This window comes from Lycium ferocissimum, chromosome 5 (assembly GCF_029784015.1).
Source record: "Lycium ferocissimum isolate CSIRO_LF1 chromosome 5, AGI_CSIRO_Lferr_CH_V1, whole genome shotgun sequence".
Classification (NCBI taxonomy): domain Eukaryota; kingdom Viridiplantae; phylum Streptophyta; class Magnoliopsida; order Solanales; family Solanaceae; genus Lycium; species Lycium ferocissimum.
Genome location: NC_081346.1, coordinates 38,516,660 through 38,588,748, shown reverse-complemented (window position 1 = coordinate 38,588,748; position 72,089 = coordinate 38,516,660). Strand labels below are relative to the sequence as shown.

Genomic DNA, 72,089 nt, shown 5'->3' with positions numbered 1-72,089 from the left:
GATGGGAGAATTAGGAGATAGTAGCCATCATCGTAATTACTTACCTGTCTTTCATGGGGATCTTTCATTTCTAATGTGTGCTTGTGTACATACATATATACATATACCTATGTCCATATCCGTATTCATATACATATTCATAACCATAGCATACCCGATCATAAAGGTTTGGTGGTTTCACATACCCGGCCATGACAAGGCTGGGTGTCATACATACCTGGCCCTACCAAGGCTCGGTGCTATCCGTACCCAACTGCAGTAGTGTGAGTGCAATAGGTATCATACCCGACCATATAAGCTCGGTGTTACATAATGGTCATACATACTTAAATCTGTATACGTAGGAGTTCATGAGTATCATCGTTATCATTGACATCATCATTTTCGTTATATCTATCCTTAGAGGATCAACTATCATATAAAAGAGACAATAGAATCGTGAACGTATCGAGAATCGTAAGCTTTGGTAATCTTAGAGATAGAGTCATTTGGAAGACATTATGGAGCTCATGAAAGGATACATATAGCAAGGGAACCATGCCTTAATGAAAGAAGGGTTAGCCTTACATACCTCTTCGACTTCTTAACTATTTAGCGTTCACTGTTGAAGCTTGAATAATCTACATTTAGAAGGATTCATACCATGGTTAAGCCTTAATGATACTCTTCAATTCAAACTAGGATAATTCATGTTCTAATGAAAATTGGGCAGCATTTCCCCTATTTCGTCAACTTCCACTATATCTCAAAAAACTCCCAAACAACCACAATAATATCCACAATATCATAATCAAGTATTCACATTCGATTTAGCCTTCAAAATTCATCCTTGTGTTCAACTTATGCTAGCAACTTCATACCCATTTTAGCACATTTTAATATAATTCTTCTTCATCACCATTATTACTTTCCATAGCAAGATTATATCCATATCATACTAAGAATCATAACTCAAGTTAGCATACTACTAACAACATCATAAAAACTACATTTAGAACTCATCTTCCACTTTTTCCTTCTACCCAAGTTGTTCAACAAATAAACATTCTTGATAATATGTAATAAGTATGAAAACTAATCTTTTTATCTCATAATAATGAGATTTGGAGCAATCTATTAACTTATATAAGAACCCTAGCTTTAATATCCAAAGAATTCTTGGAGTCTAATAACCCTAGCAAGGCTTCTAACACATGGGTATCTTGATTCTTGCTTCTTGATATTTAATCTCTCTTGGATTTTGGCTTGGATAGTTTATGGAGTTGAAGAGAGAGTTTGTGGAGAGATTTTGGATCTAATTTGGTGAAATGAAATGTCCAAATGAAGTGGAGTGAAATATATAAAGTGGAACTTAAAATCCCGTCAAGCAATTCTGCGCCCATTTTGACGGGCCGTAGAAATTCCTACGGACCGTCAAAATGGTCCGTAGAACTGCCCAATCAAAATATGGTTCATTGTGACCATTTGACGCTGGGCTGGTACAATTTGACGGACCGCAGAATTTTCTGTGGGGCGTCAAAATACCTGCGGGCCGTCAAATGGTCCGCAGAAATTTTCTCGCTTCAGGACGATCCGTTTTGAAAACATTCATAACTTTCTACTCAGACATCACATTGACGAACGATTTGTTGAGTTGGAAACTAGACTCGATTAACTTCAATTTGGACAAAAGAAACACGCCAAAACTCCTCATATTTTAGAAGATATGCCTCCCCAAATCTGGACCAAAATCCTGTCCGAAAATTTTGCCAAGTTTTACCAAAGTTCCCACACACTTCATTCCTTTATTTGCTTGTTCTTAAATCCTTTTATAGCTCATTTCATGGGCTTAAACCCCCATAACTATAATATGGGAACATGTAATCTCATATATCCTAAAGTAACTTCCCGTTTCTACGATTAGAACAACTAACGCCTAACGAATCTCAACAGACGAAACTACGAGGTGTAACACATTTGGAGGATCTACTGAAGGACAAGGCACCGTTGTGACTGTCAGACTCTAAATTCGATTCTATGATAAGGGTATTTGCGTACTTTAAATTGTATAGTCCGGTCTGAATGCCACGCTTTGGGCATTAGCTGATAGCATAGATTGTTGTATGACTTGTGCTGGGCATGAGACCCTTTATTTATTGCATATATGCTTTCTACCTGTCTTATATGTGCTTAAATGTTGACATCACTCTGAAATACTCGTTATAAAAGTGGAAAAGGGGCTAAAGATTGAGTCTTTATTACTTGACATTGATTGTTGTTCTCTACATGTCATATTTATGCTTTCATATGGTATATCATGCATATTACACTTAAGGATACATATGTTGGTCCGAGGGGAAATAATTCCGGACAGTTGGTACGAGTGTATGGGCCGATTGGCGGAGTGATGCGATTGATATAAGCTGATTGGCTAGTGACAGGTAATGTGAGCCTAAGAATGGAAAGAGTTGCGATTAAGATCCAAATATGGCGAAGAAACCCCAAGGGAAATGATTCCGGGTGGTATATGGACCTCTCGAGGCCCCATGCGTCGTGCTCCCTATTGAAGGAGCGTGTGTGTACCGGAGATGGAAAGGCCTTGCTTTGCATTTCTCATTATTTCTACTACTGGTGTTGTTTGGTGTGTTTGACTATCATTGAGTCCTTGGACCACTTGAATTGGATTTGTTGGATTGTACTTAAGGATTTAGATGTTATAACCTAGGCTTGTAACTTATGATTTGAGTGATTATCATGATTATTATGGAGTACTAACCACAGTTAGGTGTAGAAGCAATATTTTGAAGATAGCCCTTGTCTCCATTTTAAGATAGGGTCGGTCGACGATGCTGATGAGTACATGTTGTTTCCCGTACTCGTGCTACACTTGCTGCACCTTTTGTGTGCAGATTATGTCCCTAGTACAAGCGTTGTTCGTGAGACTGCCGGTCGTTGAGGAGACCTTATCGAGAGTTTGGGATGAACTACAAGTAGATCCGTAGCACTGGATTCTCTTCTAACATTACTGTTCTGTCCTTTTTCATTTCGTACGGTTGTCTTGATCGAGTATTTCTTGTACTTGTATCGCATTTTTAGCAAGTTCTTGTACTAGTGACACCAGTCTTGGGGGATCGTTTTATTTCGGTATTTATGACTATAAAATCTTTAAAGACTTATAATTGGCTTGTATGATTTCTTTCCGCACTTATTTCTTTTAAATAATTGTTTAATCGGGTTGTGGATAGCTTACGGACTCGGGCGAGTTAATGCCTTCACGACTTACAAATTGGGTCGTGACATTGCATCATCGGTCTAAACATGGCAATAAACTTAGACGTGTATGAACTGATAGTGATAGAATATTCAAACTTACTTATTCGGCAGGCTCAGGGTGAATGAGAAACTCGAGACATCAAGATCATTTCATCTAAGCAGTGTGTAGAGGACCTCAGTAAAAAGTTCAAGTCCATCAAGTTTAGATACATCCCCAGGTTCCACAATGAGTTGGCCGATGCCTTAGCTACTTTGGCCTCTATGCTTCCGTATCCGGTTAACACTCACATTGACCTTTTGGAAATTCAAATTCGCAACTAACATGGTTGCTGCAACACAGTCGAAGTAGAACCAGATGGTGAGCCATGGTACCAAGACATCAAGCGATTCATGAAGACATGCGAACATCCGGAACACGCCGGCTGAAGTCAGAAGAGAACTATTAGGCGGTTGGTCGGTGGTTTCTTTTTGAATGGGGAAATCCTATACAAAAGGACCCCAGACTTGAATTTGCTAAGATGTATGGATACCAAAAAAGACGAGAAAATTATAAATGAGGTACATGTTAGAGTATGTGGGACATACGTGAATGGATACGTCCTCGCAAAGAAGATACTTCGAGCGAGATATTATTGGTTCACCATGGAACGAGAATGCTTCTGTTTCGTGAAAAAATATCATCGGTGACTTGATTCATTCGCCTCCTTCAGAACTACACCCTATGGCCGCTCCTTGCCCTTAATTTGCCTAGGGAGTGGATATCATCGGGCCGATTGAGCCGAAAGCTTTAAACGGGCATTGATTCGTCTTGGTTGCAATTGATTACTTCACCAAGTGGATGGAGGCAGTCACTTTAAAAGCAGTCACCAAAAAAGCGGTGGTAGATTTTGTTTGTTCTAACATCATCTGCCAGTTTGGTATCCCAAAGACCATCATCACAGACAATGCAGTCAATCTAAACAGTCATTTGATGAAGGAGGTATATGAGCAATTCAAAATTGTACATCACAACTCTACGCCTTACCGGTCAAAAGCCAATGGATCCATTGAAGTTGCTAACAAGAACATCAAAAAGATTCTTAGAAAGATGATTTAGGGCACCAGTTAATGGAATGAGAAGCTGCCTTTCGCACTCTTGGGATACCGCACAACTGTTCGCACTCGGTTGGTGTAACTCCTAACTTGCTAGTATACGAAACTGAAGCAGTAATACCAGCTGAAGTCAAAATTCTGTCGCTTCATATTATCGTGGAAGCTGAGATAGAGGATACTTAATGGATCAAAACTCAATTGAAGCAATTGATGCTAATTGATAAAAAGTGGTTGGCGGCAGTCTGTTTTGGCCAGCTATACCCAACAAAGGATGGCCTGCGCATACAACAAAAAGGTACTCTTGAGGCACTTCGAAATGGGCCATATTATTTTAAAATACATTCTTCCACACCAGGAAGAAGCCAAAGGGAAGTTCGCCCCGAATTGGCAAGGCCCCTACGTCATCAAAAAGGTGTTACAGAAGGGAGCATTACATCTGACAGATATAGAAGGAGAAATGACAGACATAGCCGTTAACACAGACTCGGTCAAAAGGTACTATATCTAATGCGCTTTTCACTTCGTCGCATATAGGCTTGGTATTCTCCGATAGGCTCGGGGCGTCAGCCCCATGAGTATTTAATTTTTAATATTTTATAAATTAATAAAATAAATATAGAAATAAAATTACATTAAAATTATATTTAAAAATGTATATATCTATTATTAACATGCTAACATATGCACGAACCATTAAAAAAAATTTGAAAAAGTGAATTACGTAAAGATGCATTGCACCAATAACACTACCATGGTGAGCATAATTAGAGTTGTAAAAATGATACTCTATCCTAATAATTCAAAGATAAAAATGACAATAATATAAAGTTATTGTTTAAAACCTAAAACTAGATAACAAATTAATACTCATTATAATACAAATAGCTAGGATAGATTCTTCAAAACATTATCTAAACTAGAGCAATACCAAAAGACATTCTAAAACTAAAAACTATTTTTAGTAATATAAATTGAAGAATGCTAAAAAAAAATTGAAAAAAATAAAGCTTAAGAATGAAAATGCAATCATGGAACCATAGTAAGAATTGGAGGACAAAACTCTTCGCTTTGTAGTTTGCACTTTGTATACAAAGGTCTAACGTACATTTGTTACTCCATAAACACAAAGAGAAGAGATTATGAAATTAGGATAAACAATTAGAACTTTCTTTTGACTTTTTGAGATTTTTAATTTGAGAATTTACTATGAGTTAATATTTGGATATTTAACTATTTTTAAAACAAATTTATTAAGCAATTTTGGCTCAAATTTGAAAAAGTTTTTGGGCTTATGCCTGGGTGAGCACCCCATGATACTTATGCCCTGCACGTACGCCTCGGAGCATTTTTGGTACGCCTCATCCTAGGGCTCGCCCCAAAAATGCCTTTTAAAATACTGTTAGGCACCAAGAGTAGTGCTACGAGTGACGGATGCAAAAAAAAAAAATAATAATAACAACAATGAGAGAGTCTTATCGGTGAAAATCCTTGTGGGCAATATAAGGCGACGATAAGTCGAGAAAACAAAAATGAGAGAGTATTATGGGTGAAACCCCTCACGAGCACTGTATGGCGATGGAGAGATGAGAGAAAATCAAAATGGAAAAGGTTAATCAATAAAACTCGCAAAGGGGAATGTTGACCAAATATGGACCTTCGACATCTCCGCATGAAGAACAGTTATCATGCCAGTATCAAGATGGCACCGTTTGAAGCCTTGTATGGGCGAACGTGTAGATCACCCATTGGTTGGTTTGAAGTTGGCGAAGCAGAGTTGTTAGGGCCTATGGAAAAAGTCAAGTTGATACATGAGCCTTTGAAAAAGGCTAAGAGACGCCAAAAGTCCTATTCGGACATGAGACGAAGAGACTTAAGAGTTTCAGGTTGACGATTGGGTGTTCTTAAAAGTTTCACCTTTGAAGGATATTATGAGATTTGGACAAAAAGGGAAGCTTAGTCCCAGATATATCGAGCCCTACAGGATCCTTCCCAGGATTGGCCAAGTGGCTTATGAGCTCGAGTTACCATAAGAATTTGTTTACGTGCACCCAGTGTTTCATGTATCCGTGCTGAGGAACTATGTGGGATGTTGGCACCTAATTTTTTACCTCCCATAATTTATTTTAATTACCCAGAGTCCTTGGATGTCACGACCCAACCGGAGGGCCGCGACGAGCACCCGGTGCTAGCCCACCCGGGCACCCCTTAACATACTTATACGTCACATCTAGGTGAGCCACATAGTTATATCATGCTTTTCATTCATCATCATACTAATCTCATTGGGCAACAACATATCTATATCATCATTAACAACTATGCCCATACAACTGTACATAAGCCGACAAGGCTATCAAAATAATATCCCAAAAATATAGGCCGACACGGCCGAACATATCTAACCATATACACATGTCTACGAGCCTCTAAGAAGGGTACGTCATATCATAACATATGGGCGGGACAGGACCCCGCCGTGCCCATAAATATGTACACAAAAGAATCTATACCAAAGCTGCAGCTCCGAATGGAATGGAGCTCCGCTATGAAGTCCCTGAGAAATCTAGCTATGGATCAAGTCTGTCTCCCTGGCCACCTGCGGGCATGACGCAGCGTCCACAAACAAAAGGACGTAAGAATGTACTGAGTATGTAAAGCATGATCAATATCAATATGAAAGCATAATAGATAACATATGAAATAGCATAAGATGGGAGATAATAGCATCATCGTCATAGCACTTACTTGCTTTCCATAGGAACGTTCCATTTCTATTGCGTATTCGTGTACATACATTCATATCCGTACTCGTTTACCTTTCGTATCCATTTTCGTATTCATAATCGTATTTCTTTTCATGCTTATGCTCATATCATACACATTGCATATACATAACCCTTACTTGGCATTTACATATTCTTAACATATTCGTGCTCATAATGATGTCATATACATGGCATTTATATATAGCATACCCGACCACGAAGGTTCGGTGTTTCTCGTATCTGGCCCTACCAAGGCTCAGTGTCATACGTACCTGGCCCTACCAAGGCTCAGTGTTATCCGTACCCAGCTGCAGTGGTGCGCGCGTATTGTCATTTATAGATATACATACATATTCACTATATTCTACCCGGCCATATAAGCTCGGGGTTCATAATAGCCACTCATGGGTACATATACATATAGGCTCATAATTTAGCTTTAACTTTCTTTAATATCATCATTCATTACATTCTATCCTTAGAGGATTACTCGTCGCATAAGAAACTTAGTACAGTCGTATCATATCGAGACTCATAAGCCTTGTAGCTTTTTGAGGTAGGATTATTAAGGAATATCATAGGCTCACAGAGGGATAAATATTTGACCCAAGAACCATGCCTTATGAAAGAAGGGTTAGCCTTACATACCTTTCCGTGCAACTATTCTATCACTTGTACGTTCTTCTTCACGGCTCACGTTCTACCTTCATTGAAGTTATACTAATCATTAGAGAATGGATAGCTTAACATTCATGACTAATTCTAGAGAAAGTCAGACAAAGATCTCCTTTATTTATACGACTTCCTCCACATCATATATCAACTCCCAAACATTAATAATAACATTCACAATATCATCACAATAGTCTTTACTCAACTACACTATCCTTACTTCACGATTCACTTCAATTCATCCCTAACCATAGACATATCTCGACAATATGTTTATTCACATACAATTTCGATTTCCATATTCTCAATATCATTTATAACATGATCACATCCATAATGTATCAAGAATCATAACTCCTTCCAAACATTTATTCAAAAGTGGCACTATTGCACATTCATGACCCATTTCTTATATTCTTTTGCAATCCAGGTGTTTCAACTTCCAAATACTTTAAACAACATGAAAACATCATAAAACTTACCTTATAAGGTGTAGGAATGAACCTCGGGTGCAAATACCTCACTTGAGCAAAACCCTAGTTTTTCCTTCACTTGGATTCTTGCTTTGGATGAACTTTAATGGGTTTCTTATGCTTGATTCACTTGGTTTGATGAAGTTGAACACTAATTCTCTTGAAAAATTATGGGAGAAATGTGGAGAGATGTTTTAGAGAGAAGGGGAGTGAAAAGGAAATGAAATGAAATAAAACTTGGATCCCTTATTAAATACACAAATCTGTCCCGACCAGAACATACGAACCAACATACGGTCCGTATAATTTTCACTGGCCGTATGCCTGGACCGTATGTTTGGTCCAGTAAGGCATGCCATTCTGGGCTGAACCTACGGCTGGACATACGGTCCGTATACTTTGTACGGCCAGTATGTCTGGCCGTATAATGTCCAAAGGGTTCCGATCTCGTTCTCGTCGACTCGTTTGATCTCCAATCCTTATGGAACCTTCTTGGCACTTGTGTAACACCGCAATACTAATCTAAGGGACGTTATAACACTTCTCCAAAATATCTTTAAGTCGCCATTAACTCGTTGCTCATAAATTCTTTCCGATACTTATCGTATACATTGCCTTCCCTTGGCCACTTTCTCGTCTAACATCGAAGGTCTTTCAAATCTTGTTTTGGAATCATCAAATGCTATTTATTACTTATCGAAACATCATATACTTCGTGCTCTTCATTAGCTTATTGACGGTGCACTAACGGAAAATTTTCCGAGGTGCAACATTGGATGTCTAACAGAGTGGAATATGTATTTTCTGAAATCAAAATAAAAGTTATTTAGATAATAGTTTAGCTTTCTTATTTGTTAAAATGATTTCTATAATATTATAAATCAGTTGGAAATTAATTTACATATTTTTTACAATTATGATACTTTTGCTAAATTTTAACCAAGAGAGAAAATAATTTACAACAATTATTCAATTATTTAAATTGTTGAATTGTCAATTAGCAAGTATTTCACTCTGTTAAATTCAAGGAATTTGTTAATTAAATGAATTAATCATTTTACCCCTCAATTCATTCTTGCATATGCAATTATTGGAATTTCATCATAATTAATTGAGTGATTTAATTGTGATTAATTCCATAAAATTGCTTGTTGTATGGCTAAGTGGCTACAATTGAAATAATCAATTGCTAGTTTAAGTATGACCATCAATTGAAGGGCCAAATCCATGGTTTAACCCAATTGAGGTCATTATTGTAAGAATAGCCTTTTAATTAGTTTAATTGTGACTTAATTTGAAAAGGACAAATCCATTGGTTTGATTAATTAAGGTCATATTTGCAAATTTAAGCCCACTTGCATAATTAGCCGTGTTCGTTTAATCTGTTTAGTTGATTAATTAATCGGGTTTGACCATAGTTAGGTGATTTAAATCAATTGAATCACATAACTGTGGTCATTTGTTTAATTAGGACCAAGTCCTTGCACTTATATACACGTATATACATGAATATGCATGTATATACGCAGTATACCGAGTGTATATATGTTTACACATGTGTAGGCTCTTGTTTCCCTTTAAATTTGGACCAGGCCCAGCCTGTTAAGGACAAGACCCGGCCCAATGCGGTGATAAGAGGGGCAAAGGCCCCATACCACTTTTCATTTTACGCCTCCCACAAACCAAACACACCCTGAAGCCTCCCTCTCCCTTTTCCCTAAAACCCTAATGCCGCCATCCTACCCCACCTTCTCTCTCCTCTTCATCTTTGCCTCTAATGGAAAAAGTTCAAATGGGAACAGCCTTACACAGTACTTGTAAGGCCGAGAAGGGCAAACAATTAATGCCCCTTCCGTTTTTTCACCAAACGCAACCCAAACAAGGTGTGAGTAACCTTTCCTTTAGCTTTTTATTCAAATTAACGGTCAAAACTCTGATTTTCTTGAAAAGATTTTGTTGTATTAGGATTTGAATCCACAAATCTCATTGGTTCATAATGGACCATGTTTAATGACTTCGTTTGGGTTGAATCTGACCCTTGATTTGTTGATCTACTCAATTGCTAGCTGTTGATGTTGGTATTTGAGAGATGCAATTGTGAAATTACAATACTCCCACATCGGTTGAAAACTAGGGTTTTTAGGAATTGAGGTTCTATACATAGAAGCCGCAATTCTCATTGTTTGCCAAAGATTCACACTGAATATCACCCATATTCACTCAAAAATCGATTTCTCTTAAGTTTTGGCAAAGCTTTGAAACTTAATTTTCAAGTTAAGTAAATTTTAAGTATTTTTCTTTGTTATGTGGCTGAGTTGAGGGGTTGAGGAGCAAAAGATCTCCAAGGTTCATTCTCGATCAAGGCTGCACCTGGAAAGGGTAATATTCTATCTTTTTGCTCTATTTTGGTTTTTGTTTGCTTAATCATGTGTTAGTTGTTATATGCTTAGTTGTTCAGCCTGTTTTGCTTAGTTTAATATCGTAGTTAGTTAGTATAAGGCTGTGTAGGGTCATGTATTAGCTAGATGTTCATTATTATGACATGCTTAGTTTGTTTAACCCGTTTTGCTTAGTTTAATGTTATAGTTAGTATAAGGCTGTGTAGAATCATGTAGAAGATAGATGTTCATCATATAAGTGTGATTAGAAGTATGCTAAATGGCTCTTATGTTAGATAATAGATGCTTAAAACACCCTTGTTAACAGTGTTGGTTGATATGGTTTCTATGTGATAAGAGATGATTTATGTTGGGATGGTTTGTTTGTTTTAAAAGCTATGAGACTGTCCTATATATGTATATGCTTTGAAACATAATTAAGTTGTCTAGATTCCATTTTATCGAAGTCATAACAGCCTGAATAAGTGATTCCATGTTGAGTCTATTCATGTTAAAGCCTAAAACTGCTATGTTCCATATGTCCTTTTGTTGATTGATTAAAGAATGTGGGAACTTGTATAGCCTTTACCTAGGTTCATGTTGGTTTGGTTTAGTTTGTTTGTCTCTGACCACTTGTCTAAGGATAATATAGAGAAGGTTTTAAAACTGTTTGGTCTATGTTTATTGGAGTTCATGAAACTGTAATGAGTTTTACTATTCGAAAGTTGTTGTAGTATGATGTGGTGTCTAAACTGTTGAGAGTCTACATTTTTAAACCAACATGAGAAGCTAATGATCATGTACAGTTCCATTATACATTAAGAGTTGTTTCCCTTATGTTAGGTTGAAACTTTTCTGTTAAAAGGATTTTAACTAAATAGTGAATTGGACTTTAATCCATGATCCACTTTATTCTTCACTCCTTGCTTGGACACTATAAAATTGGGTGTACTATTTTAACTAAGTCTGTTTGGTTCCCCTGTTTGGTCATATATCTGTGTTTATTTTTAAAAAGGGGGAGAAAGTTTAGGTTCTTAATCTCATCTAGGAGGTTTTGTTCTATCTTCATGAACTATCTACACACTTATGTTGTGTTGTCAGATTTTAAAGAAATGTTGGTCTTGTTTATTACGTATCTAAGTATCTTTACGATCTTGAGTCCTATTTGGTACTTGTTTTGGTTAATGGTTTACTATTGAAACTGTCATAATAGTTGGAGTCCTACATTTAATGATATGAAAGCTTAAGTAGTCAACTAATCATTAGCTAAATTTTAAAGGGATCAATCCAATACACTATTTGACTTTGATCTAAGTCAAATATCTTCACATTATGTGGTCTGTTGCTATATACAAAGTAAATGTGTAGGTGAATATGAATGGATACATTTTCTTGCTTAAACTTTATCCTAAACAACTGACTTAGCATTAGTATATAACTGCATTATAAGGAATAGGTCATCTAGTATATACAGTCATTTATTTTAAAGATTTGGGAATTCTATCATGATTAAGGGGTCCTGGCTGATGTTTGTGACTGTTATTGAGTAGTTAACTGCATTTTCTCTTTTCCGTAAAATTCTCAATTTATCTTTACCTGGGAATTTGTATAAAATGGGATATACTGAGTGGAGAATGATGACAACCCTTTTTTTATTTTAAGGGTGGTGCTCCTAATTGAATATACAAGGGATATACCTAGGGTATATTGGGTATGTGTAGTTTCTATATGTTGTGGTATATGGGGACTTGTATATTTGGTATAGGTGCGGTATACCCTCCCCCCCCCCCCCATATTAGTCTCAGAACCGATAGTTATACACTGAAAATCTACTTGGAATTACCTTTATTTTGTTTGTTGCATTTGGGCTTTATTTTTTCATGATTTGGGCCTGATTTCTTATTCATCCTGACCAAGTTGTATTTAGGCTCGTTAAACTTTATCTTCTTCTCTGATCAGTCCATTAAGCAGGAAAATACATATGAAACATGTTTAAGTTTTTCTTTATAGTTACCCTCTTAGTGTTCTTATTTATCTAGTGGTTAAGGCCTAGGTTAGGTACTCTCTAACCAATTACCTTATTTTTCCCCCTTTGTGTTGGATGGGATTTCTGCTCGGGTCGATTCTTACTTGCATAAGCCTGTTGGGCCTAAGGCCCAACTATTTTTCCTTGAGTGAGTCCGAAAATAAGAAGAAAGGGAAGCTAATATTATTGAAGGCCAATCCATGGGTAAAAAAAGGATATTGGTGGGCTTAGGTAGGCCCACCAGCTCAATTCTCTTCCTTTCCCCGCATTTTATATTTATATGTCATATGTGTATGTATGTTGTAAACAAACATGTGAAAATATTGGAACCCTATGGATGATAGAACTTAGGAGAACGCCTATTATTATTAGGAATGTTGCTGAAACGATTTTCAAACATGGTTTAATCTAATATATGCATGAAATTGGTACTTAATCTACTTTTTCATAAGTTTGAAACTGGTCTGGATAGTCGGCTATTTCTAAACAATATCTGAAATGGGAATTGAATCATATTTTTGGGCCTTCCGCCCCTTTGCGTAATTCTGAATACAATTTGGAACACCACCGGTGCATTAGTCAATTCAAACAACATTACCCGAAACTCGAAATGACCATATCTAGTCCTGAAGGCTATCTTTGGAATGTCCTACTCCCTGACTCTCACCTGATGATACCCCGATCTCATATCTATCTTTAAGAACTATTTGGGACCCTGCAACTAATCAAATAAATCATCAATTTTTGGAAGTGGGTATTTATTCTTTATCGTCACCTTGTTCAGCTGCCCGTAGTCAATGCACATCCGCAAGGAACCATCTTTCTTTCTTACAAACAGCACAGGTGCTCCCCACGGCGATGAACTAGGCCTAATAAAGCCTTTTTCTAGCAAATCTTTTAATTGCTCCTTTAACTCCTTCAATTCCGCAGGGGCCATTCGATAAGGAGGAATAGATATGGGCTTAGTATCCGGTAACACATCAATGGTAAACTCAATCTCCCGTTCTGGTGGAAGACCTGGAAGCTCGTCCGAAAACACATCTGGAAACTCATTCACTACTGGGACAGATTGAAGAGTTGGTGGTTTTGCTTCTGTGTCTTGAACCTGGATTAAATGATATATACAACCTTTAGCAATCATATTCCTCGCTTTGAGATAGGAAATAAACCTACCTCTCGGAGATGCCGTATTACCTTTCCATTCTAAAATTAGTTCTCCCGGAAACTGGAAACGAACCATTTTTGCTCTACAATCAACACTAGCATAACAAGAGACCAGCCAATCCATATCCATAATAACATCAAAATCTAACATTTTCAATTCATGTAAGTTAGCCATAGTATGACGGTCATAGACTACAACCACACGATTTCTATATACCCTCCTAGCTACCACTGGGTCACCTACAGGTGTAGACACATCAAAAGGTTTGATTGGCTCAGGTTTCACCCCAATATGAACGGCAATATAAGGAGTAATATATGACAAGGTCGAACCCAGATCAATCAATGCATATACATCACAAAAGGATACTGATAATATACCTGTGACAATATCAGGAGAAGACTCAAGATCCTGTCGTCTCGCAAGCGCATAGATGCGATTCTGAGGACTGCTCGAACTGGATTCCCCCTCTGCCTCTGCCACGGCCTGCTGGAGTCTGAGAGGTCTGCCCAGGAGGGCGCACAGATGATGAAGAACCAACTGCAGACCCCGTCGGTTGAGCCACACCTCCACCTACTCTCAAAGGACAATCTCTCATAACGTGGCCTGGCCACCCACAGGTATAACAAACATTTAAACCCAAGCGACACTGCCCTACATGCAACTTGCCGCACTGAGTACATCGAGGTAAAGGTGGTCAAGCCTGGCTGGAATGTCACGACCCAACCGGAGGGCCGCGACGGGCACCCGGTGCTAACCCACCCAGGCACCTCTTAACATACTTTCACATTTACATCTAGGTGATCCACATAGCTAAATCATACTTTCCATTCATCAATCATACTAATTCCATTGGGCGACAATTCATTGATATCATCATTAGCAACTATGCCCATATCAATGTACATAAGCCGACATGGCTAACAAAATGATATCCAAAAATATAGGCCGACAAGGCCAAACATATCTAACCATATACACATATCTACGAGCCTCTAAGGAGAGTATGTCATATCATATAGGCGGGACAGGACCCCGCCATGCCCATAAATATGTACACAAAAGAATGAATACCAAAAGCTGTAGCTCCGAATGAAATGGAGCTCCGCTATGTAGTCCCTGAGTAATGAAGTTATGGATCAAGTCTATCTCCCTAGCCACCTGCGGGCATGACGCAGCGTCCACAAACAAAAGGACATCAGTACGAAGAATGTACTGAGTATGTAAAGCATGATCAATATCATTATAGAAGCGTAATAAGCAACATAAGAAATAGCATAGGATGGGAGATAGTAGTATCGTCGTCATAACACTTACTTGCTTTTCATAGGGACATTCCATTTATATTGCGTATCCGTGTACATACATCCATATCCGTATCCGTATTCGTATTCGTACTCATTTACATTTCGTATCCATTTTCGTATTCGTAGTCATATTTCCATTCATACTCATATTCATATCATATACATCGCATATACATAGCATTTACATAGCATACCCGACCACTAAGGTTCAGTGTTTCACATACCCAGCCATGGCAAGGCTCGGTGAGTATACATACCTGGCCCTACCAAGGCTCAGGGTTATCCGTACCCAACTACAGTGGTGTGCGCGCAATATATATATATATATACTTACTATATTCTACCCGGCCATATAAGCTTGGGGTTTCATAATAGCCATACATAGGCACATATACATATAAGCTCATAAGCATCTTTAGCATCATTACTATCATCGTTCATTACATTTATCCCTAGAGGATTACTCATCATAGGAGGTGAATTGAGAAGTAAGGATAATGTAGGTGAATAAAGACTATTGTTATGATGTTGTGAATGTTATTATTGATGTTTGGGAGTTGATATATGATATGGACGAAATCGTATAAATAAAGGAGATGCTGTCCAACTTTCTCTAGCTTTAGTCATGTATGATAAGCTATCGATTTTGTAATGTTTGTACGTACTCTAATGAATGTAGAAACGTGAGCATTGAAGAAGAGCGTGCAAGTGATAGAATAGTTGAACGAAGAGATATGTAAGGCTAACCCTTCTTTCATAAGGCATGGTTCTTTGGCCAAATATCTATTCCTCTATGAGCGCATGATGTCCTCCAAATGATTCTATCTTTAAGAGCTACTAAGCTCATGATTCTCGATATGTTTATATTCATGGTCATAACACACGATTACGTTCATTCATATACAATGTCTATCTCATGTTCTCAATATCATTTATAACATGATTATAATCATAACATATCAAGAATCATGACTCAATCCAACTATTACTCAAAAATGACACTATTCCCACATTCATGACCCATTTTCTATTTCCTTCTATAATCCAAGTGCTTCAACTTTTCAATACCTTAAATAACATGGAAATACCATAAAACTTACCTTATATGGTGTAGGAATGAACCTTGGGTGGAAACACTTCACTTGAACAAAACCCCAGTTTCACCTTCACTTGGATTTCTTGTCTTGGATGAACTTTAATGGGTTTCTTACACTTGATTCACTTGGTTTGATGAAGTTGAACACTAATATCTCTTGAATTCTTGTGGGAGAAGTGTTCTAGAGAGTTCTAGAGAGAAGGGGTGAAAAATGAAATGAAATAATGAACTTGGTCCCCTTTTTAATAACTCAACAATCTGACCCGTCGGGAAAATATACGGACACTTATATGGTCTGTATAAGTGACCGTGAAATTCCCCCTTCGACATCTCGCTTCTGTGTCCATTATACGGCACATTATACGGCCTGTATAAATTTATACGGTCCGTATAAGTGACCGTATAATCCCATCAGTGAGGGATCTTCACTGTGACGATTCTGCGGTCCATTATACGGACCGTATAATCGACCGTATAACCCATCTTTTCACTGATCTTGATCTCGTCACTTCGTTTGATCTTCAATCCTTATGGAACTTTCTTAACACTTGTTTATTACCTTATTAACAATCTAAGGGATGTTATAACTCTTCTCCAAAATATTATTAAGTCGTCGTTAACTTGTTACTCGTAAATCCTTTCCGATACATAAGGTATGCCTTGCCTTCTCTTGGCAAACTTTCTCCCCTTACCTCTAATGCCTTTGAAATCTTGATTAGGGTCATCAAATGTCATTCCTTACTTATTGAAATATCGAATACGTCGTGTCCTTCGTTAGTCTATTCACTGTGCATCAACGGGAATTTTTTGAGGTGTAACATGGAATCACCCCTATACTGGGAACCCGAAACTCTGGGACTCTGACCCGGTCCGAAATAAATAGGGCGATGGAATCTCTTGCCTGCAAATCGAGGAGGTTCACTAGCTGCTGATTGGTCTGAATGCCTGGAATACGGCTACCTCTGACCTCCTATACTTACTAACAGCACCGGAAGATCTGGCCCTCTTACTATAATCTCTATCGTAATCACGCTCACCCCTTTGCGGCTGCTGTTGTTCTTCCAGATTCTAGGCATGGGCCTGAATATGAGAAATATCCATCCCATCCTGAAGTGAGGCTGTCAAGCACTCCTTAATCAAATGTGGCCCCAAACCACTCACAAACCAGTGTACGCGGTCCCTCATATCGGCTACCAGGGCTGGAGCATACCTTGCCAACGAATTAAAGCGAAGCCTATACTCTCGAGCACTCATATTCCCTTATCTAAGGTTCAAAAATTTGTCAGCTCTAGCCCGTCAAACCCCTGGCGGAGAGTAATGTCGGAGAAAAGCATATACAAACTCTTGCCTACTGGGGGAGGTGTATTTGCCCCTCTAGAAGATATCCAGGTGTTGTACTAATGAACGGCCATATCTCGTAATCTATAAGAGGCCAACTCTACTGGCTCAACATCAGAAGCATGTATTATTCGCAATATCCTCAACATCTCATCTATAAAGGTTTACGGGTCCTCATCTGGTTTTTACCCAAAGATTTCTGGAGGGTTCAAGCTAATAAAATCACAGGCTCTTGCACTGACTGCTATCACCCTGGCCAACACCCTTCCACTGGGCCTGGGCGGCTACTAATTGGGTCAGTAACTGGATAGCATCTCTCATCTGCTGGCCTGAGGTATCTGGTGGAGGAACTGGGCTATTGGAGCTGGAGCTGAGGCCCCTTCCTGCTCCCTTGAAATGGGTGAAGTATGAGATGTCCGAGATGGAACCTCACTCTGAGACTCACCCTCCTCTATATCTACCGGTGGCTCCTACTCAGTCCTCCTTCCAGCCACCTTCTTGCCCTTCTGGGCCGCTGTTGCTTTTCTCTTTATAGGCATCGCTGAAATCATAACACACGATTAGGAAAAAGGGAATCCTAATAACATAGCTCTATCGCACGATCTAAGATAAGAAAGAAAGGTCAATCATTCCTAAATGCCCCGCAGCCTCTTGTTTATAAGTGTGGCGCGCTTCACACCCATAAACAAGACTCTACTGGACACGGCTCGTAGACATTCCCTAGGACGAACTGCTCTGATATCACTTTTGTCACGACCCAACCAAAGGGCCATGACGGGCACCCAGAACTAACCTACCGAGTACCTCTGAACATACATCTCATAATCATTTCTAGGTGGACCACAAAGATAGCTCATTGGAATCATAATCTGTAAGGGCATATGTCACAAGATAACGGCACATCTTTATATAATCATCAACAACAATAATATGAACGGATAAGTTTATGGGACATCTACCTACACACATCTGTCTACGAGCCTCTAAATAGAATATAGGAATTCATAAAGACGGGGCAGGACTCCGTCATGCCCAAGTATATACACAAAAAGTAATACCAATAGACTGCAGCTCCGAAGCAAATGGAGCGCTCCTGAGAATTCGCTGATAAGCACCTAAGGATCTGGTCCGTCTCTATGCCTACCTGCGGGCATGAACGCAACTTCCACAAGAAAGGACATCAGTATAGACAAAGTACGGAGTATGTAAGGCATAAAAGTAACAAGAGTAGGAGCATAAGGAAACTGTAATGTAAATGAATGTAACCTATGTGTTTGAACTGCTTCTGAGGACTGATAATATGCATAAATTATGTGCATGCATGCAAAAGTTCATACATATACATATATGCGTATGCAACGCCTATCAAGCCTCTATAGGCATCCCATTATGTCATATCGGCAGGCATCATCATCATTATCAATATCATCGTCGTCCTCGTATCATTATATGACCAGCTGATCAGTTGGTAATGCGTATATAACGTCGTCACTTTCCCCATATCCCATATATATATATATATATTCCATATGTATAGTACATAATATATGCGTATATAATGCCTTTTGGTCATGGGTCGATGTGCATATGTATAAATAAATGCAATGCATAAGTAAGCTGAATAAATAGGACCCTCATAGTGACATAACGTCATACTATCTTCGATAGACATTCTTAAGCTAACATCATTAGTATACGTGATCTCAAGACCCACGAACAGAAGAAATAATCATAAAAGTGGTACAGGAACATCAAAGATTAGAGTACTCCTAATACTTCTAAGAGTAGCATAATATGGAAGTCCGTTTATACATTCGTTCGTTCATATCATAAGGGTCATGCAAAAATGAAAGAAAGGATAACCTTAACATACCTTTTTGGTCTCCTTAACAACTTAACACTTATCCTTCCAAGCTCGTAAATCTACATTCAAGAGAATTCATACTATTGTTAGGCTTATCGTCATACGCTTGTCTTAAGCTTTCAAATTAATTCCTTTTAGAATCTGCCAAAACTCGGATAGCATCTCCTCTGTTTAGATCCCTAGCCCGAAATCACAATACCAACAACCAACAACAACAACAACAACAACACTACCATCAACAATATCATCCTCAGTACCAATATACTCCATAAAACATCCCACACGATGTTTACTCGATTTCTCAATCAACTAATTCATTATACGACTATTTAATAGATCTATCTTCATAAGTAAACCTAAATTAATATCAATAAGGAGAGATTCATACCTTGTTCTTACTAGAACAGCAATATCTTCAATATTTACTTTGAATCCAAGCCAAAATCCACCGCAAAACGATACTATAGTCACCGCTATACGTCACCCGAGCCTCGATTAATACTCCGCCACTCGAAAGCACTCTAATCCCTCCATTTTATGACACACACACACTCATATATGTTTGCTGAGTTTTTGGGGTAATATTTGGGTGAAAAATGAAGGTGACCCTTATATTGAGTGTTGAAGTTGGTGGGAACCGACTTAAAAATTGCTCTACGCGTTTGTGAAGAGTTGCCCAATGGCTTCCCTTCATGTTCCCACCACTCCCAGGAGCGTTTGCGCAGGGTTAATTCCTGCTCTCGCAGTCCGTCTTGAAATGCTCATAACGTTTGATTCTGATGTCGGATCGACGCGCGTTGAAAACTAGACTTCCTGAACTTCAATTTAGGCTTCTGTTTTACTTCAAAACTCCTGATATACTAGGAGATATTCCTTTCTCAAGTTAGACCAAAATTATCGTATGAAACCCTGCCCATCCTTTCTCCAAAGTTTCGAAAAACTTAATTTCCTTAATTCACTTATTCTCCAATCCTTCCATGACCTATTACATGAACTTAAACCCTCATAACCATAAAATAGGCGCATATAATCTCATATATCCTAGAAAATAACTCCAGTGTCTACAATTGAACAACTAACACCTAACGAAATTGAACAACTAACACCTAACGAATCTCAATGTACAAAACTGTGAGGTGTAATAATATCATTAGGACCAAAATAGTAACAAATCTACCCGGGAGAAATCCCGAGTGTGTCTTGGTTCGGAAATGAGGTGAGTTGAACACTTACATGAATTTTTGAAACCCAAAACCCTTCTTTTAAGGGGACTTTTTGCCAAATTTTCTCTTGATTTTATGATACAAATGAATAATGTTTTTGCGGAAAACTAAACATTTTTAAGCAAATAAATACATTAATCACACATTGAAGCCCTTAGGTCAATCATATTCTAGGGATCTTTAATACTAGGGTGCATAAAACCTTCTCTAGGGGATCACCAGAATCCTTGCCTCGAACTTTGGTACCAAAAGGATTTCTCTTTTGCTTGAAAAATCTTTTACCCGGTTTTCCTAATTTTCCTTTAATAAATTAGGTGGCGACTCTAAAATACAAAAATCCAATTAGAGCACCAACAACCTCACAGTAGCTTTTATGCTTTAACCCGCGTAAAAGTGAACCGTAACATGGGAGACCCGTCGTTGGTTGTTCCAACTGAAACTATAATGTTTAAGAATGGCCTAACCTATGGAGAGATCCCTGTGGATATTCTTGATCATCACTTTCGCAAGTTGAGGACTAAGGAAGTTGCCTCGGTAAAGGTATGATGGAGGAGTTAGAAAGTCGAAGAGGCTACATGGGAAGCCGAAGAGGACATGAAATCTAGATATCCATATTTGTTTGAGGAACAGACAGAAAACACCTAAGGTAAAAACCTTTCGTAACCATTTCATGTCCCTATATGTATTCATGTCTCATATTTCACGTTCATGTATCAACTACTTATGTCTCATGTCCAACGTTCATGTTTCCATGTAATCATGTCATTTCAGTCCCCATGTTCCAAGTCATGTTTCCTCACGTTCATGTACTCAAGCCATGTCCAGCCGTGTACTTAACCATGACCCATCATTCGAGGACGAATGATCTCAAGGGGGAGATATTGTAACACCTCGTGCCTTCGGCGAAGTTTCGACTTGTAAGATAGAGATATAATTGAGCCAAGATGGGATATATTGGATATGTTTTGAGATACCTTTCCATCCATGTAAGGACAAGGTCAATCAAATCTATGTACAAGAAGTTGTAATCGAGTGACAGAAAAGATCACAACCAACACAGGATCGATATGCGCCGCATAAGGAGTTATACGTTGCATTTCAGAAGTCAAAATCTCCGTCTTAATTTCCCAGCTCTCTGTTTCGATATGCGTTTGCATATGCGTTCGCACAATTCATTAAGCGCCGCATATCATGATATGCGATGCACTTCGGAAATAATTTGTCCATCATGAAATTTGATATGTGTTACCATCTACACCGCATAATGCGATATGCCCAGCAGACGGCGACGCAGATCGTCTTTCGGCTCTCTTTAATTAAAGAAGCGTTTTTCGAAAATGCAATTCCATTTTTCAGTTCTCCAAGCCCTAGCACGACTTCTCTCTCCTGTCCTCACCCTTCCACATCAAGGTAAGTCTCTACCATGTATTCCTAAGTAATTCTAACATATATACATGAATTCTTAACAAGATTCTACGCTACAATCTTAGGGTTTTCTTTCCTCAAGGTTTCAAGTTCAGATTGTTGGGTTTCTTCTTCAAAAGTTCAGACCATTACTGCAAGTTTTGCAGTGATTAAGGTATGTAGGGCTTCCATCTATGTGTGGGAACATTGTTGTTCTTTCCTACGCCACGTTAACTCATGAAACCCTATTTCTCCTCAGAGTTAGAGAATCATGCTTCAATTCATGAAATACCTCTGATACAAGTTAATTATATATATGTATTATCATGCTCAATCATGTTTCAGATAATTGTATTCGTGTATATCATTATGATTGTCATGAACCTGTCCGTAATCTATGTATGCTCGTGTTATCTTTTCCATGAGCTTTCACGACCCAATTTAGCTGAGTCGTGCGGGCACTTACCTTTCCCGCCTCAGTAAGCGAACCCTTAACCCAACAAAAGTAAAGACGTAAATAAATAATTAAATAAGCGGAAGAGAATAAATCACATAAGTTTGACAATAAGTGTCACGACCCAAACCGATAGGTCGCTACGAGTGCCTGATTTCTACTGACCAGACACCTCTATACTCGTACCTGGATCTCAAAGAATAACAGGGTGGCCCATAAATGACTTATAACTGAACTATACTGACTCTGTAAGAACAACATCATGAACTCGTATCAAGAACTCACAACCACCTATATACATATACATATATATATACATATATATATACATATATATATATATATATATATATATATATATAAAATAACCGACTGGGCCACCACATATGTTGTACAACAAAAAAAGAGCCGACAAGGCAACAACTACATACAACTGTCTACAGACCTCTAATGGAGTATGAAGCTGTAGAAAGGACAAGACAGGGCCCCGTCATACCCACATATACACATCAAAAGAATAGCATACCAAAAATAGACTGCAGCTCCGAACCAAGTGGAGCGCACTGACTACTGCTGGGTGGAAGTCCTACTAAATTGGACCGCCTGTCTGTCTACCTGAACCTATGGGAATGAACGCAGCCCCCCGAGCAATAGGGGAGTCAGTACGATTAATGTACCGAATATGTAAGTCATAATAACAACATATACATGAGAATCAGGTAAGATATCTAAAACATGAGAGCTAATCCAATTATCTGAAAATGTCTGAGTACTCTGTATAACTGAAAGTGCCTCTGCGTCGTATGATATGCATGCTTCTTTTCAAAATCATATATATATATATATATATATATATATATATATATATATATATATATATATATATATAACCGCGCTAGTGTGGAACATATGTACCGATCCATATCTCATGTCATCCCGCGTCCGGGTAATCTCATAATCTACCCACTGCAGTGGTGTGCACATCTACGTGCCTACGTGCCTGCCCGGCCGACTATAGCGCGGCGCGGTGGAAGAAATTGTTATACATATATATAAATGCATGAAAGACTCATAAAAGGATACTCTGAACTTTTCTGGAAGCTATGGACATGAAACATAGGAGGCCAAGGATATGAATATCCCTACGCTGTCTAAGAATAGAGTCTTTGGAACTCGCTCGTTTACTTCTTTCGCTCGTAGCATAAAGATCATGCTAAAAGGAAAGAAAGAGATAGCCTTAACATACTTTGAAGTGTATCTAATCGTCCAACGTCTACTTCTCGAACTTGTAACTCTACAATCAAGATAACGTAAACCACAATTAGACCATTTACATCACTCACTATTGTTACACCTTGGAAAATTCCCCGTTAACGTACAGTGAATAGGCCATCGAAGGGTATAATTTATATGATGTTTTGACGAGCAAGAAATAGCCTTTAATGGTCCTAATTAAGATTTTCAAAGACATTCAAGGTAAGAGGAGAAAGCTATTAAGGAAAGCGAGCCATATGTTGTGTATCGGATAAGAATTTCGAGTATTGAGTTACAAACGTTCTAATGACACCTTGATGAAGAGTTATAACGTCCCTTAGAATGGTAATGAAGTGTTGAACAAGTGTTAAGAAGGTTTCATATGGATCGGAGATCAAACGAGTCGACGAGAACAAGTCTCGAAAAACTGGGCAAACACACGGCCAGACATACTGGCCGTATAAAATCTATGGACCGTATGTCCAACCGTAGATTCAGCCCAGTGTGGCATACTTCACTGGACTAGATCTACGGCCAGTAGAAAACATACGGACCGTATGTTGGTCCGTAGATCTCGGTCGGGACTGATTTTGGATTAATATAAGGGACCTCTCTTCATTTCATTTTCCATCTCCACAACTCAAGAAGCCTCTAGAACACTCCAAACACTTCAACCACAAGAATTCAAAGGAAAGTGATGATCAACTTCATCAAACCAACAAGAATCAAGAGTGTGAAACCCATTAAAGTCATCCAAACCAAGAAATCCCAAGAGAGGTGAAATAGGGTTTTGGTGTAAGAGGTGTATTACCATTCAAGGCTTATTCCTCCATCATCTAAGGTGAGTTTCATGACCTTTCCATGTTGTTTGAAGTATTGGTAGGTTGAAACACTTGGATTTTAGAAGAGTATAGAAAATGGATCATAAATGTGTGAATAGTGTCATTATTGAGTAGTAGTTGGATTGAATCATGAAAATGGATATGTTGAAATTATAAATATGTTATAAATGACATTTAGAACATGGAATAAGTATTTTATGAGAGAGAACGCGATAATGGACTTTGGTCATGATTATGGAGAATTGGAGTGAAATTGTGAAATGTGGGCAATGTAATCAAATGATGCTTATTGGTTATGATATTGTGATTGTTGTTATGAATGTTGGGAGTTGATATGGAATATGGAGGAAAGTAGTATAAACAAAGGAAATGCTGCCCAATTTTCTCTAGCTTTAGTAAGCCTGTTCTCATGATTGCTTAGCTAATGTCGATATGAATTCTCTTGAAGGTATAGACAAGTACATTAAAGGAGAACAAGCAAGCGATAGAATAGTTAAACGACAAAGGAATGTGAGGCTAGTCCTTTCTTTCTAAGGCATGAATCTTATGGCATGATTTCCTTATTTTTCATGAATTTTCTATCTTCAAGAAAGCTAAGAGCCCTTATTCATGAATAGCTAAATGAGATAAGAAATACGTTATGAGCACGATAGTGATGATGATAAGTTTAAGTCTAAAGGAGCTATAGCCCATGATATGATGTTCCTATAGAGCTAATGATGCTATTTATAATGGCCAAAGTCATAGATGGACCCCTGAACTTGTCCTGATTTTCCATCTAGACCCCCCAACTGAAATGTTGACCATCTGAACCCCCGAACATAAGATAAAATGTGTCATTTGAACCCCTCGTGCCAGCTGGGCACACGCGTGAAGCTCACTTGCTGTGACATGGAAAAATAGACCAGTGACATGGAGCCATGTCATGTTACCTATTTTTTTTAAAAAAAAAAAAAATAAGCCATGTCAACAAAAACAATTAATTTTAATAAAAACTCTATTTTAAAATCTATTTAAATAATTAAAAAAATTGAAAAACCCAACCCATCCTCTCCGATAGCCCACCTCGCCACCGCCACTACCCCCCTGCCTCCTCCGCCGCTTTCTTTTTTTAAATTTTTAATCATTAAAAATTAATTTTAACAAAAACTCTATTTTAAAATCTATTTAAATAATTAAAAAAAATTGAAAAACACAACCCATCCTCTCCGATAGCCCACCTCGCCGCCACCACTGCCTCCGTTGCCTCCTCCGCCGCCGCCGCTGCCGCTTTCTTTTTTAAAATTTTTAATCATTAAAAATTAATTTTAACAAAAACTCTATTTTAAAATCTATTTAAATAATTAAAAAATTTGAAAAACCCAACCCATCCTCTCCGATAGCCCCCTTCACCGCCGCCGCCACCGTCACTGCCGCCACTGCCCCCGCCGCCGCCGCTTCAAAATCTATTTAAATAGCGTTTTTGTTAAAATTAATTTTTAATCATTAAAAATTTTAAAAAGAAAGCGGAGGAGGCGGCGGCGAGGAGGCAGCGTGCGGTGAAGTGGGCTATCGAAGAGGATGGGTTGGGTTTTTCAATTTTTTTTTAATTATTTAAATAGATTTTAAAATAGAGTTTTTGTTAAAATTAATTTTTAATGATTAAAAATTCAAAAAAAGAAAAAAATTGGTCTCTCACGCTCTGTTTAAAGCAGTGAGCTTCACGTGTGTGCCAGCTGCACGAGGGGGTTCAAATGGCACAGTTTATCTTATGTTCGGGGGTTCAGATGGTCAACGTTTCAGTTGGGGGGTCTAGATGGAAAATCAGGACAAGTTCAGGGGTCCATTTATGACTTTGGCCATTTATAATCTATTGATGTTGATCATTATATACACTCACCTTATGCTTGTTCCTTCAAGGTGAGGCAGAATGTTTATAAATGCTTCATAATGAAATCGGGGGTCCACGACCTTATATCACCCCGATAAAGTATGATTACCTATGAGTCTCTATGCATGCATTATGAAGAGTTATGATGAGTATACTATGATGAGCACATGATGATATTACACCGCGCCTATATGGCCAGGCAGTCACCGCCAAGGCGAGCAGCTATACACCATGGCCAGATGGCATGGGCAGACACCACTAGTGGGCGGCATGAGATGGTACCCCGGACGCGGGAGGCCTGGACGCAGGCTAATGCTAATGTTATTGGTTATCACACCGTACCTATATGGTCGGGCAGCTTATACATTTATGCATATATGATACGATGATGAGTATGAAAGTAAGCCAGCTTGCATTATTCTTTTTATGATTTAGTCAGTTACAGATTGCTCTTTATTTGATGCCTCTTCATTTTATTGATGCTTCATTATTGTTTATGCCTTACATACTCAGTACAATATTCGTACTGACGTCCATTTTCTTTGGACGCTGTGTTCATGCCCACAGGTAGACAGGGAGGTGATCCAGACTCATAGGAGCCATTAGCTGATTGAGAGCACTCCACTTTTCCGGAGGTGCCATTGACTATTCTTTTGGTATATATGTGTATATGTATTTTGGGCACGACGGGGTCCTGTCTCGTCCATATGTCTAGTACTCTAATAGAGGATCGTAGATGCGCAGTGTGGGTAGTGTGGTTTCACAGTCTTTCATGTATATGCATGTATATATTATTTGATAGCCGAAGGGCTTATCTTCATAAAAGTGAATATGTTTCAAATGTCAATAGCTTTCTATGATCATGAGTATATATATTATGAATGAGAGCAGATGAGTAACAGAATGAGCGGTGTTCGGTGGTTAGCCCCGGATACCCGTCATGGCCCTTAGTCGAGTCGTGACAACTATCCATTTCAGGTACGAAAGGAACTTAACGAATTTCGGACAGCATTTCCCCTATAATTCCCACTCCAATCCAACTTCCTAAACGTCCCACTACATATACATAATCATTAACAACAACAACAACATATAGCAATATAAACAAGTAAGAATCTCTCCAAAAATCTAATAAAAAACAGCCCACAAGGCAATCATATCAACAAACTAGTTTGTGCCTCCTCAACACCATTTCCTTCACCTTAACCTACTAAAACTCTAGCTAGTTAACTCTAAAACAAAGGTAAGAATCATATGAATAGCTTGAAGGAACTATAACTCCCAAAAATCAAACTTTAACTCCAACTCCTAACCTTAACAACTTCAATGGAACCCTACAAACAACTTTTTCTTCACTAGCTTAGGTTCACGGGGCTCGGATCTTGCTAAAATCTCACCAATATAATGGAAAATGTTGAGAGGAAATATTTTAGGGTTTTCACTAGGTGGGGAAATGAAAAATGAGAATAAAAACATGAGGGGATATAGATATAAGTGGAACAAAAAGTTCCAGTGCCTCAGGGCCGACGAGAGGGTCGACGGCTCGTCAACACGTCGACGACCGTCGACTCTGCTCTGTCGTTCTGCAACCCATAATTCAGGGGCCTCAGCATGTTGATGGTGGGAAAAGATGCCTCGTCGAAATGTCGACGGGTAGTCCCTTTGCACCGTCGAGGTGCACTGATGCCTGAATCCCTGAGTTGCTCCGATTCGCGTCATTCGATTCGTTTAGCTTCTAATCCTATCATATTGTAAGGAACATATACTTGTACTTTGGTATACGCGAGGTAAGGCACTTAATATCTCAAAAACTCCAGTACAGATCTTCGTACTAAGGGTATACACAGCTAGGATGCCATATACTTTCTTACGACGAAGACAAGAGGCGTAACATTCTCCCTTCCATAGAAACATTCGTCCTCAAATGTTTATACAAATTGCGGGTTGTAAAAATTTTGGCAGAGTCTCCCCTATAACTATACTAATCCAACCTGTACACACCAACCCAAAATAATGCCACATAGGGCCACATACTAAAATATACAACATTATGGCCTTATACGACCAATCACAATAGCTATAAATAAATCCAATACCTGGGATGACGATGTCTCAAACTGGGCCTACTGGGACAATGGAAACAAGTGCGGGTACTTAGTCTTCATCTCTTCTTCAGCCTCCCAAGTCATTTTCTTGACATTATTATTTCTCGAGAGTACTTTAACAGAAGCCACATCCTTTGTCCGTAGCCGACGGACTTGCTTATCTAATATAGACACAGGAATCTACTCGTCTAATAACGGCTCAGTCACCTGGATATCATCCACTGTTACGACTCTCGCGGAATCTCCTATGCACTTACGGAGCACGGACACATGGAATACTGGATGTACAGGCTCCAGATCAGAAGGTAGCTCTAACTCATATGTTACTTTACCCACTGTATGAATGATTCTATATGGTCCAATGTATCGAGGGCTTAACTTACCCTTCTTTCCAAAACGCATCACTCCCTTCATAGGAGATATCTTCAGGAAAACCCAATCGCCTACCTCAAACTCTAACTTGCGTCGCCAATTATCTACAAACGATTTCTATCGACTTTGTGCCGCTAGTAACCTTTCTTGAATCACTTTCACTTTGTCAACCGCTTGCTGTATTAAGTCTGGGCCTACTAGCTGATTCTCTCCAACATCAAACCATCCTATGGGTGATCTACATCTCCGCCCATATAAAGCTTCATAAGGAGCCATCTGAATATTGGACTCAATTATACAAGCCCTCAACATATCCTCAAGTGTCTGTATAGTACGCCACTGTCCATCCGTCCGCGACGAAAGTGCAAGATTAATGTCACACCCCGATCTCACTAGGGTGTGATGGGCACCCGACCCCTTACTCGCAGCCGAGCGAACCCGTCCGTATTACTCACGTATTCTCTTTGGATACTTAAATCAAATGAAAGTAAAATACATAGTAAAATTTGCAAAATCTTTTCGTCGTTTTTCAAACTAAACACAGTCTGTAAACGTAAGGACCCTGTAACATAATGTATAATAAAACACATCGGCTAGCGGGGCCGTTTTCAAAACTCGTCACTTCTAGACTCACGACTCGTCTCAAAGTCTCTAACTTTATTCCGTATGCCGTAGCGTAGATATTCTCGACCGCAACACCCGAATGAAGTTGGAGCTCGCCAATCCGCCGGAACGTTCGTAATGGCTTCTACTCATCCGGTGTACCGCGCGCATTTAAACGCAGTCGCCCACAAAAGGGGCGCGCACGAGCAATGTACCGAGTATGTAAGGCACGGATGGTAACATAGAAAGAAACGTAATCGCGCAACAACAAAGATGGGAGATATAGAGTATATCATGTAAGAGAGAGTATCCGTACATATGAGACATATCATGTGTCGGGGAGCGAGCTGTACATATGGATCATATCATGTAAAACCGTAACCCGTACACGTGGATCATATCATGTAAAGCCGTAACCGGTACATAGGATCATATACCGTAAAGTCAGAATTCGTGCATAGGAATCATATCATGTAAAGCCGTGACCGTGCATATGAGTGCCCCCGGGGGCGGATGCCATGCATGCTTGTCCGGTCATATGGTATCATAGGGCCGCCGAACAAGCCGCTCACCCACATAGCGTCGAAATACGTCGCTCGCCCATATATCCGCGTCCGGCATCCCGCGTCCGGATGATAAGCCACCGACCCAGGTGGCAATGAAACATGTATCCCTTCCCATTCCCCACATATACATGTATCCCATCCCCCAACCCATACTGTGTATGGTACGTACGAGCCCAAAGAAAGTCATGTATCCGTCGAAGGACGTAAGGTCGAAACCTCCGATCGCAATATGGAACAACCATGGGCGCTTTGTCTCACCTCAAGGAACGATAATTATAAGGCGAGACTAACAATAAAGGATAACATCACGGAACATAAACCGAATCATGACATATCATTTCATATACTTTGAAACCTTGAAATAGTCATTATTCAAAATAGCTTAACATTTCATATTGTCATATTCATGGTAAGAACATCCTTGACATATTCGTCATATACGTTTTCCCATGTCTAGCATCATCATTGTCGTCATAAAGTCATAGTCGTTGTTTTAGTCATAAAACTTTCAAAATCGTAAAACTTGATGTTTGAAGAAAATGAATATTTTGGAAAACTTTATAAGCTTTTAAGAAGGAAAAATACCTTGGAACCATTACTTCTAACTTTTGGGAATGAGAGCGTTATGGAAGCATTTATAAAATCCGACATACGAATCATGCCATAGAAAGAAAAAGGGACGAGCCTTAACATACACGTGCCGCGCCTTACTAGCTACGCTATCCATCCAAACTTGTTAGTCTACATTCAAGAGAGTTGACATAATCATTAGACTCATCACCATATACTTATCTCAATCCTTCAAACAAATTCATTTATATCCCCGCCGAAATTTCGAAAAGATCTCCTCTCAGAATATACCATCCCCGAGAATCTAACTCGGAAAATTTTAATCAACAATAATCCGGGAATTCAACCCGGCCAAACCAACAACAATACTAACAATCATACTAACAACATCAACAATTAATTCAAAACAACCCAACCATTATGCAACACTACCCGAACCCTTCCAATTTCAATGGAACAACAACAATACATTTCTTTCTTCCAAATTCATAAACTATACCAACAACAATTCCAACAATACCAACATTAACCATAATATTTCCAACTTCAAAATACTTCATAAACATTTCATATGGTGTTTGTCCCATATTTCCATCACGGAACCATTTTATAACGATTTTACTGCCTCCTTCTCCGTAAATAAACCAATATTAACACAAATAGAAAGAGATTCATACCTTTCCCTCGATAATAATGCTATATATTTACTCCTCCACCTTGAACTTAAGCCACAAAGCCTCAATATGCAGTTTTGAAGTCGCAACTATACGCTGTCTGGACCGGAATTTGGGAATTATACCTGGTTTCGGGCTAAAAGTTGGTGGTGGAAAGTTGGGGAATTTTCTAGAATATTGGGAATGTTTTTTGTTTTTTTTTTTTTTTTTTGGTCTGATTTTTCTGGCTGAAAATGAGGGGTTAAGCCCCTTTAAATAGCTGCTCCGAAGTCACTGTAGCAGTACTGTAGCACCGACTTACTGTAGCAACATCCGTTCATCCGCGGAAATTATTTCGAGACCTAAAACTTTTATACACCGATCTCTTTATTCGCATACCGGATATGTCCAAAACTCCATACGCGCTCCGTATAACTTATTCAACATCCTAAACTTTTCCTTATTCCAAATTTACCCTTAACACTCCATACCAATGAAAAGATGAATATGCAACTTGTGCGCATTAAAACAAAACAAAATCGGAAATTAAAAGTCTTATCCACAACTTGTCGCAATCCAACTTAAATTATTCCAACGTACAAAATACGGGATATAACAACTAAGACTCACCTGAGTCCCCAATCCATCCTGTAAAGATCTCCAGTAGTTATCTGTGAACTGCGCTCCTCTATCTGAAATAATGGCTGCACGAACCCCATGAAGTCGTAAAATCTCCCTAAGGTAGAGCTTCACATAATCGTCAGCTGAATAAGTAGTTCTAACAGGTAGAAAATGGGCTGACTTTGTAAGTCTATCAACTATGACCCATATCGAGTCATACTTATGCTGAGTACGGGGAAAACCTGTAATGAAGTCCATATTAATTACCTCCAACTTCTATGTCGAAATCTCAATTTCCTGCAATAAACCTCTAGGTTTCTGGTGCTCTACCTTAACTTGCTGACAACTCGGACACTGAGCGACAAATTCTGCTATATCCTTCTTCATACCAACCCACCAATAAACTTCCTTGATATCATGGCATATTTTTGTTATGCCCGAATGGGTAGTATAGCAAAAATAATGAGCTTCCTCCATCACCTGTTGATGAAGCCCTGCAACATTGGCCTTTCCCGGATGGTACAAAATATCAACATCATAATCTTTTAGCAACTCTAGCCATCGCCTCTGTCGTAAGTTCAAGTCCTTCTGCTTAAAGATGTACTGGAGGCTCTTATGATCAGTATAAATATCAACATGAACACCATATAGATAGTGCCTCCACATTTTTAAAGCATGGATCACTGCAGCTAACTCAAGATCATGGGTTGGGTAATTCTTCTCATGCTTCCTCAGTTGTCTAGAGGCATAAGCAACAACTTTGCCATGTTGCATCAATATACATCCCAGTCCAATACCTGAAGCATCACAATATATCACATAGTCATCTGTCCCCTCTGGAAGAGTTAAGATGGGTGCTGAGGTCAACTTGTCCTTTAATATTTGAAAACTCCACTCACATGCATCTGTCCATTGAAACTTAGTTGATTTTTGAGTCAGCTTGGTTAGTGGGGATGAAAGAGAAGAAAAACCCTCTACGAACTGCCTATAATATCCTGTCAGACCCAAGAAACTACGTATCTCTGTTGGTGTTGTGGGTTTCGGCCAATTCCTTACAGCCTTGATCTTTTGAGTATCCACTCTAATGCCTTCATCTGAAATAATGTGACCAAGAAAAGCCACAGAGTTTAGCCAGAACTCACACTTAGAAAATTTCACATATAACTCTCTATCTAGAAGAACTCTAAGCACTGCACGTAAATGATCGACATGCTCAGCCTCTGACGGTGAATAAACCAAGATATCATCTATAAATACAATCACGAACAGATCTAGGAAAGGTCTGAATACACGGTTCATGAGGTCCATGAATACAGTTGGAGCATTAGTTAACCCGAATGACATAACACGAAACCTATAGTGCCCATATCTAGTCCCGAATGCAGTCTTCAAAATATCTTCCTCCTTCACCCTAACCTGATGATACCCTGATCTCAAGTTTATCTTAGAAAAATATTTGGCGCCCTGCCGCTGATCAAATAAATCATCAATCCTCGGAAGTGAATACCTATTCTTTATAGTTACTTTATTCAATTGTCTGTAATCAATACACATTCAAAAATAGCCATCCTTCTTTCTTACAAATAAAACTGGCGCTCCCGCCGATGTACTTGGTCTAATGAAGCCCTTCTCAAGTAGATCCCTCAATTGTTCGTTCAATCCTTTCAATTGTGCGGGTGCCATTCTATAAGGAGAAAAGGATATTGACCGAGTATCGGGTAATAGATCGATAGTAAAATCAATCCCCCAATCGATCAGGCAAATCTGTTTCACTGACCAAGTGGTCAGGCTAAATAAAATGTCTTACTGACCAAGTGGCCAGGCTAAATAAAATATATGCATATCATGCATGTGTAAAAGAATACCGATACTGTAACATGTCTCTTCTGTCTCTCTATGAACTCAAGGACATAGGAAGATATAGCCCTCGTAAAGAATAACAGAACACTCGAAAATCATGCAACAATATGACAAGCTCTACTTAGACAATTTCTGGTCACAAGGATATTACGCTCTTACCTTATATGGAATCATGCCAAGAAAAGAAGGAACAGCCTTAACATACCTTTTGGGTCTCCTTACTACTTAACGTTTATCCTCCCAAGCTCGTAAATCTACATTCAAGAGAATTTATACTATTGTTAGGCTTATCATCATATGCTTGTCTTAAGCCTTCAAATTAATTCCTCTTAGAATCTGCCGAAATTCGGGCAGTATCTCCTCTGTTTATATCTCTAACCCAAAATCAAAATACCAACAACCAACAACAACAACAATGGTACTAACATCGACAACATCATTCTCAATACCAATATGCTCCATAAAACATCCCACACGATGTTTACCCAATTTCTCAACTAACTAATTCATTATACGACTATTTAACAGCTCTATCTTCGTAAGTAAACCTAAATCAATATCAATAAGGAGAGATTCATACCTTGTTCTTACTAGAACAACAATATCTTCAATATTCACCTTGAATCCACGCCAAGATCCATCGCAATACGATACTATAACCACCACTATACGCTATCCGAACCTAAATCCCGATATTTCACTTGATTTGGGCTAAAATTTCATAGGTGGAAGTTGAGGGAATTTTCCAGGGGTTTGGGATAAGTGTGAGGGGTAGATGGATGAAAATAAGGGGTAAATCCCCTTTTTATATTGTTTTGGAGCCGGTTTGCACCGACTCAATTTTTACCTTTCACGTCCGCGCCACCTTCGGCGTGTTCGCGAAGAGTTGTCGAGTGGCTTCCCTTCGTATTCGCGCCACTCCCAGGCGCGTTCGCGCAGGGTTAATTCCTGCGCTCGCAGTCCGTCTTGAAATGCTCATAACGTTTGATTCCGATGTCGGATCGACACGCGATTTTAGTGTTGGAAACTAGACTTCCAATTTAGGATTTTGTTTTACTTCAAAACTCCTGATATCCTAGGAGATATTCCTTTCTCAAGTTAGGCCAAAATTATCGTTTGAAACCTTGCCCATCCCTTCTCCAAAGTTCCAATAAACTTAATTTCCTTAATTCACTTATTCTTCAATCCTTCCATGACCTATTACCTGAACTTAACCCTCATAACCATAAGATAGGCGCATATAATCTCATATATCATAGAAAATAACTCCAGTGTTTACAATTGATCCACTAGCATCTAATGAATTTCAACGTACAAAACTACAAGGTGTAACATTCCTCCCCCTTAGAAACATTCGTCCTCGAATGTAAAACTCTTAGGAATTCCTATGAAAATTTTGCCATAGTTTCCCCTGTAATTGTACCACTACCATCCTGTCATAACAACCCAAAATATACAGTGCCTTACAGGCCTACAACAACAACGACAATAATGGCCTCACACGACCAAGGAACTATAAGAAGGAAAGTGTTACGCACCTAAAGACAATGATGTCTTTGTCTGAACTTCTTCTGGGAGTGGAAACAAATGTGGATACCGGGACTTCATATCTTCCTCAGCCTCCCAAGTCATTTTCTCTCTATTATTGTTTCTCCAAAGAACTTTAACTGAGGCTACATCTTTAGTTCTCAGCCTCCGAACTTGTCTATCCAGGATTGCAATGGGAACTTCTTCGTAGGATAGTTGTTCAGTGATCTGGACATCATTCACAGGTACAACTCTAAAAGGATCTCCAACACAATTATGAAGTATTGACACATGAAAGAATAGATGGACTGTCCCCAATTCTGAGGGTAAATCTAACTCATAGGCTACTTGGCCCATTTTACGTACAATCTTGTAGGGTCCAATGTATCGAGGGCTAAGCTTGCCCTTCTTACCAAATCTCATTACACCCTTCATAGGTGATACCTTTAAATACCCAGTCGTCTACCTAAAACTCCAAATCTCATCATCGATTATCCGCATAAGACTTCTAGCGACTCTGGGCTGCCAACAGTCTTTCTTAAATAAGCTTAACCTTATCAACCGCGTGTTGAATTAGGTCTGGCCCTATCATTTTAGATTCTCCAACCTCAAACCATCTGACGGGTGATCTACATTTTCGTCTATATAAAGCTTCATACGGGGCCATCTGAATACTGGAGTGGTAGCTATTGTTGTACGCAAACTTAATAAGCGGCAAATGATCATCCCAATTACCTTCAAAATCTAGCACACATGCCCTTAACATATCTTCAAGGGTTTGAATAGTACGCTCAGCCTGTCCGTCTGTCTAGGGGTGAAATGCTGTGCTAAGATTCACCTGAGTCCCCAAACCCTCCTGAAAAGATCTTCAAAAGTTAGCCGCAAACTGCACACCCTTGTCGGAGATAATGGATAGAGGTACACCATGAAGTCGGACTATCTCTTTAATATAAAGCTTCGCATAATCCTCGACAGAGTAAGTAGTCCTGACAGGCAGAAAATGTGCTAATTTTGTCAATCTATCAGCAATTACCCATATAGTATCAAACCTACGCTGAGACCGGGTTAAGCCTGAAATGAAATCCATATTAACTACTTCCCACTTCCAAATCGAAATCTCTATAACCTGAAATAATCCGCCGGGCTTCTGATGTTCAATCTTCACCTGTTGACAATTAGGACACTGGGCTACGAACTCTGCTATATCCTTCTTCATTCTATTCCACCAATAAACCTCTTTAATGCCGTGGTACATCTTTGTTAACCCTGGATGGATAGAATAGCGGGAGCAATGAGCTTCCACCATAATCTTCTGACATAACCTCGCAACATCGGGAACACACAGCCTAGCTCGATACCTGAGGACTCCTTCTCCAGTAATCTCGAATGGTGATTTCTTCTTTTGCGGAGCTGTATCCTTGCAATGGGTCAATGAAGGGTCCTCATACTGACGCCTTTTCACCTCAGCCACTAAGAATGATGTGGCTGTAGTCTGAATAGTAACTCCTGCATCTCTTGAATCTATTAGTCTGACCCCCAAGTTGGCTAACTGAAGAAGATCATGAGCCAACGCCCTTTTTCCAGCCCGCAGGTATGCTAAACTACCCATAGATTTGCGGCTGAGAGCATCTGCTACCACATTCGCTTTCCCCGGGTGGTACAAAATATCAACATCATAATCTTTTAGCAATTCTAACTACCGCCTCTGCCGCAAGTTTATCTCCTTCTGCTTGAATATGTACTGAAGACTCTTATGATCTGTATAGATGTCAACATGAACGCCATATAAGTAATGTCTCCAGATTTTAAGTGCATGAATCACCGCTGCTAACTCTAGGTCGTGAGTCGGGTAGTTCTTCTCGTGCTTCCTGAGTTATCTAGAAGTGTAAGCAATCACCTTGTCGTGCTGCATCAATACACAACGCAATCCGACCCTCGAAGCGTCACAGTAGACAACATAACCCTCGGATCCCTCTGGAAGCGCTGTGAATCGCGCCGAAGTCAACCTATCCTTCAATTCTTGAAAACTCCACTCACAAACATCTGTCCATTAGAACTTGGCTGCCTTCTAAGTCAACTTCGTCAATGGGGCAGAAAGATAAAAGAAGCCCTCCACAAATCTTCCGCAATACCCTGCTAAACCTAGAAAACTACGAACCTCTGATGGCGTCATAGGTCGAGGCCAAGTCTTCACAGCATCTATCGTCTGAGTATCCACTTTGATGCCCTCATCTGAAACAATATGCCCCAGGAAAGCCACAGAGTTTAGCCAGAATTCACATTTGGAGAATTTCGCATACGAACTCGTCCCGAAGGACTCGAGTCTTGCACGCAAATGATCTGCATGCTCAGTCCGATCGAGAATAAACTAGAATATCGTCTATAAACACAATCACGAACAGGTCTAGGAAGGGTCTGAATACTCGATTCATCAGGTCCATGAATGCAGCTAGAGCATTAGTCAACCTGAAAGACATAACAAGAAACTCGAAATGACCATATCTAGTCCTAAATGATGTCTTCAGAATGTCTTTCCCTCTGATCCTGACCTCGGTGATAAACGTACCTCAAGTCTATCTTCGAGAAATATCTAGCACCACCAGGGCTGATCAAATAAATCATCTACCCTCGGAAGTGGATACTTATTCTTAATCGTTACCTTATTCAACTGTCTATAGTCGATACACATCCGTAGCGAACCATCCTTCGTTCTTACGAACAATAATGGGGCTCCCTACGGTGAAGTACTAGGTCTGATAAAGCCCTTCTCCAGTAGATCCTTCAACTGTTCCTACAACTCCTTCAACTCAGCAGGGGCCATCCTATAAGGAGTGATGGATATCGGCTGAGTACCCAATAGTACATCTATAGCGAAGTCAATTTCTCGCTCTGATGGGAGGCCTGGAAGTTCATCTGGAAACACATCCGGAAACTCATTAAATATAGGAATGGACTGAAGGGTTTGCGATTCTGCTTCTGTATCCTGAACTCGAACTATATGATAGATACAATCCTTCGAAATCATCTTCTTCGCCTTGAGATAGAATATAAACCTACCTTTCGGCGAAGCCGTATTGCCCTTCCATTCCAAAATTGGTTCCCTCGAGAAGTGGAACGTGACAGTCTTCGTCCAACACCCGCATAAATAGAAGCTAACCAATCCATCCCCATAATGACGACAAAGTCGACCATCTGTAATTCTATAAGATCTGCTACGGTCTGACGACCGCAAACAACTACAGAACAATCACGATAAATCTTCCTAACAATTACAGGATCGCCAACAGGTGTAGATACAGAAAATGACTCATTCAACAACTCTGCGCTATACTGAATTTTTCCGCAATAAGTGGAGTGACATAGGATAAATTGGACCCCGGATCTATCAATGTGTAAACGTTATATGAACAAACTGTCAACATACCTGTCACAACGTCTGGTAAGGACTCCAAATCTTGACGACCTGCCAAAGCGTAGATGCAGTTCTGAGCCTCGCCTACACCAGAAGCTCCTCCCCCACCTCCGCCTCTACTTGCTGAAGACTGAGGCTCGCGCCCAGAAGGATGCATAGATGCTGATGACCCGGCTATAAAACATGTCGGTTGCGTCATACCAGTAGGTCTCCCTTGCGGACAGTCCTTCATGAAATGATCTGGGCTACCACAAATATAACAAGCCCTCGACCCATACTGAAATCGTCCCTGGTGCGCTCTACCACAGTTACCACACTGCTGTGGTAGCGATCTAACCTGTCTCGGACCCCTATGCTGCTGTGACCCGAACATACGGGAACTCTCACCTGGTCCAGATGGAATATAATACCCTGATCTGTATCCCCGAGACTGAGCTGATGGTGGCCTAAATGGCCTACCCTGGTACTGGGGTCTGAAATTCCCCCTACTATCACCTTGCTGACCAGTAGTCCTAGCCCTTTTAAGATGCTCCCTCTCTATCCTTTCAGTCGCCTGCCGCTAACGTCTACGATCCTCACAATTCTGTGCGAATGCCTGGATACGAGCAAGATCCATATTATCATTCACCGACGCAGTGGTACAAGCCTCAACATAATCGAAGTGCAAACCCGCTATGAACTTGTGAATCCTGGCCCTCGATAAATGAAAGAAGGATGGAGCATATCTGGTCAACGAATCAAATCAGAGGCAATAATCACGAACATTGGAACTACCTTGATGGACAGTCAAGAACTGATCTAACCTCGCCTTTCGTATCTCCAACGGTAAATAATGATCAAGAAAGGCCTCTGAAAACTCAGACCAACACGTTGGAGGTGCCTCTGGTATGCTCCCACCGCTCATACCGTAAGACAGCTATATCACGAAGCCTGAAAGCCTCTAACTCTGCTGCCTTGGTCTCGGTAGCATGCATGACCCTGAAAATACGCTGAAACTTATCAACGAAGTTCTGCGAATCGTCATCCCGCTTAACCCCTGAGTGCTCTGGAGGGTCAAGTGCTAAAAACTCACGAACCCTCGAACTGTTGGACCCATCAGTAGTCACTGTTCCAGCAGGTGCTCTCAGCTGTCTTTGTGTTGTCACGAGCTGAGTCAATAAGTGCACCGCTTTCCTAAGTTCCCCGGTCCGTCGGTACGGAGGGGGCATCGGGAGTACCGCTCTCCTCGGGAGCTCCTCGGGCGGTGGAGTCATCGATGATCGTTGGGGTAGGGTCTCACCCTGGCCCTCAGGCTTCTCACCCTGGCCCTCAGACTAGGCCTCGGCTGTCGGGTGTGCCCTACTGTTCCCCTTGCCAGCTATCGTATCACCTCTTCGGCTAGCTACAGTCTTACTAGTCACCGGCATATCTGTGTAAAAATATGGAAGGGTAAGCTTAACTCAAATCTCCTATGACTTGGCTCTACAAAGACGATTCAGATCTGAAAGAAAAGTAACTAATTCCTAAATGCCCTGTAGCTTCCTATTTATATGATGTGGTGCACAACACGTCTAAAAATAAGACTTTACTAGACACTGCTTGTAGACTCCCTAGGACAGACCTTCTCTGATACCAAGTTTGTCACGCCCCAAGTCAGGAGTGGCGTGACCAGCACTCGATGCCAAACTAGGCCCGAGTGAACCACTCTAAACTTGAAACTCTGGGGGAGTAACCCCCGACCTAAATTGATAAGGTCTACCTGTGCACAGACAATACCAACAAGCCAGCGAGGCCGCAAACTGGATATATAAATAAATACTCACTATTTCATCTGAACTGGGCACACACACCCAAAATATATGAACACAACTGAGCAAGCCGACGAGGCTTCTATGATTGTACAAAGCCAACAGTATCCAAGCAGATATATACAAGCCGACCAGGCTATCACACATACACACTATATACAGGACTCGTCTATAAGCCTCTAGGAAATGTGTGATTGTACCATACAATCTATAATAAAAAAGAAGAGACTCCAAGGACCTGGCAACTGCGAACAAAAAGGGGGCTCACTAATCAGCTGATATCAGATTCTGCCTACTGGAGAGGTCTATTAGTTTGTCGATCTGTACCTATAGTAATGAATGCAAAGGCCCCCAGCAAAAGGGACGTCGCATTTAAAATAATGTACTGAGTATGTAAGGCAACGATAACTGAAACTGAACTGAAAATAATAGAATCTGGAGGCCAAAGAATTCTCAGAATATCCCTTTGATATGTCTGAAATGAAATGCAATACAATGATATCATATGTCTCACGGACCAAGTGACCAGGCAACCGTAAAATCTCACTGACCCATCGGTCAAGCAAATCTGTCTCATTGACCAAGTGGCCAGGCTAAATAAAATGTCTCACTAATCAAGTGGCCAGGCTAAATAAAATATATGCATATCATGTATGTGTAAAAGAATACCGATACTGTAACATGTCTCTTTTGTCTCTTTATGAACTCAAGGACATAGGAAGGGGATATAGCCCCTCAGAAAGAATAACAAAACACTCGAAAATCATGCAACAATATGACAAGATCCACTTACACAATTTCTGGTCACAAGGTTATTACGCTCTTACCTTATATGGAATCATGCCAAGAAAAGAAGGAACAGCCTTAACATACCTTTTGGGTCTCCTTACTACTTAACGCTTATCCTCCCAAACTCGTAAATTTACATTCAAGAGAATTCATATTATTGTTAGGATTATCATCATATGCTTGTCTTAAGCCTTCAAATTAATTCCTCTTAGAATCTGCCGAAATTCGGGCAAAGATTCCTCTGTTTATATCCCTAGCCCAAAATCAAAATACCAACAACCACGGTACTAACATCAACAACATCATTCTCAATACCAATATGCTCTATAAAATATCTCACACGATGTTTACCTAATTTCTCAACCAACTAATTCATTATACGACTATTTAACAGCTCTATTTTCGCAAGTAAACCTAAATCAATATCAACAAGGAGAGATTCATACCTTGTTCTTACTAGAACAACAATATCTTCAATATTCACCTTGAATCCACGCTAAGATCTACCACAATATGATACTATAATCAGCACTATACACTATTCGAACCAAAATTCTGAGATTTCACTTGATTTGGGCTAAAATTTTATGGGTGGAAGTTGAGGGAATGTTCCAAGGGGTTTGGGATAAGTGTAAGGGGTAGATGCATGAAAATAAGGGGTAAACCCCCTTTTTATATTATTTTGGAGTCTGTTTGCACCGACTCAATTTTTGCCCTTCGCGTTCGCTCCACCTTGGGCGCGTTCGCGAAGAGTTTCCTAGTGGCTTCCCTTCGCGTTCGCGCCACTCCCGGGAGCGTTCACGTAACATTAATTCCCGCTCTAGCAGTCTATCTTCAAATGCTCATAACGTTTGATTCCGATATCGGATCGACGTGCGGTTTGTTGCGCTGGAAACTAGACTTCCTGAACATCAATTTAGGCTTTTGTTTTACTTTAAAACTCCTGATATCCTAGGAGATATTCCTTTCTCAAGTTAGGCAAAAATTATCGTACGAAACCTTGCCCATCCCTTCTCCAAAGTTCCAACAAACTTAATTTCCTTAATTCACTTTTTCTCCAATCCTTCCATGACCTATTACCTAAACTTAACCCTCATAACCATAAGATAGGCGCATATAATCTCATATATCCTAAAAAATAACTTCAGTGTTTACAATTGAGCCGCTAGCATCTAGAATTTCAGCGTACAAAACTACAAGGTGTAACAGTCACCAACTGGTGTAGACACCTCAAAAGGTTTAACAGACTCAGGCTCTATCCCAAATTTACCAGTAAAAAATGGAGTAACATATGACAAAGTAGAAATTGGGTCAATCAGTGCGTATACATCATAGAAGAGAACTAATAATATACCTGTAACAACAACAGGAGACGACTCATGATCCTGTCGGCCGGCTAATGTGTAGATGCGGTTCTGAGGACCACTCGAGCTAGATGCTCCACCCCTTACTCTACCATGTCCTGCTGGTGTCTGAGAACCTTGCCTTGAAGGGCGTACAGATGAAGAAGAACTAGTTGCAGACCCTGTAGGCTGAACTATACCTACGCCACCCCTCGACGGACACTCCCTCATAACATGACCTGGCTGGCCACAAGCATAACAAGTGTCTGACCCCAATCTGGGCACACCGGGGCAAAGGTGGTCTCATCTAGCCTGACTCTCATCTGGCCTGACTCCGATCTATAATGAGAACCCGAAGCTCTGAAACTCTGACTAGCTCCGGAATAAAAAAAATCGATCAAATCTCTGACCTGAAAACTGCAGAGGTGCACTCGCCGCTGAATGGGATGGATACCAAAAATACTGTTGTCTCTGTCCTCCTCTAAACTCACCAACAGCATCTAAAGATCTATCCCTCTTGCCATGGCCTCGGTCATGCTCACGCTCTGTCCTCCGCTGACGCTTACAGTCCTCCAGATTCTGTGCATATCCCTGTATGCGAGAAATATCCATATCTGGCTGTAACACAGCAGTCGTACACTCATCAATCAAATATGGCCCTAAACTAATCACAAAATGATGAAGTCGATCCTCCATCTCAGCCACTACAGCTGGGGCATATCTAGCCAACGAATCAAAGTGTATACTGTACTCCCGAACATTCATACTGCCCTGCTCAATATGCAGGAATCTAGCTGCTCGGGTTGGCCGAACCTCTAGCGACAAATAATGGCGAATACAGGCTGCTGAAAACTCTTACCAAACGACTGGAAGGGCACCCTTTCCCTAGATAACTCCCAAGTTTGGTACCACTGCACTACCACATCATGGAGTCTATAAGAAGCCAACTCCACTGACTCAACCTCATTAGCATGCATGGCCCTCAAAGTCCTCTACATGCCATTATTAAAGCCCTGGGGGTCCATATTCTGCCTCAACCCTGAGAATTCTGGGGGATCTAAACCAAGAAATTTTTTTACCCTCGCACTAATAGCTCGATCTGCCTGATCAACACCAACTCCCTGACGCTGAGCCTGAGCGGCTACCAATCTAGTCAACAACTGAATAGCATCCCGCATATCCTGACCTCGGGATCCGAGGAAATCTGAGACATCGGGCAAGGCCGCCACTGGGCCGGCACCCCTCCGAGCCCTCCCACGGAGGCGGGTTATGCGAAGTCTGAGATGGGGTCTCACTCTGAGACTCGCCCCGAGCCCTGGTAGTCCGGGGAGTACGACTAGTAGCCTCTCCAGTCACTGTCTTGCCCTTCTGGGCAGCTGTAGCTTTCTTCCGAGGCATCACTGAAATCATAACAGGTTATTAGAAGGCGAACTCTTATCACACAGCTCTATCGCACGATCTAAGATAGAAAGAATGACAACATCCTAAATGTCCTGCAGCCTCCTGTATATAAATGCGGTGCATAACACACCCATAAATAAGACTCTACTAGACACGGTGCCGCGTAGACAACCCTAGGATAGAACTGCTCTGATACCACTTCTGTCATGACCCAAACCGATGGGTCACGACGAGTGCCTAACTTCTACTGACTAGACACCTCTATACTCGTACCTGGATCTCACTGAATAACAGGGTGGCCCATAAATGACTTATAACTGAACTATACTGACTCTGTAAGAACAACATCATGAACTCTGTATCAAGAACTCACAACCACCCGTATATATATATATATATATATATATATATATATATATATACTGAAAATAACGGTGCAAGCCGACTAGGCCGCCACATATGCTGTACAACAAAATAAGAGCCGACAAGGCTATATAACATCCCAACTACATACAACTGTCTACAGACCTCTAATGGAGTACAAAGCTATAGAAAGGACGGGACAGGGCCCCGTCATACCCATATATACGCATCAAAAGAATAGCATACCAAAAATAGACTACATCTCTGAACCAAGTGGAGCGCACTGACTACTATTGGGTGGAAGTCCTACTGAGCTGGACCGCCTGTCTGGCTACCTAAACCTGCGGGCATGAACGCAGCCTCCCGAGCAATAGGGGAGTCAGTACGAATGATGTACCGAGTATGTAAGGCATAATAACAACATATACATGAGAATCAGGAAAGATATCTGAAACATGAGAGCTAATCTAATCATCTGAAAATCTCTGAGTACTTTGTATAACTGAAAGTGCCTCTGCGGCGTATGATATGCATGCTTCTTTTCAAAATCATATATATATCATAGTATAATTGTTGGTGCTGTGGAACGTACAGCCCGATCCATATCTCATGTCATCCCGCGTCCGGGGTAATCTCATAATCTGCCCACTACAGTGGTGTGCACATCTACGTGCCTGCCCGGCCGACTATACCGCGGCGCGGTGTAAGAAAATAGCTGTACATATATATAAATGCATAAAAGACTCATAAAAGGATACTCTGAACTTTTCTGGAAGCTATGGACATGAAACATAGGAGGCCAAGGATACGAATATCCCTGCATTGTCTAGAATAGAGTCTTTGGAACTTGCTCGTTTACTTCTTTCGTTCGTATCATAAGGATCATACCAAAATGAAAGAAAGAGATAGCCTTAACATACCTTGAAGCGTATCAAATCTTCCAACGTCTACTTCTCGAACTTGTAACTCTACAATCAAGATAACATAAGCCACAATTAGACCATTTACATCACTCACTATCCATTTCAAGTACGAAAGCAACTTAACGAATTTCAGACAACATTTCCCCTATAATTTCCACTCCAATCCAACTTCCAAAACATCCCACTACATATACAACATCATCAACAACAACAACAACATCATATGGCAACATAAACAAGTAAGAATCTCTCCAAAAATCTAATAAAAAACAGCCCACAAGGCAACCATATCAACAAACTAGTTTGTGCCTCCTCAACACCATTTCCTTCAACTTAACCCACTAAAACATTAGGTAGTTAACTCAAAAACAAAGGTAAGAATCACATACATACCTTGAAGGAACTATAACTCCCAAAAATCAAACTTCAACTCCAACTCCTAAGCTCAACAACTTTTATGGAACCCTAGGAAGAACTTTTTCTTCACTAGCTCGGGTTCACGGGGCTCGGATCTTGCTAAAATCTCACCAATATAATGGAAAATGTTGAGAGGAAATATTTTAGGGTTTTCTCTGGTTGGGGAAATGAAAAATGAGGATAAAAACGTGAGGGGCTATATATATAAGTGGAACAAAAAGTTCCAGTGCCTCAGGGTCGACGAGAGGGTCGACGGCTCGTCAACACGTCGACGACCGTCGACTCTGCTCCGTCGTTCTGCCACCCAGAGTTCAGGGGCCTCGGCATGTCGACGGCGGGATAGAACGTCTCGTCGACATGTCGACGGGCCGTCCCTTTGCACTATCGAGGTGCACCGATGCATGAATCCCTGAGTTGCTCCAATTCGCGTTGGTTCGATTCGTTTAGCTTATAATCCTATCGTATTGTAAGGAACATATACTTGTACTTCGGTATACACGAGGTAAGTCACTTAATATCTCAAAAACTCGGGTACAGATCTCCGTACTAAGGGTATACACAGCTAGGATGCCATATACTTTCTTACGACGAAGACGAGAGGCGTAACAATAATAATATAGAACAAGTGCGGAAATAAGAAATTATACCCCAGAGTCTTGTCTAATCTATACAAGAGCATCTAACTAAAATCTACAAGACGGGAATATTAATAATACATCAAGTCTGGATATGTCTCGGAATAGAAAATAAGACATAAATAAAGATGAGTCTTCAAGGAAGCGGACGTCTAGTGCTCACCCCGTAGACTCTAAGCAAATCTCGGAGCGACTATCAGCCACGAGAAACCGAAGTAGATCCAACCTGGAATACTACATTCATAAAAGAATGCAGCAAGTGCAGGTCAGTACAAAGCCATAGTACTGGTAGGTATCATAGGCCGACTAAGTATGGCTAACATAATTCAAACAATAAAGCAAGATAAGCAGATAAATCAACAAGTATAAGTTAAGCACAAGTCAGAACCAAGTACACGTCATCACCTAGGTTGAAGTATCTAAACCCAAGTATGCCAAGTCTCAATATATATCTAATCTGAAACCAAACAACACAAGCAAATCACCAGATCATCACAATATAAGCCATAATGCAATGCAATGCAATGATGTATGAATGCAAATGCAATGCAATGCTGTGTACACATGTACTCCGGACGGAAATATCGACGTCTCGATAGCACAACCCAGGGTGACTCGCGAAGTCTAAGGACTACTCGTCCCGGATCTTTGCCTAACAGACAGACGAGACTCTGAATCTTTGCCCACAAAGGATTTTCATCAGCACAACCCAGGGGGACCCGCGGAGTTCATATACCTCACAGCTCCGGCACAAACCTTAGCAACCGCTACCACTCAATCCATAATTCTGGGATAACCATCGGATATCAGACTCTCACGTCACTCTCATCCAAACTGAGCCCAGCTCATCACAGTGTTTCCTCAAGTATCATCAATGTATCAACAGTATATCATGAAGGATGAGAATGCGTGCAATGTATGAGTCAACATCAATAATCAGATCAATATCACAAGTACCAAGCATGGGTACGCCAACAATACCATAAATGATTACACAAGTCATATAGAACAATATCCTTGTATCAAATGTCAACAAGCAAGATACTACAATATCATGATCAAGATATAACAATAGTCTCCAATATCTACAATCACCAAGTGGCATTAGACCAACAACAATAGAACAATCAAGTCACAACACAATGGGGTGGCTAGCCCCAATCACAAAACAGGGCCCAACCTAAGAAAATATCCAACCCAACTTCATACCTGAAGGTTTACATGTTTTCTCCGACAATATCATCTAAATATATGCTTCGCTAAATGAAGTCTCACCATAAGATAAGCCATAACCTACCTGGATGGCCGAACAACAATAACACCAACAATCACTTCTTAGCCTTTCCTTTCTGCTGAGCCTCGAAATCAAGAAAGTCTAAGCATATTCGAAATCTAGATTAGAAATCATGAAGATCAATACCTATATTGCTATCATTCAAATTGGGTCAAAACCAAACCTAGAATTTGGGGGAAACAGGGCCCACAAGGGCAAAATAGGAAATTCGGGGGTAAATTATCCAATTAAACACTAGGTGATCAAAACACATCAATTAATTGCTAACTTAACTCAAGGATTCATCTAATTTCGAAATCCAAGCAAACCCCCAATTTTGGGTATAAACCCTAACTCTTAAATTCAAGAATTCATCACTAATAATGGAAGATATATGGTTAACAACCTTAGATACATCATAATCCAAAGATAAACCCAATCAATTTCGTCATTTAGAAGCCTAGATAGAATATTCATTAAACCCACTTTAATCTTCATCACTTAATGAACTAACAAGGGAAAGGGATTCTAAGATGATTAGGAATAATGAATTAGCAAGGAGATTAGAAGGACTTACCACCGAGAATATTCTCCAAGAATCCTCTAAAATTTCTCCCCAAAGCTCAATTTTCGGAATAGTAATAAATGATAGACTAAGAGCTTTTAATACGCACTTAATGAATATAACAGGCCCGATACCCATACAGCGGCATCGGGACCACTACGACGGCACCGCCCCGATGTCCACTCAGACCGTCTGGATGGTCAGGCCACAAAAGAACTTGGCCGCCCAAGCGGGCATCCCACCGTCCCCCGGGATGGTGCGGTGCCGCCACGGCGAACACCGGCCTGCAGAGAAATCCCCCGAAAAATTATCTCCAATCTCAACCAAAATTTAGAGCTAATACCGAGGCCGTACGCTCACGAACCACATACACAGACACACACAAAAACACACTACAAACGCACTTGTGGCCTCGAAATTCCCAACGGAGGTCTCGTTGATCGATTCAACCCTCGATACCTCAATTCCAACTTCCTAACCCAAGTCCCAAAATGCATCCGAGTACATTGGGAACTGAACCAGATATACACACAAGCTCTAAAAGACCATCCGGACCTCTCGGAATCGACGGACTTCCGAAAAAGGCCCGTTTACCCAAAAGTCAACTTTGAGTCAACTCTTTTTCGCTTTAAGCTCAAATTTCACAAAAAGTCCGAATCAAATCTAAACACCTCGGGGAAGCGTGTCAACGGTCCCCTCTGGTCAAAAGTGAGCCAACCAAGCTAGGGAAAGGGACAAAAGGGTCGAAAATGCAATAACGACCAAACGGGTCGTTATATGAGCTCTCAGATATCAGTTATGAACTCAGATTGGTTCCATTATATGAATTTTTACTTGTTTTCATGTCTCAGAAATTATATTCATATATTTATACAGATTTTCATATGAAACTATTTACAAATCATGTTTATGAAAATTATGAGCTTTTAAGCCAACCATGTACACATTCAGTATTTATGGGAGTAGCATCGGTTTAGTGAGAAGGTGTAAACCACGTGAAAGTACGTATGCCAACGTAGGGTAAGGATTGCTCCACCCAGTTAGAAAGATACCTTCAAACTATTGATTGGATCATTTCATGTCATGTTCATGTCTCATATCCCGGTAAGGTATGAGATTGCTCTGCTGGCCGGGCCAGGTACTAGACTCCGCGTGCTCACGTGGTGATTTCATGTTGTCGATTATACTAAAGCTCTCCCACTTAAAATGATTTACTCATGTTACAACTTTATCATGCCAGATCATGATCATGTCCATGCTTCGCTTTAAGCTTACAATTACAATTTCAGTTACAACTTGCAGTTACAGTTTCAGTTTCGTATTACTTCATGTATCCATGTCATTGCTTTGGGTTGCCCATTCCCCGAGCACCCCACTTACTATTCTTTCATTCAGTTGCTTTATATACAAGTACAATTCCAGTGTATTTACGTCCCTTTTGCTGGGGGCCTGCATTTCACGATGCAGACAGGACGATAGATCGGTTCGCTAGGATTCTTTCGTATCATCTATTGGTGAGCCCCACTTCATTCGGGGCGTTATTATTATTTCATACCCATGTTATGTTAGGTAGTAGGGGTATGTCGGGCGCCTTGTCTAGGTAAAACAATTTAGTATTCAGATTCATGTTCAGAGGTTTCATAGACCGGTCTAGCATGTTATGTCAAATGTTCAGCGTCGTATAGCTAGTGGCGGCTCAGTATTTATCATGTTTTTAGATTATTTCCGTACCTATGTTTTAAGGCAGTATTTTCAGTATTATTATGATGCCCATATTTTATTCAGACCTCTTTTCATGTTTTAACTCATATTCCACATTAGTTCATGTCACATGTTGATTCAGCAAGCCATGTGGTTCTCTCGGCCACATGCAGTAAGGCACCGAGTGTCGTGATACGTCTAGGCTATGGTTCGAGGCGTGAGACTTACCCTTGTGAAGAATCTTGCAAAACCCCTCCAAAATCTCTCCATACTGAGTTACCAAGCTCCAACTATGAGAATGAAGTGTTCAAGTTCGAAATGAGATTTTAAGTTTTTTCCTAGCTATTCCCTCATTCACGATCGCGGGTCCCACCATCGAGATCGGGGGACCCGAAAACTTACCCTTCGTGATCGCGACCCAAGGCATTTCTATCGCGAAAACCAACCAAGCAGCATCTCGCGATCTCGATTGAGCACACAACAACAACACACCAAATTTTTCCGGTGTGTTCCAAACTTGGAATTGACCTTCGAAATTCATTCGAGACCTCCTGCACACAAACAAAATATGCAAACCGGTCCTAAAACATGCAATGAATCTGCTCGCGTGTCACGACCTAAACCGATGGGCCGCAACAAGTGCTCGACCATTGCCAGCCAAGCACTCCTATGCTTGCATTTACTTCTCACTGATTGTCTTGGGCCCATATACAATCTGTAATCGTAACTAAAAGCGTCTCCCGAACAATCACCATAAAAGACACTGTACCTGGAACTCACGGCCAACGCATACATATAAGCATAAACACTGAGAATAACGATGAGCCGATTTGGCCGCCACACATATATTGTTATATCCCGTATTTTGTACGTTGGAATATTTTAAGTTGGATTGTGACAAGTTGCGGATAAGACTTTTAATTTCCGATTTTGTTTTTGTTTTAATGCACAAGTTGCATATTCATCTTTTCATTGGTATGGAGTGTTAAGGGTAAATTTGGAATAAGGAAAAGTTTGGGATGTTGAATAAGTTATACGGATCGTATGGAGTTTTGGACATATCCGGTATGCAAATAAAGATCGGTGTATAAAAGTTTTAGGTCTCGCAAATAATTTCCGCGGATGAACGATGGCGCTACATCTTGCTACGGTGACTTCGGAGCTGCCTATATAAAGGGCTTAACCCCTCATTTTCAGCCAAAAAAATCGAGATCAAAAACATTCCAAATATTCTAGAAAATTTCCCAACCTTCCACCACCAACTTTTAGCCCGAAACCGGGTATAATTCCCAAATTCCCGGTCCGGACGAGCGTATAGTTGCGACTTAAAACTAACGTATTGAGGCTTTGTGGCTTAAGTTCAAGGTGGAGGAGTAAATATATAGCATTATTATCGAGGGAAAGGTATGAATCTCTTTCTATTTGTGTTAATATTGGTTTATTTACGGAGAAGGAAATTCGTAAAATCGTTATAAAATGGTTTTGTGATGGAAATATGGGACAAACACCATATGGAATGTTTATGAAGTATTTTGAAGTTGGAAATATTATGGTTAATGTTGGTATTGTTGGAATTGTTGTTGGTATAGTTTATGAATTTGGAAGAAAGAAAGGTGTGAGTAATGTTCTTGTTGAATTGGAATGGTTTCGGGTGGAGTTGTGTATTGGTTGGGTTGTTTTGAATATGGTGTGGATTGTTTGAAGTGTCTTGAATCTTAGTTGAATGATCTTGGATTGGTACTCGAACTTGTGAGCGTTGATGTTAATTTGAAAGTATGTAGTTGAATTGAATGTAATGGAATGTCGTCGAATTATGTGAAGGGAGTTATTAATGTTAGAATGCGTTTGGGATTGATTATTGATATTGTTATTATGATGGTTGGTATTGTTGTTGATAATATTGGCCGAGTTGAATTCTCGGGGATGCTAAGTTTATAGGGGAAATGCTGCCCAAATTTCTGTAAATAAAGTGCGAGCTTGGAATTGGATTCTTCGATGCTTATGACTAATGTTTGGTGCCAAATGATGTTATTGTAGATTTGAGAAGTCGAGACTTGAATTCGGATTAGCTTAGAAAACGGACAAGGTATGTAAAGCTTACCTTTCCTTCTTTTGGCATGTCTTAGATGTGGTTAAGCTACGATATGTTATGAGCTTCGGGGGTAATTCTATTCGTAGAATCCGAACATGTTTATGATTCATATTTGCTTTGTGATGTTGGCATCCTTAGTATGGTCAAGCTATGATCCGTATGTCTTTGATATGATTGGATTTGAAATGCTGTGTAAACGATTCTTAATTGTTTCTTGATATTCGTATTCTTAATGTAGTCGAATTATGGTCCTTATGTCTTTTGTATGACTAAATTTCAAAAGTTGCATAAAAGTTTTGTTTTCAAAAAGAGTTTTGTTCCTAAACGATTCCGAAACTACGAACGCCCGTAACTTTCAAGAAAGGGCTCGGATCGCTTTGATATCTTCGCAAATGATTTCATGACGTATAATGACTATGATTTTCATAGGCACGCCCGAAGTGGGTTGACGCTCGTCCGCGGCTCCCGCGACTTTTCTATGTTTGGTTTTAACGACCTATTTTTGAAAGAACTTAATATGACTTTCGTCCCGACCCCCGAGTATGATTACTTATTGATTTGTTGAGTCTAAAATAAGGATTTTTATGTATGTGATTTGATACGTGACTACGATTTCTGAAGTTCGGTTTGATATGTTCCCGAGTGACATTCGGAGGAAATTTGATTTGACTATTGTCTTGGTTTTAAAATAATAGTTCGCTTTGGTGATTCCGTTGAGTTTGTAATAATGATTTGTATGCATATGGCTACTTACGATTCTGCTCGTGCGTTCTATTGTTACATCCTTCACCGGATCCCGGGCCGGTTATTATCGTGCGCACAATCTGAAGTATGATGTGATTCCGAAGTATGATGTGATTCCGAAGTATGATGTGATTTCGAAGTATGATGTGATATGATATATGATGTGTGACGGAGATACGGAGATATGAAACTTCCGAAGTATGATGTGTTGTGGCGCCCAGATGGAGTGGCGACCACGTTCCATCCACCGGGTCCCATTACGGACCGTATGTGATATGATGTGATATGTGATAACCTGATGATACGATATGATATGTGATAATATGACGATATGATTTGATTTACCGACTCCCTCACTAGAGGGTTGGGTACGGTATGTTTATGACTATTATATTATATATGGATCGGATCGTACGTTCCTCGGCATTATTATATTATATATGGATCGGGCCGTACGTTCCTCGCATTATCGTATTATTTATGGATCGGGCCGTACGTTCCGGCATTCGGTTAAGGTCGCTTATATGATGTGTTTGATTTTCCGTATGTATGAGACAGAATGTTTTCCAGAGAAAGCGAAGCATTTTGGCATTTTGATTATCATATTTGTCTTATGTACCTCTTAGGTATGATTTGTATGTCGGATGCGAGCACTTTGGTATTCTGGCTATTATGCTCATTTTACTCGCCCCTGACTTCGGTTATGATTTCGTTTTCCGTACTTCCTGCTTTGCATACTCAGTACATATTCCGTACTGACCCCCTTTTTTCGGGGGGGCGTTTCGTACGCGCGGTACCCATAGATGAGTAGATGATGTTAGCGGCAGGGACGTTCCCGGGATTGGATCGAGCTCCATTTCCTCCGCAGTCTTTACTTGCCGAGTCGAGTGCTTTAATGTGTAGTATACGAGATGTTGGTAGAGACTTTGCGAGACGATGTCGTGTGTGTGATATGTCGATTTTGTAAGCGGCTATGTAAGCCGATGTATTATTATGCATTATGTTACGAACTTCATATGTTTACAGATTTCATACGATGCTAGCTTTATTTGATTTGAAAAAAAAATGAAAGGCATGTTTGTTTTCGGAAAGAAAATTTTTTTTCGTTACGTGCTTATATTATGTTTTCCGAGCCCAGTATGAGTATTACGAAAGTATGCGGGTTCGCTCGGCCCTAGGTAAGGGTCGGGTGCCCATCACACCCTATCGGATTAAGGGTGTGACAAATTGGTATCAGAGCAGTTCGTCCTAGGGGTTGTCTGCAAAGTCGTGTCCTGTAGAGTCTTGTTTATGGTGTGTAGCACGCCACACTTATAAACATGAGGCTACGGGGCATCTAGGGTGGTTACTCTTCTTTCACATCTGAGATCGTGTCATAGAGCCAAGTCATAGGGAATGAGACTTTTTGATACTAACCTTTGGTTTCGACGGAAGGCCGACATCGACAGAAGAAAGTGACGAGTGATGTTGGAAATTTCAAGCACGCAGGTAAGCAAAGGTATGAAAGATATATGTTGGGAAAGATACTGAAGTACAATTGAAATGTAAAGTTGAGGACTGAAAAAGGAAAATAGACAAGAAAGTGTAACAGGTGTAGTTTGAGCTGGGCATATAAGGTATGTTCATTATTTTCGTACTGTTGTTGATGTTGGGAGCCCTGTGAGGCTGTGATATGATATGATATGTATATATGTATGTTGGCCCTGTGAGGCATTGTTGGTATTTCCTGCGTGCAGGTTTTGAGATAGTAAGAAATATAGAGGAAGCTCTGCCGAAATTTTCCCAACAAAAAAAAAAGAGAATGAGGTATGGGTTTGTAATACGACTTGAAAGGTCGTGCCGATAGTAATAGTGAGATTAAGACAAGAGTACAGAGGAAAAGAATTGTGATGTATATGAATGTATTGATAAGACAGCTTGTGAGATATTAAGGATAAAGTTGATCAGAAAGGGTAAAAGGTTAAGGAGTGTTACACTATGAGATCGAATATGAACGGGACAATGTGAGTATAATGAAGATTGTTGTGAAAATAAATAAAGCCCAGTGAGAAAGTGGCCAAGGCTATGATGTGATCTACGTAGCTAGAATACACAGGCAAGTGTGAAACGGGAAAAACAAGCTATGGAACGACTAAGGAAGGGTTTGAGTTAAAGATTAAGAGACGACACGAGGTAATGTGCCTAGAATGTTACAAGTTGAGTAAAGGGAATTACGAGAATATACCTGTGACAACATCAGGAGAAGACTCAAGATCTTGGCGTCCAGCCAAAGCATAAATACGGTGCTGAAGACCGCTAGAACTAGGGACTCTCCCTCTGCCTCTACCATGGCCGACCTGGGCGCATGTGAACACGGCCCCATGGGGCGTATAGATGATGAAGATCGGCTATCGACCGAAGGTCGGGTCCTACCTCTACCACCAACCGAGGGCAATCACGCATAATATGGCACGGTCGACCACATGAATAGAAACCTGCGAACCCAATCGACCGACCCCAATGTAACTTCCCACACTGGGAACATCGTGGCATGGGTGGCCTCGCCGACTTTGAATCACCTCGGAACCGAGAACCTAAAAACTCGACTCGGCCGGAACGAGTAGATCGCGTCAAATCTCGGCTCGAAAATTGTGGAGGCGCACTAGTCATGGAATGGCCTGAATGCCTCGAAAGCTGCTGTCTATGCCCGCTCCTATGCTCACTCATCGGACCCGAAGATCTAGCCCTCTTGTTATACCCTCTATCATGTTCACGTTCGCTTCTTTATTGTTGTGGTTTTCTTCTAAATTCGAGTACGGGCCTGGATGCGTGAAATATATCCATATTGTCTGGGGGACGCGGTCAAGCATCTATCCATCAAATGTGGCCCTAGGCCTTTCACAAACCGGTGCACTCGGTCACCCATATCCGTTACCATGGTCGAAGCATACCTAGCCAAGGAATTGAAGCGGATACTATACTCTAAGGCACTCATGCTTCTTTGCCTCAAATTTAGGAACTTATCGGCTCTAGCTCGCCGGACTTCCAGAGGCAAATAATGTCAGAGAAAAGCGTCTACAAATTCTTGCCATACCGGAGGAGGCGCATTGGCTCCCCGTGAAGCCATCCAAACCGCATACCAATGAACCGCAACATCCCTCAATCCATGTGACGCTAACTCCACCGATTCGGTGTCCGAAGCATGTATCAACCGAAGCGTCCTCAAGATACCATCAATAAAATTCTCGAGGTCCTCATCCCGCTTTGATCCAAGGAATTCGTGAGGGTTCAAACTAATGAAATCTCGCCCACTTTCGCACCAATGGTACCCTATCACCTTGCCCGTACTTTGCCACCGAGTCCGAGCGGCAACCAATTGAGTAAGCAAATGAATGGCCTCTTTTACATCTTGGCACAAGCATCCGGTGGAGGAACCGAGGCTGGAGTCGGGCCGAGCCCCCTCACGCTCCTCTGAAATAGGCACTGAACGACAGGACTAAGATTGAGCCGCGTTTTGGGACTCACTTTCCTCTACTACTGGTGGCGGTGCTCTTTTAGCCCGCTTTTCTGCCACTGTTTTGCCCTTTGGGTTGCCGTAGCTCTCTTTACATGTGCATTTCGAAATACATAACACACGGTTAAGGAAAAATAAGTTCTTATATCATAGTTCTACCGCACGATCTTGTGAAGAAAGAAGGTCATTCATTCCTAAAATACCCGCAGCCTCTTGTTTATAAGTGCAGCGCGCAACGCACCCATAACTAAGACTCTACTGGACACGGCTCGTAGACACACCCTAGGACAGAACTGCTTTGATACCACTTTTGTCAAGATCCAACCGGAGGGCCGCGATGGGCACCCGGTGCTAACCCACCCGAGTACCCCTTAACATACTTCCACATTGCATCTAGGTGAGCCACATAGCTAAATCATACATTTCATTCATCAATCATACTAATCCCATTGGCGACAATTCATTTATATCATCATTAGCAACTATGCCCATATCATCGTACATTATTGTAAGCTAACAAACAAAATAATATCCAAAATATAGGCCGACAAGGCCAAACACATCTACCCATATACACTTGTCTACGAGCCTCTAAGAAGAATATGTCATATCATATAGGCGGGACAGGACCCGGCCGTGCCCATAAATATGTACACAAAAGAATCTATACCAAAAGCTGTACCTCCGAATGAAATGGAGCTCCGCTATGTAGTCCCTGAGAAATTTAGCTATGGATCAAGTCTGTCTCCCTGGCCACCTTCGGGCATGACGCAAATACCACAAACAAAAAAAGGACGTCAGTACGAAGAATGTACTGAGTATGTAAAGCATGATCAACATCAATATGAAGCATAATAGACAACATATGAAATAGCATAGGATGGGAGATAATAGTATCATCGTCATAACACTTACTTGCTTTTCATAGGAGCATTCCATTTCTATTGCGTATCCGTGTACATACATCCATATCCGTATCCGTATACGTACTCATTTACCTTTCGTATTCATTTTCGTATTTGTATTCATATTTCCATTCATACTCGTATTCATATCATATACATATCATTTACATATCATATACATTGCATATACATAGCCTTTACATAGCATACCCGACCATGAAGGTTCGGTGTTTCACATACCTGGCCCTACCAAGGCTCGGTGTCATACATACCTGGCCCTACCAAGGCTCAAGGTTATCCATACCCAACTGCAGTGGTGCGCGCGCATTATACATATATACATATTTACTATATTCTACCCGACCATATAGGCTCGGGGTTTCATAATAGCCATACATAGGCACACATACATATAAGCTCATAAGCATCTTTAGCATCATTACTATCGTCGTTCATTACATCTATCCCTAGAGGATACTCGTCGTATAAGGAATTTAGTACAATCGTATCATATCGAGGATCATGAGCTTAGTAGCTTTTAGAGATTGAATCATTGGAGAATATCATAGGCTCATAGAAGAATAGATATTTGGCCAAAGAATCATGTCTTATGAAAGAAGGGTTAGCCTTACATACATTTCCATTCAACTATTCTATCACTTACACGTTCTTCTTCAATGCTCACGTTTCGACCTTCATTAGAGTACATACTAACATTAGAAAATCGATAGCTTAGCATAGTTGACTACAACTAGAGAAAATTGGACAAAGATCTCCTTTATTTATGCGACTTCCTCCATATCATATATCCACTCCCAAACATCAATAATAACATCCACAACCTCATAACAATTGTCACACCCCAGTCTTACTAGGGTGTGATGGGCACCCGACCCCACATTCGGAGCCGAGCGAACCCTCCGACTCTTATTACATACATAAAATTTCGGACTCTTAATCAGGCAAAAATGACAAGTACAACAAATATTTGGAAATATCTTTTGTAGTTTACAAATCGACGAAACCGTAATCATATGGAATCTCTTGCAAAATACGAATGACACGTCGAGCGACGGAGCCGCTCACAACCGACATTCGGGGCCCACAACTCGTCTCGCAAAGTCTCTATCGGATAACCGTAACATATAGCATACACTTTGACTCGGCAGCACTCCGGGAGCAAAAGGAGCTTGCCAATGCCGCTGGAACATCTCCTATACTGTCTTCTAGTCATCTGGGTGTACCTGCGCGGCATGAAACGCAGCCCCCGAAGAACAGGGGGTCAGTACGGAATATGTACTGAGTATGTAAAGCATAAAATACGATAAACAGAATCATAACTGAACAGAGGATACAGAACATAAATGCAATGGCCGGAGTATCAGAAATGCTTACTCATAAAACATAGGCAAATGCATGACAGAAACTATGCCATAGCCGGCCCCATTATGGGACTCGGTAAACAAAAAGTGGTCGCCCCCGACATATCGGAACATATCAGAATGTGCACATATCATAGCATATCAGATGACCATATCATATCATATCATATCAAAGTGTACATGGCACAGCATACTCCACAACCCATGTACATGTATACCTGCCCCCTCACACCGAGGCACGGCGAACAATGCAGTGGAAGACGCTTGATAACATATCCTGGCCCGAGCTCAGTGAAGGAAGCATTGAGGCATCCACGAGTGGAGTAGTAAGAAACTAAATGCAATATAAAATGTACAACATATACAGGGATCAGACGGAATAATCAAACGACATATCATAAAAAAAGGTCCGCACGAGGCATAGCACATACCTTTTAAAGGCCGCGGAGGATTCTTATCAAAATAGAACTTTAGGGGTCATTTGCGTATATCAAAATATAAAACATATACAAAAACTCGATAGCATAACTCAACTGGCAGACCTTATAACGAACATTTGACAATAATCAAAACATAAGTCTTTCGGATATCGAGTGGTTCGTGTCAAAATAGTCTTTACGAAGCGGTTGCAAATCCCAACGTAGGTCATAAGACTCAATAAAATAATTATAGCGCTTATTCTTTAGAACTTAGAAAGGTAGTTAAAAGTTTTCCTTAGTGTCCATTCACAGTAGTTTAAATAGGATATTAGGAAAAATTCGGACAAAGTGAGCCCACTCGACCAAATGAGGTGGCGTATGTAAATTACGTATGTTAAACTTCATAACGTCATCTACGGGATTTTAAGGTAATCGGATTTCATTTGCACAAGTTCTGAGGGGTTAGACAACTTTTATAACTATTCACACAATATTCAATTCAATTCTACTGAATGAAAAAGGGGCGTTTTTGGACGTGGATTCCGAGGAGTAGAGTTGTCCCCGAGGTCCAAATTCAAACCTAGTACATCTAAGACATGCCAAGAAAAGGAATGGGAGAGCTTTACATACCTTTCTTGCTTTTTAAGCTCGTCGAAACTCCAGTCCCGTTTCGTCAAAAACCTACAAATGGTCACATTTACCAATTACTATTCATGAGGTTCAAACTTCCAACTTGGGTTTAGTATTTGCCTACCGAAATTTCGGCAAAGATCTCCCCTATAAATATGACACCCCGAGAATTTAACTCGGCTCAAGGGTCAACAACAACCAAACCAACAATGTTAATCCACAACGAGAATCGCCTACTAACACGAATAGACATCTTTATGCCTAAGCGACGACTTGCAATTAATTTCACATTTTCAATCTAACATGGATGTTTTCATACTCATTTACTCATCAACATCATTCCAACATCATTTAGAGGCATTACATATGGTTTTTCATATTATTCGCAAAATACACGAACTTTCCACCGGAACCATAATTCAACCAAAACTTCCATTCTACGACAAACATATTCATAACATTTTATTATCTTCTAACTTCATCAACGACAATCATAACTAGCACCTAAGTAATTCATTTTCATATTACATCACCACTATGTTAGAATACATGCCTTCCCATAACACATATGTGTAATTCTAATACCAAACTTGAAGCGTTAATTCTCCATTTACATTGTAACGATCGCGACGACGCAATTAACATGTTAAACAAAATAAATTCAACATGTTTCCTCCTACTATATACCACACGGCCATAGGCCAAATTCCAATCTTATCAAATTTTCATCCACCTTTCACTTCCAATACAAATTCCACAATAGCTACAACTATAATGCAACACAAAGTTCAACATAACCACACTACATATATTCGGCCACATGCACACATGCACTTCCGCCATGCAAACTTCCATATTTCTATATTTTCTACTCATTTCCATATACCACAACACGAACAAACCTTCATAACATAAATAGAAGGGATGAATTCTTACCTTTCTCTTCAAGCTTCTTCACTCCACCAAATTGTCCAAACGACGAAACCAACGGTCTATCTTCCGAAATAACTATACCAAGTTGTAGAGGGACCTTGAATTAGTACAAATACCACAAGAAAATAATTTTGGAAGCAATATTTTGAGGGGCAAAAATTTGGAGTGGTGGCCGAATGGCCCCTCCTTTGTTTGTTCTTGTTTTCTCTTGTTTCTCCTTCTTTTCTTTCTCTTGAAAGTTCTAGGAAATTTGGATGATTTAGTGGTCTTTTATCCATTGACCACATGCCTTAATTCCATGGGCTTGGATCATCATTTTCTTGTTAAATTTTCCTTAACCATGGCCGGCCACCCTAGTGGGTTGGGCCTTGGCTTGCTTATGTATTTTTTTTGTAATTTTCCAAGCCCAATCATATTGTCCATATTTTGGTAATTCATGAATCCATTTTTCAACATTCCAATTTTGCCCTTAGCCTTTTCCAATATTTCCACATCCAAAATTTTCATAACCAACTTATATACTAAACGTAGTCAAAACATAGTCTTGTCCCTATCTTGTTACAACCACCTCAAATTATCCGAACGCGCGAAATACGGGTTATAACACTTGTGCTTAGCTTATCGCAATCATCTCAAAATATCCGAACATGCAAAGTGCGGGGTATAACAACAATAACCTTTATTCACCTACATTATCCTTACTTCTCAATTTGTTTCCAATCATCCATATTCATGGTCGTATCACATGATTACGTACATTCATATACAATGTCTATTCCATGTTCTCAATATCATTTATGACATGATATTGAGAACATGGAATAGACTCAATCCAAACATTTACTCAAAAGTGACACTATTCCCACATTCATGACCCATTTCTATATCCTTTTTGCAATCCAAGTGTTTCAACTCTCAAATACCTTAAACAACATGGAAATGTCATAAAACTTACCTTAGATGGTGTAGGAATGAACCTTGGGTGCAAACACTTCACTTGAGCAAAACCCTAGTTTCACCTTCACTTGGATTCTTGTCTTGGATGAACTTTTAATTGGTTTCTTATTCTTGATTCACTTGGTTTGATGAAGTTGAACACTAACATCTCTTGAATTTTGTGGGAGAAGTGTTCTAGAGAGAAGGAGTGAAAAATGGAAATGAAATAATGAACTTGGTCCCCTTTTTAATAACTCAAAATTCTGATTTGTCGGGAAAATATACGGACACTTATACGGTCCATATAAACTTATACGGTCCGTATAAGTGACCGTGAAATGGACCCTTCAGCCTCTCGTCTCTGTGACCATTATACGACACATTATACGGTCCGTATAAATTTATACGGTCCGTATAAGTAATATAAATCCCACGGTGAGGGACCTTTCACCGTGATGGTTCTGCGGTCCATTATACGGACCGTATAACATTATACGGACCGTATAATCGACCGTATAACCCATCAGTTCACTGATCTTATTCTCTGATCTTATTCTCGTCACTTCGTTTGATCTCCAATCCTTATGGAACCTTCTTGACACTTGTTTATCACCTCATTAACAATCTAAGGGTCATTATAACTCTTCTCCAAAGCATTATTAAATCATCATTAACTCGTTACTCGTAAATCTCCTCCTATACTTATCGTATGCCTTGTCTTCTCTTGGCAAACTTTCTCCCCTTACTTTGAATACCTTTGAAATCTTAATTAGGGTCATCAAATGTCATTCCTTACTTATCAAAATAACATATACTTTGTGCCCTTCGTTAGACTATTCACTGTGCATCAACGGAAATTTTTTCGAGGTGTAACAGAGTCATAAACATCTAACCTTTGAAAGCAAGGAAGATATGGAAACATTTATGAAATCATAACATCGGAATCATGCCTTTGAAAGAAAGGGACGAGCCTTAGCATACCTTTTTGGTCGCCTTAACTTTAACTATTCAACGCTTGGCCTCCTGTGCTCGTAAATCTATATTCGAAAATTTATACTATTATTAGACTCATCTTCATAGGCCTGTCTTAAGCCCTCAACTAACTCTTTCTAGAATCTACCGAAATTTCGTCACAAGATCTCCCCTGTTTATATGCCTAGCTCGAAATTATAATTCAGCAACCAACAACAACAACAACAACGACAATAACATCATTTCCAACTTCAATATGTACCATAAAACATCCCACACGATGTTTCCCAATTTCCACAACCAACCAGCTCGCTATACAATTATTTAACGACTTTATCTCCGTAAATAAACCAAAATTAACATTAATAATAGGAGACTCATACCTCATTCTTGTTAAAACAGAGATATATTCAATATCCACCTTGAATCCACCGCAAAACCATACTAGAATCACATCCATGCGTTTATCCGAGCTTCGATTAATACTCCATCGCTTGAAAATTGCTTACTTTGTGATCCCCTCTCTCTCTCTCTCTCTTCAATTTTCTAGAAATTTTTGGGCAAATCTGGTGAAAAAAAAGGGGTTTTTACCCTTTATATAGGGTCAAATTCGGGTCGGGTTCACTGTAGCAAATTACTGTAGCAGTACTATAGCACGCGTTTCTACTCTGTCAGCCGAACTTGTAACGTCCATAATTCTCTACTCGGATGTCCTATCGACTGGCAATTTATTGTGTTGGAAAGTAGACTCGACGAACTTCATTTTAGGCTTTTGTTTTACCTTAAAACACTTCATATGCTAAGAGATATTCGTCCCCCAATTTGGACTAAAATTTTCACACACTCATTACCCATCCTTTCTCCAAAGTCGTACTACTTCATTTCTTCCACTTATTTCCTTATAAAACCTTCCGGTATACCTTATATACATCCTCCACTTATTAAATATACTTAATAATGCTTGCTCCTCATATTCCAAAGTAGTTTTACTTAACCCTAACTCAACGTACTTACGTTTCAAATTTGATAAGTGCTCTTCGAAGATACGGGGTGTAACATCGCGTACTCAAAACCATCACACAGAGTCGTCTTGACCCTGTGTTGACCATGGTCAACTCCAATTCATTAAAATCCTATATTCCCAACCAACGGCCAAAATCAGACCTGAATGCCTCGGGACCCCAAACAACAGTCCGACTAAGTCAAAAATCACATTCGGGACCTAATAAAATCAACGAAACTTTAAAAATGACTCATTTACCCCGGATGTTGATGTTGACTTTGGTCAACCAATCTCTTAAGGATTTCCAAAAAGTCCTTTTTCTTACCTAAAACTCACCCGAAAGCCTCGAGAATCGCTCCACCCATCCACGCAAGTCAAATATAGCACAAGAAGCTAGGGGAAGGGTCATTTAGAGAAAAAGAGGCAAAAATCACAAAACGACCTAATGGGTCGTTACATCACCTTATCAGATTTTGAAATTTTTTGCAACGCATAGCCATACGAAAAATATAATTAGTGTATATTTTTTGTATATTTGGCTAGCAGCTGTAATTATTTTTAGGCACCAGCCGATTAATGTTAAAAGCCCATAAATTTTTACGAGATAATCAATTAAAGCCCAACCAGAATTGCCGGAAATGATGCGTGGTGTCTCAAAAGTGTCCCGTCTTGAACTTTTGTCCCCGCTAAATTAAATCTTTAAAAAATAACTTTAACTTGAAAAAATTCATTGGGAAGAGTTTTTGTGTCCCATCAGGCATAACTTCTAGCTCTTGCCTATAAGGCAAGGGTTTATGATATTTCAAGGTAGTAAACTGCTCAATTGACCACAAGCATGTTTGTGGTTAATTGAATAGGTTCATTAAACTAATTTATGTCTACAAAATATTTAAAAGTTTGACCTAGCGAATGATTTTCCTTATTTCAAAAATAAAAATTCGTTAAGCCGGGTCAAAGAATTAAGAGCACCCCTTTGAAGGGCATTTGGGAACTTAATCCCCAGAATTGGGCCGTTGATTGTGATTCGTGTGCGTCACGAGGAAGCAGCTCAGCACCTTTATCCCTCGCTCCGTATAAAGCATTTTTATTTTTGGCCCCCTCCTCCTCTGCTGATACTCTTAACCCGAAATTCAAAACCCTAGACAGACGTAAGTATGCCCCCAAAAGCAGGTAAAGGTAAAGAAGTTCTTGCCGAAAGGCCCATTCTCGGCCGTTTCTCTTCTCACTTGAAAATTGGAATCGTAAGCCCCCTTCTCTTCATTTGATCTCCCTTTATATCTTTCAGCTCAAATCTAGAAAATGGAATGCGAATGAATTTGATCCACTGAGAGCTTATCATCATCATCATCATCATCAACGTCTCTACTTATTAGGTTATTTATATATTTATATTTGTACTAAGTTTGATGATGTTGAGCTTGTCTGTGTGACTTTCAGGTGGGATTACCAAATGTGGGCAAGTCTACTCTCTTCAACACACTGACAAAGTTATCCATTCCGGCTGAAAATTTTCCTTTTTGTACTATTGAGCCTAACGAAGCTCGAGTGCACGTTCCTGATGAGCGTTTTGAATGGCTCTGCCAACTCTACAAGCCCAAGAGCGAGGTTTGTCATCCAAAATCAACTACTATTAATGGTCACGAGAAAAGTCGACGTGCCTCTTTTATTTCCCCTTATGTAGTTGTGACGGTCATTTGTGATTCAGTTGTTTATTAAATTATTCCATATGATAAAGATTGATTTGCCTCTGGGATAACTTCTTTTTTTGATTCCTAATTTGTCTGTAAGACAATACTTTTTATATAGTTCATTTTAAATGAATGTTTGTTTGACGATATCTAGGTGGCTGCCTTTTTGGAAATTCATGACATAGCTGGATTGGTTCGAGGTGCTCATGCAGGACAAGGATTGGGCAACAGTTTCTTGTCCCACATCCGTGCAGTTGATGGCATTTTCCACGTTCTACGTAATATAATCACTCTCCCATTTTGTCTTTCCATCTATTGGACTTTTCTTTGTTATACATATACAAATGTGTTCCATATTATCTGGAGTTATCATGTCTAGTGTCTTATATATTCTCACTCTTGAATATCATCGTACACATTTATGCTGTTTGTCAGGTGCATTTGAAGATCCAGATATTATCCATGTCGATGACACTGTTGATCCTGTGAGAGATTTAGAGGTTATAAGTGAGGAACTAAGGCTTAAGGTAAGTTGGATCATGCATCTTGAGTTTTTGGAATTTGTATCAGGCATGTATTCATTTGTTGTTTTTGTTTTTTGGATAAAGTAAGAAATGGTATAAATGGCATCAAGAAGATGCTGTATTCAGTTCTTTGAAGGCAGTTAAGTTAATATCTTGTAATACTGTGATTGGATGTACTCTATGATAGCATTGTTGATTGCACTTATCTACTGCATTGACGAGTATCTTCTACCGTTGGGAGTTTTCTAATCATGTCTTCAGGTCTATTATAAACCTACTCCCTCCATCCCAATTTATATGATACTCTTTCATTTTTAGTCAATCCCAAAAAGAATGACACCTTTCTATATTTAGTAAAAATCCAACTTCAAATTTACCTTTTTACCTTTAATGAAATGATTTCTAGCCACAAAAATTTCTATGGTTTGTTTTAGATCACAGGCTTCAAAAGTGTTCCTTTATTTCTTAAACTTCGTGCCAAGCCAAACACCGTCATATAAAATGGGACGGAGGGAGTACAATGTTTCCAAACGTGAATATGTTATGAGTTTTCATATTTGTCAAAAAATAAAAAAAACAGGGAAAGGAAACTATACCTGTGACTCTGTGAGTAGTACAAGATCGGTTGCATACAGTGCAGCAAGAAATCTGTCTCACACTGGGGGAGGGCGGAGTCTTTTATCTCTTGACACGTGAAGGTGATTAGTAATCTTCTGTCAGGTAAAAATAGGTTTTTACTGAACACTTGCAAATCATTAATAAGAAGCATTTTTAATGCACACAGTGGTGCTATTTGTAATGTATGAATATACAAGGAGCATTCATCTTTAAATTTAGATGGTTGAGAGTCCTGCATGAAGTGATGCTGTGTTATCAGTATGTTGTTTTGTCCATTACTGAGACATCAGATATTGCTGGAAGATCTTTTTGGACTAATATGCTGGATTTTCTGTCAACCTGACTCTTTAGAAGGGATTTATAACTTAGGTTATTTGTAAATGCTGGCATCTTCAACCGAATGGGCCTTGTTGCCTAAAAGCGCCTTGTTCACCGGAATGATCTCATGAAATGTCATCCTTTTGTGTAAACCAGGACATCGAGTTCATGGAGAGGAGGATAGAAGATGTTGAAAAGAGTATGAAGAGAAGCAATGACAAACAATTAAAAGTAGAGCATGAATTGTGTCTAAGGGTTTGTGCCTATTGCTCTTCTTCCTTTGACTTTGTTAACTTGCCTAGATGTTTTATCCCATTTCTATATCTGTTTAGACTTTCTTGATCTCTGGGTGGCCGATTTGTTGAAAAGTGGCAGTACGAAATATTTCTGTTTTCGAATAGTTCATCGACATTCTCTATTTATAAACTAACTAGATGTTTTGGTACAGTCATGTATTTATTATCCTCCAAATAGTAGAAATTTATGTCCTTAAAAATGGGGTCCCTCGTAAGATCCTTTTTTAGATGAGAATGGAGACTGATATCGGCACCGATGATTGATTATCCATCTCAGATTAGATTAATTGAACTCGTGTATGCTCATTTCTGGTGGAAATGTCTGGCAGAATCATAATTGTTTCAAAGAGATGGTTGGTTGGTGTTAGACTTGTCTTCCACTACTTTTTGGCTGCTTTGTAGTTGAGTCTAAATTGATCTGAAAAGAAAAGGAAGAACTGCTTTCTCTTGTTTTTTTCCCGTAGAATTTTCACATGTCTTTCTGATGAAGTTAAATCTTCACATGTCTTACTTTGCCGTAGTTCTGCTGGTAATGACTGCAAAAACTTGAGCACTTCTTCTAGTTCATTTTACAGATAATTGAATGATTAAAAAGGTTTAGATATGAAAATATAATGCTGCCTGTTTCCACAGGTCAAAACATCACTTGAGGAAGGCAAAGATGTTCGTCTGGGGGAGTGGAAAGCAGCAGATGTTGAATTTTTGAATACTTTCCAGTTGCTTACTGCAAAACCAATTGTTTACTTGGTGAGTTTAATATTTCTAACCCCTCTGTATCCTGGCTATGTACGCAATCCTTCAGAATTTATTTTCTGGAAACAGCAATGTGGTTCTTCAGTGTATATCCAAAATTATTACACTGCACAAACTGGTATTACAAAAGGCAAATTTTTTCCTTTCTGAGTTCAGTTTATAGTTAATAATCAAAATTGTTACTGTTGTCCCAAAAGACCCAATTTTGTTTAACCAATCAAAAGATAGTTATTTGAATACGCTTAAGAAATGTTGTTTCCTATTTCCTTTTGGAGTGTGTGTGAGAGTGAGTGAGAGAGAGATGTATCTGAAGCCCCCCTTAAATTAGAAGCCATATAGAAAGCAAAGGCCCTCTACCACTAGTTGACAGATTACTCGGGGAACAAATCAGAAAAATTATTGATATTAAAGGAACCTCTCTATGCAATCTATAAATATCTTTAATAAACCTACTTTATGACAGGAGCAAGTTTTCCTATCTGTGGTTGTCACAATTATATGCTGTAATAGGATTAGTTACTATATCTTGGGACATTGTTCGCATCGTTTTGGGTAGTTTTTCGTGATGCTTTGATGTTTCTTCTATTGCCAAGGAAACAGCATGATTAGGATCAGCAGAATAATCAGAATAATGCTCTGTGCCTACTGATTATGTAATGGATCATTGGCAGGTTAACATGAATGAGAAAGACTATCAAAGGAAAAAGAACAAGTTTCTGCCCAAGATTCATGCATGGTATGTTCCATCTTTCTTAACAGTTATCACGATTATATTACTCTTCTTACACTTAAAAAAGAAAAGCAAAATTTGGAGGGAGGGATCTGTGTATTTTTTTTTTTTTTATCAGAAGAGAAACCATTATTTGTTATGATAATGAATTGCTTTGAATTCTAACAGACGATCAGTATTCTGCAATACATAGCACTGACGTGCTCATATAAAGTTGGTTACAACATTTATCATAAAAGGAACTTGAATTTACATCTCATCGTTCTTTCTGTGATCTTGTTCTCTACGTTGTCATCTGCAAAGCAATGATACGTGGGGCCAACGAAATGGATCAGATGCTTGCAAAAATGTGCTCACTCGTGAAGAAAAATTCTACTAATCTTGAAATCGTTGCTTTGAAGCTGCAAGATATTGGACAAATCCCTCTTCTCAGTCATGGCGTTACCCCATCATGAATTTTTAAGCGCCTGTGTAGTTTCTTGGTTTTGGTCTCTTATTTTGTCACTTCTCAGTCTTAAAGATTAAATTGCTTTGCCTTTAAATTTAGAAATCACTTGTTTTGAAACTAAATCAAGTAAACTAGATGTTATAACTTGCATTGTGGTCCACATGCGTCGATTGTAATTCACGATCTTGATGAGGTCGTGGTATATTATATTACTTTGGTTATATGATTACCCTGTAATTTTTAATCTTCATGTATCCTTCCGTACTAGTAGGCTTAGTATTATCTTTGTAGTTTCTTGTCCTTCAATTTCCTGGTACTATTTGCTATCTCTTGTACTTCGATTATCGTATTAGTTTGCTGCATTTACTGTTACTTTTCTTCATAGTGCTTATCTTTACTATTTTTGTCATGACTTCTTTACTTTCTTCAATCCTTGTCTTACTTTTTTTGTCATGGTTTCTCTTGAGCCGAGGGTCTTTTGGAAACAGCCTCCCTATCTCCCAGGGTAGGGGTAAGGTCTGCGTACACTCTACCCTCCGCAGACCCCACTTGTTTGATTTCACTGGGTATGTTGTTGTTGTTGTTGTCGTGTTTGCATGGATCTTTTCCTTCTTGTTGGACTAGATTCAATCATCTAGGTTACATTCACTGTTTATGCAATATTGTGATCATGAACATATTTCAGTGTTTAATTCAAAACTTCACTGCTGTTCAATGAGTTATTGTCCTGAAGATGGACATGGATCTTTTCCTTCTTGTTGGACTAGATTCAATCATCTAGGTTACATTCACTGTTTATGCAATATTGTGATCATGAACATATTTCAGTGTTTAATTCAAAACTTCACTGCTGTTCAATGAGTTATTGTCCTGAAGATGGACTTCATGCCACCACTTAAATGATTTTTCCTGGTGTTTTGCTGGTTCTATGTTATGACCTCTTTTATCTTTCACTTAGCTTATAGCCTTATTTATTATCCTAAATAATGTGAACTCTTTGTTAGTATAAAAATTATGCTTTCACAAATTTCCAGGGTGCAGGAGCATGGTGGTGAAATAATTATTCCTTTCAGTGCTGCTGTGGAGAGAAACCTTGCTGATATGCCACCAGATGAAGCAGCTAAATACTGTGAAGAGAACAAGTTACAAAGGTTAGTTTGAAGTGATAACGTCTCTAATAATTAGATACTTTTAACTATGCATTGATCTAAAGAAATTTTGGAGTTTTATAAGATATCACAATTGATGATAATTTAGCAATTGCTGTTCCCCTCCCACAAGAGAGCGGAAAACTAAAGAGTAGAGGCTTTTCCTTATTGTTTATATCTGATTCATTTTCACTTTCTCCTTCCTCATTACGTGAGATGTCAATCTTTTACATAACCAGTCTTTTTGAGGGCATAGGTCTGAGATGTCATTCTTTTACATGACCTGTCTTGTGAGCGCATACAGCAGAATGAGGTGCATGCCTCAAGGCTGGTGCCTTTCGGGTTTCGGCTTTTTCTTTAATCGTTTACTACCATTAACAATTGATACCATTTCATTTGTTAAGTATTATTGATCTTTGGACATTTACATTATCCTTTGCTGAGAAACTTGGGGCTATTTTAGTTATGGAAAACATCATTTTTGTCACTTTATCCAGCTGATCTTGATTTATCATGCTACAGTTGCCTCCCAAAAATCATAAAGACTGGATTTGCTGCCATTAATCTTATTTATTTCTTCACAGCAGGGCCAGATGAGGTATTTCAAATTCTTCCTCTTTCATTCTGTCCCATTTCTTTATTATTTGGCGTTGAGTTTGATGCTACATAGGTTAATTTATTCCCCCCATCCTAGTTTATATGATGTCATGTGACTTGACATGAAATTTAAGATGTTAATTTGACTTGTATATTATGTTAGTGATAGTGAAATGAATGTTAAAGTAATGGCTGAAATTCTTGTTTGATAGAGGTAAAACATCACATGAAAATGTAGAGGTTGAATTGTTTAATGATTTGAATTCTGGAAAGTTGTGCTAATTGTATAGAAATGGCATGATGGCCAACATTTTGAGATGTTCCAAATTGGAAAGAATGTCCCTATAAATTGGCTGGAGGGAGTAATCCTTTCTGCTCTGATTTTCATGTTTATGCCAGTTTTAATGCACTGACCTGGTTCCTAAGAATTATATAATACTTTGTTCTGTTATAGGGATTCAATCCTACATCTTAATCACTTTATATGGGAATTTCTTAAAGAAAAAAGAGAAGAACAGCCTGTTCCGAACAGGAGAAATGCCCTTCTGCTTGTTATAAATTAGCCCCCCCCCCCCCAACACACACACACAACAAAAGGCCCCACACACACACACACAAAAAAAACCCCTGAAAAAACCATTGAAGTCACCGTTATTGATGGTTATAAGGCCTCATAATTGTTTTTCTCTTAAAATACAGGTTAAATGCTGGCAAATCCGCAGGCTGATGAAGGCTCCTCAAGCTGCTGGAACAATTCATACAGATTTTGAGAGAGGGTTTATCTGTGCTGAGGTCATTTTCTGCCTTCTTTTTTCCTTTTGCCTACCTGTGTTCAGGATTCAAAAGATTAGTTCCTAGAGCTTTCAGTTTATTAGTTAACTGAATGCACTATACAAGTGGTGGTTTTACACTGATAAATTGAATAACTGATTAGAAACTCCTGAGCAACCTCCTTACTGCTTTTGCAGAAAAGCCATTTCTTTATTCTAAAAAAGTCTGTTTCAACACTGAACTGCTTATGTTGATTTTTGGGAATTGGACTTACCCCAAAATGGGGGAATTTTCTGAATTGGAAGCTAAAGCTGAAACTATTTTATTGTGCTTTGCCAGATGATTCTCACATCAAAAGTGAAATCCTTTTTATTTATGACTGCTTCCATTTTTAGCTGCCATTTGTCTTTTCTCTTGACACTAATACTAGCGTGTGCAAGTGCTGACTTGGGCATTGGTGTCTTCAGGTGATGAAATTTGATGATCTAAAGGAACTTGGTAGTGAATCGGCTGTAAAGGTACTATTGAGTTATCGTTGGCAATTTAATGACATGCAGTTTCACGAGTCAAATTGCAGTCTCTATACTCGAAATATATGCACTTTATTTCTGCACAACTTGTTTTTGGAAACCAAAATATAGGTTGAAGCAAACATTGAGAAGTTCTCCACAAGAACAAAACTAATGTGTAAGACTAAGGCCTCATTTTTTCTCATTAAGATTAAGACG

The 72,089-nt window shown here is 39.7% G+C and overlaps 2 protein-coding genes across 2 annotated transcripts in view; one reads left to right on the top strand and one right to left on the bottom strand.

The window, feature by feature from the left end:
* Nucleotides 1-17,786: 17,786 nt before the first annotated feature.
* On the bottom strand, nucleotides 17,787-36,961 carry LOC132057755 (uncharacterized). The gene is made up of 4 exons (XM_059450356.1): nucleotides 36,549-36,961; nucleotides 33,108-33,247; nucleotides 31,975-32,108; nucleotides 17,787-17,954 (listed from the first exon to the last, which is right to left on the bottom strand). Exons 1-4 carry the CDS (start codon nucleotides 36,959-36,961, stop codon nucleotides 17,787-17,789), a joined length of 855 nt encoding a protein of 284 aa, XP_059306339.1.
* Nucleotides 36,962-64,523: 27,562 nt separating this feature from the next.
* The window catches only part of LOC132056791 (obg-like ATPase 1), a 10,717-nt gene continuing 3,151 nt past the window's right edge, over nucleotides 64,524-72,089 (top strand). Inside the window, exons 1-11 of the mRNA XM_059449139.1 lie at nucleotides 64,524-64,711; nucleotides 64,908-65,075; nucleotides 65,313-65,436; nucleotides 65,594-65,685; nucleotides 66,775-66,873; nucleotides 67,548-67,661; nucleotides 68,339-68,403; nucleotides 69,880-69,996; nucleotides 70,516-70,591; nucleotides 71,290-71,382; nucleotides 71,829-71,879. Coding sequence (XP_059305122.1) covers nucleotides 64,625-64,711; nucleotides 64,908-65,075; nucleotides 65,313-65,436; nucleotides 65,594-65,685; nucleotides 66,775-66,873; nucleotides 67,548-67,661; nucleotides 68,339-68,403; nucleotides 69,880-69,996; nucleotides 70,516-70,591; nucleotides 71,290-71,382; nucleotides 71,829-71,879 — 1,086 coding nt within the window. The 5' untranslated portion in view covers nucleotides 64,524-64,624. The remainder of the gene's footprint in view (nucleotides 64,712-64,907; nucleotides 65,076-65,312; nucleotides 65,437-65,593; nucleotides 65,686-66,774; nucleotides 66,874-67,547; nucleotides 67,662-68,338; nucleotides 68,404-69,879; nucleotides 69,997-70,515; nucleotides 70,592-71,289; nucleotides 71,383-71,828; nucleotides 71,880-72,089) is intronic.

What these genes read in the sequence shown, in the direction of transcription:
- LOC132057755 (XM_059450356.1), bottom strand. Translation starts at nt 36,961, where the DNA reads ATGGGTAGTTTAGCATACCTGCGGGCTGGAAAAAGGGCGTTGGCTCAT. An exon ending in ATGAAGAAGGATATAGCAGA is followed by an intron (nt 33,248 to 36,548) that starts GTTCGTAGCCCA and finishes CCGTGTATTCAG; the next exon opens with ACCTTTCCTAGATCTGTTCG. An exon ending in AGGATGGATTGGGGACTCAG is followed by an intron (nt 17,955 to 31,974) that starts GTGAGTCTTAGT and finishes ACCCATTTCAAG; the next exon opens with GGAGCAGGAAGGGGCCTCAG.